This window comes from Lipotes vexillifer, unplaced genomic scaffold, assembly GCF_000442215.2.
Source record: "Lipotes vexillifer unplaced genomic scaffold, Lipotes_vexillifer_v1.1 scaffold865, whole genome shotgun sequence".
Taxonomy (NCBI): domain Eukaryota; kingdom Metazoa; phylum Chordata; class Mammalia; order Artiodactyla; family Lipotidae; genus Lipotes; species Lipotes vexillifer.
Window position 1 is genome coordinate 2,613,953 of NW_006795130.1, and position 59,921 is coordinate 2,673,873.

The following is a 59,921-nucleotide window of genomic DNA, read 5'->3' on the forward strand; positions in this document are numbered from 1 at the left end:
ATATATATATACTGCCAAATGTAAAATAGATAGCTAGTGGGAAGCAGCCACATAGCACAAGGAGATCAGCTCGGTGCTTTGTGTCCACCTGGAGGGGTGGGATAGGGAGGGTGGGAGGAAGACGCAAGAGGGAGGAGATATAGGGATGTATGTATATGTATAGCTGATTAACTTCGTTATACAGCAGAAACTAACACACCATTGCAAAGCAATTATACTCCAATAAAGATGTTAAAAAAAAAAGAGAGAGAGAAAGGAGGAATAAACACTATCAGTCTATACATACAGTCCACACTCTGCATCCCACACATGCCCAGTAACAGGCAGAATGTGAACATGCTCATAGCTCTCTGACCACCAATAAGAGCATCAGTGCTTCTCCCTGAACACCCACAGGACCACGCATTTTCACCGATGACCTCGCAGAGGGAGAGGAAGGCTGCTCATCTGCAGGAGATTTGCTCAAACTTGGCCCTGGGAGAAACGGAACCTGGGACCCAGTGGGGGTTGGAATCTGTGCAAGACATCCAGGGAAGTTTCTGAGCCTGGCACCCTGTTCTTTCAGGCAGACCCAGATGAGGTATTTTTCTCATAATTATAACATTTACACATTTTTATTTAAAAATATTCAGACAATACAAAAAACTATAAAGAAAAGAATCAATAACCTATAGCATCCACATCCTAGTTATAATATGACCTAGAGTTAATAACATATTGGTGTAAATTCTCCCAAACTTTAAAATTCACACCTTTATAAACACATATATATGCACATATATATGTGCATATAAACACATATGTATGCATACATCTTAGATATAATATATACCTGATTGATATATTTACTTATTTCCATTTCTTTTTAAATGCCTTTGGACTGGAGCTTTTACCTTTTGAAAAAATTTATTTTGAAATAATTTTAGATTTACAGAAAATTTGCAAAGAGAGAGTTCCTGTCTGAACTTTACTCACCTTGCCCTAATATTAACACCTTACATACACCTAAGAATGGTCCACTTGTCAAAACTAAGAAATTAACATTAGTACTGTACTATAAACGTAAATTCAGACATTGTTCAGGTTTTTATGTATTTATGTCCTTTTTCTGGTCCATGTTACCACATTGCATTGGGACAAATAAGTTTTTACAGATTTCATCTGCTTCTTAAATTGCTCCCTTTCTTTCCCCGCATGTAGCACTAACCTGGGGTCAGAGTGCCTTCCTTCATTTTTCTATCACCTTGCTTTCAGGCCAATCATTTGCTTTCCTTATGTGCTTCTCCATAGACTGACTTTAGGGACCCCATAGATATGAGGTCTCCATGAAGATTCCTTTAGTCAAACAAATCCTGCTCACTGCCCCCTCTCTGCATAGACTGATTCCAGGAGCCAGAGGTTTGCCCATCAGGAGACATCTCACCCAGGACAGGACTGGATCCACTGTCTTCTGGCTTCCCTCAGTGTGCATCTTCCCTATACTTTCCACTGTAATTTCACTCCATGACTTCCCTGGGCATGTCACCTGGGGGCCTAACACTTTACCTGCTTTCTCATTCATACAATCCCTGCATCACTTTAAAATGCCTCCAAGATGCCTGAAGCATTTTGTGATGATCTTCGTGGTCCTTCCTTTGAAATGTCTATCCAAACTTTATATAGCCACCAACTCTTCAAATCATTAGGGGAAGCTCCAGCTGCCCTTATTTTAATTTTAATTTTTATTTTTATTTTGCGGTACGCGGGCCTCTCACTGTTGTGGCCTCTCCCGTTGCGGAGCACAGGCTCCGGGCACGCAGGCTCAGCGGCCATGGCTCACGGGTCTAGCCGCTCCACGGCATGTGGGATCTTCCCGGACCGGGGCACGAACCCGTGTCCCCTGCATTGGCAGGCGGACTCTCGACCACTGCACCACCAGGGAAACCCAAGATGCCCTTATTTTTGACCATCTGTATGGAAAAAAATTTTTTAAATAAATTTATTTATTTATTTTTTTGGCTGCGTTGGGTCTTCGTTGCTGTGCGTGGGCTTTCTCTAGTTGTAGCGAGCAGGGGCTACTCTTCGCTGTGGTGCGCGGGCTTCTCATTGCAGTGGCTTCTCTTGTTGTGGAGCACTGGCTCTAGGCACGCAGGTTTCAGTAGTTGTGGCATGCGGACTCAGTAGTTATGGTGCACAGGCTTAGTTGCTCCGCAGCATGTGGGATCTTCCCAGACCAGGGATCGAACCTGTGTTCTCTGCATTGGCAGGCGGATTGTTAACCAGTGCCCCACCAGGGAAATCCCTGTATGAAGATTTTTGACAGCAATTTTTTTTATGTCTCTGGCACAGAGAGTTGGACAAATCTCTTCAGTTGATGGTACATCATTTCGTCATTAGTAGATAGGTGCCCTCTTTTATTTTTTTCCCATTCATTCCCCTAACCATTTATTTTTCTCCCCACCCTATAAAGGGCACTCACTATAATATGTGTAATGTATGTCCACAGGTATATAGGTATTCCTAAAAGATACAGAGTGCTCTTTTATGGATAGATGTGACTTCAGTCTACGTAAATGTTATTGTACCATAGATCTTATTGTATTTCTTCTTTACATGACACATGTTTTTAAGATTGATGTGTGGCTTTAAGTACCTCTGGTTCATTGTGTCTGGTGGCTACACAGTACTTCCAAGCATGCATCCACACATTTCACTGCTCCATTTCTCCAGAGATGACACCCAGGTTTGCCTCCACACACAATCCGCTGACAAATATACTTGTTTGTGTTCCATTATAGGCCTGTTTGAGAGTTTTGGGCGAGCAATATACCCAAGAGTGGGATCATTGGCTCTTTGGGTATAGCATATTTAAATTCATGAAATAGAGTCAGATGCCTTCTAGAATAGTTCTACAAGTTTATAGTCCCACCAGCAATGGTTCCGTTTTCCCCACATCCTTGCCAACACTTGGTAAGTGGTATATGACTTGTCTAATTTTTGCCAATCTAATGATGCAAAGTGATATCATGTTTTAATTTGCATCGCTCAGAATGCTTCTAAGGTTAAGCATGTCTTTACAAACTTGCCAGCTCTTCTGATTTCCTAATTTATCCATTGCTCACTTTTCCATTGGATTTCTGGTCTTTTTTCTTGTTGATCTTTGGGAGTTTCCTGTACATTGCAGGTAGTAATCCTGAGTCTGAGCAAATCTGATTCCTAGATACAGACTGCTCCAGAAATAGTTTTTTTCAATTACTATAAATATGGTTTTCCTCTTTACTATCCATTGACAAAGCCAACCACCGTTTTGTGGTTGAGCCACCATCTCTGTTCTGTGAAATCCACAACTGTGACGAGGCCCTGTACCATCAAGCAGCCCGGGCTGACCCAGGCATATGAGTAGAGGAATGGCATGATTTCAGAAACCTGTGAACCTGCCCATGGCCTTGAGGGGTTAGCTCTGCCGCAGCTCTCATAGGCCCTGGGTAATATACAAAGCAAGAGAAACAGGCAGAACTGGGAGAGGCTGCTACCACTAGTGACTTAAGGACCCAAAGTTCACACATAAGTGTTCTTAGTCCATATGAAACTAAGCTGCTTTTTCTACAGTTTAAAGTTTCCATCTGCAATGTTGAATGAGAAACAGAGTGAAGGGGGAAAGCAAGCTGTTGGGGTATAAACTGCTTTACTCATGATGACGACAACCTCTGTCTGTTTGAAGTGAGCCTTTGCCAGACTTTAAAGGCTCTATTTTCTCAATAACCTGATATCAGCTTCTGTCACTAGCCACGGCAGCTGCACTAAGCTGTGAGCTCCCGTGTGTTATTTTTATCCCCAATACTCACTGGGACCCACTTGGTCACCATTATGTTCAAAGAAGGGTTTGGGGGCCTGAACACTATCATCTACCTCACAGGGATAAATGCCACATGCACAAGAAGGATTTTCATTAACTGGCTGGGTAAGGCTCCCACTTGCCCTCAGAACAAGGTCCCTTAGTAAAAGCTGGGTCACAGAACTCAGCTGTGGCCAAGAGGCCTCAGCAAGTCTTCCTGGTCTCTCTCTCTGAATCGGAGGGGTCATGACCAGCTGTATGGAGGAGGATGGCTGCCCTTCTCAGAGAGGCCAGGCCCTTCGGTGGTCACTATATGGAGAAAGGAGTCAGAAGAGAAGAAATTGAGTCATGAATCCCCACCCAGCAATAGAATATTTCTCTTCCTGGGTGCAGCCATCTTGCCTTCGGATCTGGACTTGCCTCCCTTCCTCAGCACCACTATCAGAAGTTTGTTAAACCGGAGCATGGCATAAACAGCCTTGAGGTCGTCAGATCTTATCTTCTTTGAGTCCCTTCTGATACCAAGACCCTCGCACTGCCCATTAGGCAATTCCACCCAGCTTCCCTGCCAGAATTCTGAGCGCCACCTGATCCTTGGTGGCCTTTCACCCCTAACCCAGCAGAGGCCGCTAGAGTGATGCAGATGAAGCCAGAGTTGGCCAGAGCAGTGAAAGGAGGTCCCAGAGGCTGGCAGAATACCCTGTCCTCTACAAGCTCTGAGTCCAACCACCCAGCTGGGACAAGCGCTCTGAGCCTTCTGCTTGGAGTTCCCCTTTTCCTTCTCAGATGTGAAGATAGGGCCAGGCTATTTCCATTTTATTATTTTTTAAAATATGTTTACTACCATATTTTTTGGCTCCTGATGTTTTTTAATTGCCAAAAAATAGTTACTAAATTGTGGTCTATTTCAAATATTTATACTTAGTAAATTAAAGCTTGTGACCCCCCCCCATACGCACATACATACACACATGTAATGTAGCATAATGGTGCAATTCACAAGCCATATGAAAATAATAATAGTTTACAGCACACTACAGCTGGTGATCTGGTAATGGGACAAGTTTGGGATGCATGTTTTCTGCTGATCCCAGTGAGTGAGGCTGAGTGTAGCTCTTTGATGGATATAAAACCCTACACATTTAAGGTCTGTATTTGAGGCCCTTCATAAATGTGAGGCCCTAGCTAAATGGCCACTGGTCCACTGTCCCCTCTCCACCCTCACCATCCATGGACCAGGCTACAGTGAAATATGACACTAAGTGCAGAGTGGATAAGAGGAAGGTGGAGAAGGTTCAAGAGTTACTGGTTCCCCTCTTCCAGCTCCCAGCCTGTCACCCTCAGTGGAGAAATGCTCTCCGCTGGCCAGAGGAACATAGCTGGATGGCTAGGGGAAAAGTTCTCTGTACCTGGCTGTTCTCTGTACAAACCTCCATTCCAAAGTCTCCACTCTGGTTCATTATTCCCTCCCCTTAGGCCCCAGACCCTTTTCCTGTGTTTGTGTTTTTTTTGTCAAAGCAGGAAGTCTTCCTGGAAATATTCCAGAAATCCAGCATCCTCCTCCTAACCCAGGGGACCCTGGCCTCATGTGCGCCCCACAACCACACCTCAACTCTGGGCTAGAACAATGATGCCAGAACAACAGGAAGCCATCTTCCCAGGGACCCAGCATCTTGCCCTCAGGGTGAACATCAGCACTGGGCCTGCCTCTCTCCCTCAGCAACACTCAGAGCAACTCCTTGCAGTAGAAAACAATAATCAGGGAGGGGAAAACGTGAAGTTTTTTAAAGCAATTTGAAAAATGTGGAAGAGTGCTAAGAGGAAAACACTAGCCCATGTTTCCACAGTGCTGCTCTTCCTCATGCCCCTTTTTTCCACCCAGGACCTGAAGGCTGAGCACCATGACTACCCAACCAGATCTGCTGTGTCTGGTGGGTGCTCAGTCTTTCAACCTCCACCTCCTTGTTCAGCTATTAGAATCCACATCTTATCTAGTTGTCACCAGAGATGATGAGGCTAATGTGAGTGCCTGGCGAGGCCACCGTGTGTTCCCTCCCGTGGGAATGTTGTTTTGCAGACCAATAGCTCAGGTGTCAAGAGTCTGGGGATGCTATTCTTACTGGATGCTCCTGGAAAAGAGGGGTTCTGTGGCCAGAATATATTTGGTGGGGCTTCATACACAGGTTCACAATCCTTTATCCACAATGTTGAAGTCCAAAAAGTCCTGAAAACCAAAAGATTTTTCATAACTCAGGGACAGAACCTGACCTAAATTGATCTGTAAGTTTTCAGATTCTTTATTTAACCTACTTAGTGTGACTATCCAGAAGTTTTTCTGCAGAAATATGTGATTACAGGGCCTGTACCATTCTGCTGGGGATGCTATGGGATAAATAGCATATTCATCACATTACCTTATTGAAATCTGAAAAATTCTGAATTCCAAATACATCTCATCCCAAGGGTTTGGGGTAATGGATTGTGAACTGTATAAATGCCCTTATTGGACCTTTATTCTGAACATAGTATTTCAAGGGCTCTGAGAAGCCTTGTTGTAGACAAGAAACTAAGTCCACAGAGCATTCCCCAAACTTATTTGGCTACAAAAATCTTTGTTCCACTTAGTATCTACCTCCTGGAATTTCCACGTGGACACTTTGGGAAACACAGGATGTTTAGAAGAATTTAACTGTCTAAGAATGGACTCTCAGATGTAGGAAAAGGTGGATCTTCCTGAGCACTCTTAGATCCTAGGCCCTAGGGACAACTTTTCCTCACTCTCAGGGCTAAGACAGTGGGCAAGATGAAAAGCTATAATAGGGAAGACAGAGGAAAGACTTTGATGACTCATGTAGGCCTGGAACAGGGACAAGGTCTGCTGGAAAGCCCAATTAGGACAGACACATCTGTTGAGAGTCAAACCGCAGAGCCAGACAAGAACCAGGAGGGAAACAGTTAAGAGTTCAGGTAAAGATTGGAAACGGAGAGATAAGCAGGATCTAAAGCAGGGGTCTCCAACCACCTGCCCTTGGCCTGTTAGGAACCAAACCGGGCCACACAGCAGGAGGTGAGTGGAGGGAGAGCGAGCCAGCGAAGTTCATCTGCCACTCCCCATCACTCTCCATTGCTAGCATTACCGCCTGAACCGTCACTTGCATTACTGCCAGAACCATACCCCCACCCCTGGTCCGTGGAAAATTTTTCTTCCATGAAACCAGCCCCTGGTGCCAAAAAGGCTGATCTAAAGCACTCAGGAGTACAAGTACCCAACACAAAACATCCTCGAAACTAAGTCAGTGTTTTGCCTCATCCTCTGAGTTTTTACATGCTTCCTATAAAGACCCACTTTATAGGAGTCTGGAGTTTACAGGTAGAAAGACAAGGGAGGGCTCCTGGCCTGTGTGTTAAATCAGTGAATAGGCAGGTAACCCACCTAATATCCTCTCTTGACCCAGGTGGAAGGGATACTTGTGAGAATAGCATATTCAGGCAATAAGGTTTGCAATATTCTTCTTGTGTCTCTGGTCTCTTGGCTGCTGCTTGTTATCATTTGTTGAATTATGCACTGACCAAAAATGTTGGGCTCCAGTACCATGTGTTAGCAGTATCAGAGCTGGGAGCCCTGCCCTATCAGAATAAGGTTGTGAGGAGGCGGTCATCTTGGCTAGTATCCCTTAACAGTCCTGTGTCTATCAGGTGGCAGGAAACTCTTCAGAGTTAGCTCTGGGTAACTCTAGGATAATTCATCATTGGTTTTCTCTAAACTCTTTTTTTGTTGTTGTTGTCTTTTAAGCAGAGGTCTTCTTAGAAGCCCAAATGATTTAAATTTATTTATTTATTTATTTATTTATTTATGGCTGTGTTGGGTCTTCGTTTCTGTGTGAGGGCCTTCACCAGTTGTGGCAAGCGGGGGCCACTCTTCATCGCGGTGCGTGGGGCCTCTCACTATCGCGGCCTCTCTCATTGCGGAGCACAGGCTCCAGACACGCAGGCTTAGTAATTGTGGCTCACGGGCCCAGTTGCTCCCGTGTTCCCTGCAATGGCAGGCGGATTCTCAACCACTGCGCCACCAGGGAAGCCCCTCTCTGAACTCTTAAAACTGGTGCTTGGGAGCAGCAGGAGCATACTGGGAAAAGGATGTGTTCAGTCCATCCAGGGCTTTGTTGCCCCTGACCCCTGTCTCTTGCTGCTGTAAATACAGTATACACAAGTCCTTAAAACAAAAGTTTTTTCTAAAACTCTCACGGCTCACCCTCTGGCTACCTCCCTATGTCTGCCCTTTACAATTCATTCTCTGTCTCAGGATTTCTCAACCTTGGCACTATTGACATTTGGGACCAGATAATTCTTTGCTGTGTGTGACTGTCTTTTGTAGGATGTTAGTTACCCACTAGATGCCAGTAGCATCCCCCTAGCTGTAACAGCCAAAAATGTTTCCAGACATTGCCAGATGTCTCCTGAGGGGCAAAATCACTCCCTGTTGAGAACCACTGCTCTATCTGAATGAGGAAATAGCATTGCAGACTGAGTGAGTGCCTCGGAGAGACCCCAGCTTTGCCCTGGGCTAGCTGTGTGCTGAGACATCTATAGTATTTCCTGTGTGACCGTGTAATGTTTCCCACTGAATTTAACCTCTCTAAGCCTCAGTTTCCTCACTCATAAAATAGAAAAAAAATAATAGTAAATATCTCAGGCTTTCTGGGAGGATTCAATGAAGAAACTTATGTAAAAAGATTATAGTGCTTGGCATAAAAGAGCATTCCAATACCTGTGGGTTATTATTAACCCCTGTCCCTAGGTGCTCCACACCTGCCTTCAAAGTGACCACTAACTGATCTTAAACTTGTTTATAAAACACTTCGTAATCTGACCTTACCTCTTTAACTTCATTTCTCCAACACTTCCTCCAAACTCAACACTCCAGAGCTATCGAGTGCTTGCAATTCCAGGGAAGCAACCAAGACTTTTTTATGGCCCCTGCAGTCTTTGTACTTGTTGTGATGTTCCACATGCCTGGTTCTCTCTTCTCCCCTGGCTAACTCCTATGTACCTTTTGAGTCTCAGCATGGACAGTACCAGGTCCAGGAAGGCTTCCTCTCCCCGCGTCTGGTCAGAGGAGCCTTCTTTGCACCTTCCCCATCATCACGCTTCTGACATTGCGTGGTCATTGCCTGGTTCTCTGTCTCAATCACTCTCCCGACGGGGATCTCTGTGAAGCAAGGGATGCTGCATTGCTCTCTGCAGAGTCTCCAGTACCTAGTACAGTGCCTGATGTCCAACAGGATGCCATAGTGCTTGTCCAGTCAATGACTAACACTGTGAATTACCTTAGCACTAATATGGAAAAGGATTCTCTTTTTCTCTTCTTTCTCGGGTAACCATGTATTATTCTTTCTGTTTGAATAGGGAGTACTTGCAAATGGAACAAAATTTAAAAGTTATCAGGGGGCGCAGTGGTTGAGAGTCCGCCTGCCGATGCAGGGGACACGGGTTCGTGCCCCGGTCCGGGAAGATCCCACATGTTGCGGAGTGGCTGGGCTCGTGAGCCATGGCCGCTGGGCCTGCGTGTCCGGAGCCTGTGCTCCACTACGGGAGAGGCCACAACAGTGAGAGGCCCGCAAACCGCAAAAAAAAGAAAGTTATCAAAGAAGAGTAAGAGAGAAAAGTAAGGCTCCCTTTCCTGTCGTCCAACCACCCACTTTCCCTTCCTAGAGACAACTACAGTACCATGCAACCTTCCAGAGAAGTCCAACTATGCATTTTAAACAGAGTCTTTGTAATTTAGCACTGTCAGGACTCCAGCCTGGGCAATAGGCAAGAGTCCTCCTGATTCCCCAAATCCCACTTTCCATACTCAAGAAAATTGTCTCATTGGGTGCAGGAAACAAACTTTAGACTCTCCTCAAAGGCAGCAAGGTAGAAGGTGGGAAATCCTGGTAGATTCCAGCATGCCCACCACCCTCAAATCTCCTAAACTGTACAAACACACACACACACACACACGCACACACACACACGCACACACACATACACACAGTAAAAGCAGAAGTGTGGGGATGCTCTAGGGGACCTTCCCTGGTGCGGTCACCTGCAAAGCCCCACCCTCTCCCTCACTATCTTGAGAAATCTGAGTGAGGGGGAGGGCCAGGCCCAGCTTCAGGCTTCCTCCTCTCTCCCCAATAAGAGGAAGCAAAGTTCAATGCTTAGTCACTTCCCATTGGGTTGGGCTTTACCTGGGGGTCTGAGTCACACACAGGTGCCAGGGAGGAAAAGGTGCTGCCCAACATGACACAGCTGCCTGCCCAGGAAGGAGATTAGCTGTTGGGGGTTGCAGGGACCACTACAAGTCTGATTGTGGATGCTAAGAACCCCTGCTCTTTGAGGGACTTTGGAGTCCCAGGCCAGGGGCAAGGCCTTAGGATAGAGAATCAAGAATCTGTGGCTCCTTTGCCTGTCTATGTTCCAGGCACTCAGTAAATGTTATTTCCCTCCTCCTCTCTCTGAGTAGAGGAGTAAGTCCAGGGCCGGAGGAACACCAATAAACATGTGACTGACCAAACATCTCAGCCACGCCAGGGGCTTCCTGGAGCCAGCCAGACATGACCAACCCAACCCTGGGAGAAGCTGGACTGCAGACTGGGGACCTTCACCTCTGCTTGACTTTCACTGTTCCTGAAGCAACTGTTTCCACTCCCATTAAGCTGTGTAACTATAGTAGGCAAATAGTGGCCTCCCAAAGATGTCAACATCCTAATCCCTGGGACTTATGAATATGTTACCTTATATGGCAAAGGAGACTTTGCAGATATGATTAAGTTAAGGATCTTAAGATGGGGAGATTGTCCTGCATTTTCCAAGTGGACCCAATATAATCACAAGGGTCCTTTAGACGGAAACAGAAGGACCAGAGTGAGAGGAAGGGATGTAATGAAGGAAGCAGAGGTCAGAGTGTTATGGGACCATGAGCCAAGGAATGTGGGCAGCCTTTAGAAGCTGGAAAAGGCAAGGAAATAGATTCCACCTAGACCCTCCAGTCCTGCTGATTCATTTTAGACTTTTGACCTCTAGAACTGTAAGATAATACATTTGTATTAGTCTAAGCTACTATATTTGTAGTCCTTTGTTATAGCAGAAATTGGAAACTAATGTAGATTTTGGTACCAAGAGTAGGGCACTGATGTAACAAATACCCTAAAAACTAAGTGGCTTTGGAACTGGGCAGTAGGCAGTGAATGGAAGAAGTTTTAGAAGCATGATAGAAAAAGCCTAGGTTGTCTTGAACAGCCTGTTAGTAGAACTATGGATGTTAAAAACTCTACTGGTGAGGGATAGGAAGAAAGTGAAGAGCACAGTAGAGAAAACATATTGTTTTAGATAATATCTAAATCATAAACAGAATATTTGTAAAAATATGGACAGTGAAGGTACAGCTGGTGAAGGCCTGGAAGTGAGGAATATTTTATTGGAAACTGAAGAGGGGGGTGTCTTTGTTATATAGTGGCAGAAACTTAGCTGAATTGTATCCTATAGTTTTATGGAAAGCAGAACTTGTGAGGAATGAACTTGGGTATTTAGCTTAGGAGATTTCCAAGCAAAGTGATGAAGGTGAAATCTGATTTATGTTTGATCTTTATAGTAAAATGTGAGAGGAAAGAAGTAAATTGAGGGAAGAACTCTGAATAAAAAGGAACCAGGACTTAGTGGTCTGGGAGATTCTCACCCTATCCAGATTGGAAAAGACGTTATAATTAGCAGATTCACTCTCAGGAAACAATACTCTAGAGAGAAAGTCAAAGTTGTGGCTGGACTACCTTCTGCTAATACAAAAAGTCAGAGCATTTATTACTACAAAATGCTCTTACAATGGATTGGGCATGTTACTCATGGATCCCCCACAACCATCTCAGCAGAATCCAGAGATAGAGATTGGATCATCCAAGAAAAATCTGTGGAGAAGACTTTTATCTAATGGAGTGAATGCCTATGACATATGTGGGAGACCCACAAGGTTCTTAAGAATTTTATATCAGTAGAAACACTGCCAGTTTAGACTGAAAGTGACAGAGAAAACAAAATGAAAGAAGATTATCAGACTCTCAACATTCCACAGGCAGGAAACAGGGTGATAAAAGTTCTTGCTACAAACATAAGTTACCCTTCAAGTAAAAGGAAGAATGACGCTGAGAGAGGAGGGCCAACCCCAGAGGACAGAGCCTTGAGCCACAGAAGATTATCCTCAGTCCTTGAAACCTAAAGGAGTTTGCCCAGCAGTATTTTGACATTTCTTGGGACCAGTGACTTCTTTTTTCCTTCCATTTTCTCCCTTTTTGAATGAGAATGTCTATAACTATTATCCTATGCCTGTTCCTAGAAGCAGATAACTTGTTTCTTGAGTTTTACAGGTTCACAGATGGAGAGAACATGGGTCTTAGGATGGATTATATCCAGTGCCTCACTCATACCTTATTTAAGAATATTTAGATGATGAAAGTTGGGGCTTTTGAGGTGATGAGATTTTAGGCTTTGAGTTCATGCTCTAATGGGTCGAGATTTGGGAGGATGTTGGAATGGGGGTGAGTGTATTTTGTATATGTGATGATTGTGAATCTTTGGGGGCCAGAGAGCAGACTGTTGTAGGCCAAATAATGACCCTCAAGAATATCCACATCCTAATCCTTGGAATCTATGACTATGTTAGCTTACATGAAAAAAGGGACTTTGCAGATGTGATTAAGTTATGATCTTGAGATGGGGAGATTATTCTAGATTATCTGGGTAGGACCGACATATTCACAATGTATAAGGGGATCTTTATAAGAGGGAAACAGGAGAGTCAGAGTGAGAGAGGGAGATGTGATGCCAGAAGCAAAGGTCAGAGCGATGTGGAGTCATGAGCTAAGGAATGTGGGTAGCCTCTAGAAGCTAGAAAAGGCAAGGAAATGGATTGTGCTCCCCTAGAATCTCCAGAAGAAATTCAGCCCTGCTGACCCATTTTGGATTTCTGACCTCCAGAATTGTAAAATAATGCCTTTATGTTATTTTAAGTCACTAAATTTGTGGTAATGTGTTACAGCAGCAGTAGAAAACTAATACACTAACCCTTTTCCTACACCAAGCTCCACACCACTCAAGCCAACCTACTCCCCTTCCCACCTGAGGCTCTTCCCACCTTTCTATCTCCTCCCTATTTCCAACTTGACATTTCTAACCTCCCCCACAGGATTCCACCAATTGTTTCTTTGGCACTCCTTCGCTTTCTCTTATTTCCTGATTCTTCCCAGATCTGCATCATCCTTTAACCTGATGGTTCTTAACCCTAACGATACATTAAAATCACTTGGGTGGGGGTGGGAGGGACGACTTGTATAAAATATTGAAGCTCCATCTCAGACCAATTAAATCAGACTCTCTGGAGGTGGGGTTCAGATATCAGGTCACTGTTAAAGCTCGCCAGGTGATTCTAACATGCATCCAACATTGAGAATGCCTGCCGACCTGTTGCTCCCGGGTTATCCAACTTTCACATGCATAAGAATCACCTGGAGAACTCTGAATGTGGCTGCCAGGTCCTCAGGTCCAGAGATTTGGGGTCAATACATCTGATACTCAGATCCTGCTTTTCTAACAAGCTCCCCAGAAGTTCAGATGCAGGTGGCATTTGGAACTTTGAGAGACATTTCCACAGCCTTCTGTCTGCTCCCTCCCCAGGAGACTCAGCTAACTGATAAAATGAATTCCTTAGATCAGTGATTCTCAATCTTTGATGAATACCAGAATCACCTAGGGAGCTTGCTAAAAATACAGTCGCCCAGATACTAATCCAGTTTTATTTAACCACGTTATGGTTAACAAGCTCCCCAGGTGGTTCATGTGCATACTGAAGTCTGAGAATCAATGATTAGATGGGTGGTTCTCAAACTTGAGTATGTAACAGAATCACCTGGAGGTCTTGTTAAAACACAGATTGCTGGGCCCCACCTCTAGAGTTGCTGATTCAGTAGGTTTGAGTGGGACCTGATAATTTTGCACTTCTAACATGTGCTAGGTGATCTGAAGTTGCTGATTTAAGGACCATACTTGGAGAGCCACTGCTTTAGATGGATGTTCTAAGCAAAGTGTTTATCCCAACCCGTGCCTCTGTCCATCCTTCCTCCTCATTCTCTCAGCCATGAAGTAGTCCAGCTAAGGAGAGAGAAAGGGCTGAGGTAAGTGCCTGAGGGAGTCTTGATGTGATTGGGCTACAAGAAGGGGCTGTCAGAGCAGGACTTCTGGTAAGCTCACCATTGGGGCAGCTGGCAGAATTCTAATAGCTCTCCAAGGCCAGGGATGGTGGCCAAATTCCAGTGGAGAATAAAAGTGATCTGATCGATAGCTGTTAACTCCATATATATATATATAAAATGTCCAGCTCCCCTGGGGCTCAAAAGCTTAGAGTTCCCCAGGCAGAGCCTCTCAGCCTGTGATGGAAAGAGGTATACAGGTGTAGTGAGGAGTAAGAGAAAATCTGAGGTAGGGGCTGACCCATGTCACCAGGCTAATCAGAGGGAAAGCCCAACTGGAGCTAGAGTCCTGTTCACCCATGGCACTGACGCCAGCTCTGGAAAGAGAGAGCCAAAGAGACTGCAGAGCGAGGATGAGAAGAGCCAGGTGAGAAAGGAAAGTCATTCCCTTTCCTTTATATTCAGAGGGAGTGAGAAAGTAAAGGCAATTGGCAGACCACAGAAAAGGGGGATGGAGGGATTGGGTTGAAAACACCATCAGCCAGAGTTCTTACAAAATCGACTTCACCTTCACACCCTGCATGCAGAACTTGGTTATGTGCCAAGTGTGTATATCTTCCCGAACACCAGAAGTCATGTCTCAGTTCTAGGAAGCCATAAGGCAAACAGCTAGATACAGCGTCTGCTAATCCCCTTATACATACCACAGACCCATCCACCAGTTCACTGACAGTGCATCAGTGCACTGACAGTGCACTGGGAGGTTTTGGAGAAATTCCTTCAGTCAGAACCACAGTCATAGGGCTGAACAGACCTGGGATGTTTAGGAAACAAGCGTCAATCCCCACAGGTTTGGATGACATCACCACTTGGTGATTATGGTGATGAGGATTTTTCCAATTGAGTGGACAGAGTCACATAGGCCATCAGCAGGTCTAGCTTGCCCTGTAGATACTGATCCTCAAAATTGCACCAGTAGTAACTCTACTTCGGTCAACTACCTACTAGATATGGCTTTAGGGAAATCATTTACAGTGAAACCTCAGTTTCTCACCTGTAAAATTATGCAGTATCTTACTTATCCAAAGGCAGGAGGCTAAACCAAATGATACATCCTTCTCCTCCTTTCACCCCATCCAGACTCCAAGTCTATCCTATCCCCCCCAAATCTCCCATATCTGTACCCTCCCCTCCCACATCACTGCCACTGCCCTGGTTCAGACACTCTTCAGCTCCTACCTGGCTAATTGTACTAGTCTCTGAGCTGGTTTTCCCTGCCCATAGTCTCATCTAGGCCAAAGGATCTTCTTTTACTCAAATCTTTCACAATGCTGTCACATGCTCCAAACTTTCTAATGACTCCCCATAACAATAAAATCCAAAGTCCTTCATGTGGCAGGCAGGGTCCTCTAGGCCCTCAGGTTTCAGCTCTCGGCAATTCCTCCAGCCAAATTGCCTCTCTAACATTGGCCCTGTATAGCCCATCCACTTGAACTACGTGCAGTTCCTTGAGCGCTCCATGCATTCTCCTTCATCTTTACCTTTGCACATACTGTTTCCTGTACTCAGATTGTCATTTGTCCCTTCCATATTTGCCCTCTGAGACTCCACTGTTAGCCCTCCATGCCCATCTCACACATCTTCCTCATAGCTATGCTCTCACTGTAGTCTGTTCACTTGCTTGTCTGTCCCTCACTTTACCTTTAGCCCATTGAAGCTGAGACTGTGGCTTTCCTCTCTACACAGTACAGTGCCAGACCCATGACCAACTCTCGATAAATGTTTGTTAAATGAATGAGTGAAATGAGTGAAGAATAAACCAATGAATCAGTGAATATCTTGAGTCCTCTCTCAGCCCCCAAACCTCACCAAACTGGCTGTAATGCCCTTCTTTTAGAAGTCCTTTTAAAAAATGTAAACTCTTTGGGCTGGTAGCATATTAAAGTTAATGAGTTATTTTAGACCTTAACTAGGTGGTGAGGCAGAACAAGGGCACCAAAAAAAAAAAAAAAAGCCTGAGGAAAAGAGGTATAAGGGCAATGGTGGGGAGGGCACCAGAGAGAAATTTCACCCCCATTTCCTTTTAAATGCAAATAATACTGTCTCATATGTACATACAGATTACAAGTAACTTTCACATACTTTATGATGCCTCAGTCCAGAAAGTAGGTTGGATGGGTGTTATTAACTACATTGTAAATAATCTCTCTCTTGGAGAGATTTGCAATACCACAGGAAATGGCTATGACAAAATATGACAAAAGCAAAGGACAAGATACAAAATTATGTATAGAGTGTGAACACAACTATGTAAAAAAGCAGAGAAAAAATGGAAACATCAGAATGCATTCATTCAGTAAACATTTATTAAATATCTGCCATATTCTAGACATCATGCTTGATGCTGGGGATTTAGTGGTGATCAAAACACATTGTCAGGACTTCCCTGGTGGCGCAGTGGTTAAGAATCTCCCTGCCAATGCATGGGACACAGGTTCGATCCCTGGTCCAGGAAGCTCCCACATGCTGCAGAGCAACTAAGCCCGTGCACCACAAACTACTGAGCCTGCGCTCTAGGGCCCGCGAGCCACAACTACTGAAGCCAGCATGCCTAGAGCCCATGCTCTGCAGCAAGAGAAGCTGAAGAGAAGCCACCGCAAGCCTGTGCACCACAATGAAGAGTAGCCCCCACTTGCCACAGCTAGAGAAAGCTGGAGCGCAGCAACAAAGACCCAGCGCAGACAAAAATAAATAAATAACTAATTTAAAAAACCAAAAAACCCCACACACTGTCCCTCATGGAAGTTACATTTTGGTGGGGAAAAGCAAACATTAATCAAATAGTGATGCAACAGAAGTAAAATGGCAATAGTGACAAGTGCATCAGAGAGGTGATACATAGTGTAATGAGATTGTAGACAAAATAGTGAGACCTTCTATAGATAGAGGCAACCCAGGAAAGACTTCCTTGGCAAAGAGATCTCTGAAGCATGAGGAAGAACTTAACCAGTCAAAGAAAGTCCCACGCAGAAGGAACATGACTAACGAGGGCCCTGTGGTGAGAGAGGAACTGATGAGTAAGAGAATGGCTGAATAGGGCAAGCCTGGGAGAGGCTGGTGCCAGGTGGAGCTAAAGAGGAGGTAGGGGCTGGACCCTGCCCAAGCTAGCCAGCCAGGAACAGTGGGAGTTATTAAGTACATTTGCATTTTCAAAGATTTCTTGCTTCAGATGAGCAGAATGGATTGGTGGGGGTGTGGGGGAGTGAAAAGAGAGATAGTCAATGGGGGAGGCCAGTTGGGAAGCTATTGTGGTGGTCTAGGCAAGAGTTGATGGTGGGATGGGCTCAGCTAATGGTGGTGGTAAAAATGGAGAGACATGGATGACCTCAAGAACTCTTAAGCAGGGCTTCCCTGATGGCACAGTGGTTAAGAATCCTCCTGCCAATGCAGGGGACACAGGTTCGAGCCCTAGTCCGGGAAGGTCCCACCTGCCACGGAGCAACTAGGCCCGTGAGCCACAACTGCTGAAGCCCACGCGCCTGGAGCCCATGCTTCACAACAGAAGAGGCCACCACGATGAGAGGCCTGCACACCACTGTGAGGAGTGGCCCCCACTTGCCGCAACTAGAGAAAAGCCCACGCACAGCAATGAAGACCCAACAGGGCCAAAAATAAATAAATAAATAAAATAAATTTAAAGAACTCTTAGGCAAATTGCCAGGATTTGGAGATGGATGGGATGGTAGGGGGGTGCGTGGTGAAAGGAGAGAAGCATCTGGATAACTCTTAGGTTTCTGGATGTGAATGGAAGTGGTGCCATCACCCAAGACAGAGAGTAATGGATGAAGCCCATCGGGTTGAGACCTGAAGACAGGGCTGGTTCGGGGCAGGTTGAGTTTGAAGTGCCCTATATGTGAAAACCAAAAGAGGACGTCAAGTAGACAATGGAAAGTAAGGGTTTGGATCTCAGAGGAGGGGTCTGGCTGGAGATAATCATTGTAAATCAACTGTTGATTGATGGTCATTTAAGCCTGGGTGTGAATAAGACTGTGTGGGAGAGAGTTTAGGGTGGAAAGAGGAGCTGGTCTAGGGTCTGGTCTTAGGGAACCCAATATTCAGGGCCAAGTAGAGGAGGTTGAGATGGCAAAGGAGACCCAAGAAGCTAGAGATGTTAACAGTGGCTGGGTGGGTGGAGGGGGGATGAATTGGGAGATTGGGCTTGACATATATACACTACTATGTATAAAATAGGTAACTAATGAGAGCCTACTGTATAGTACAGGGAACTCAGTACTCTGTGGTGAACTAAATGGGAAGGAAATCTAAAAAAGAGTGGATATATGTATACATATAACTGATTCACTTTGCTGCACAGCAGAAACTAACACAACCTTGTAAAGCAACTATACTCCAATAAAAATTAATTTTATAAAATGGCGGTAGAATGCTATGGAAGCATTTTACTTTTATAGTTACTTTTACAATAGGGTGGAAATTTTTAGTTCAGAGAAAAAAAAACCTTTTATGCCTCCTTGACCTTAATTAACCTTCTAGATTTACTGCCTGAGGGCAAGAAGTGATATTCAAAATATTTAACTAGCAGGACTTCAGAGTACCAACACATGGAAGGCAGTTGGAGGAGGGAAGGAATCTCAGACGCCCCTGCTGGGGGCCCTCTGCCAAGCATTAACCCTGTGGTTGCTGGATTATGAAGAACTGGAAAGAGGCTGGGTGGCAGGGGACCATGTCAGGGGTGGGGTGTGTGTGGATCTTGGGACATCAGTGTTTTAGAGATTGAGAAGTACTGGCACCTGCTACTAAGTATCAGCCCTGCCTAAGGGTCCTCACCAGCTGGATCCCAGCAGCTCCTTACTCCCACCCCTACTCCATGCTTGCTCACTGCCCCTCCAACTCTTTTCTCTACCACAGCAGTTTATTCATCACTTCTTGAGAACACCTTGCTTTTCTTTTTTTTTTTTTTGTGGTACGCGGGTCTCTCACTGTTGTGGCCTCTCCCGTTGCGGAGCACAGGCTCCGGACGCGCAGGCTCAGCGGCCATGGCTCGCAGGCCCAGCCGCCCCGCGGCATGTGGGATCTTCCCGGACCGGGGCACGAACTCGTGTCCCCTGACATCTGCAGTCGGACTCTCAACCACTGCGCCACCAGGGCAGCCCCACCTTGCTTTTCTTTTTTTTTTTTGTGGTCCGCGGGTCTCTCGCTGTTGTGGCCTCTCCCGTTGCGGAGCACAGGCTCCGGACGCGCAGGCTCAGCGGCCATGGCTCGCAGGCCCAGCCGCCCCGCGGCATGTGGGATCTTCCCGGACCGGGGCACGAACTCGTGTCCCCTGACATCTGCAGTCGGACTCTCAACCACTGCGCCACCAGGGCAGCCCCACCTTGCTTTTCTTTTTTTTTTTTGTGGTCCGCGGGTCTCTCGCTGTTGTGGCCTCTCCCGTTGCGGAGCACAGGCTCCGGACGCGCAGGCTCAGCGGCCATGGCTCGCAGGCCCAGCCGCCCCGCGGCATGTGGGATCTTCCCGGACCGGGGCACGAACTCGTGTCCCCTGACATCTGCAGTCGGACTCTCAACCACTGCGCCACCAGGGCAGCCCCACCTTGCTTTTCTTTTTTTTTTTTGTGGTCCGCGGGTCTCTCGCTGTTGTGGCCTCTCCCGTTGCGGAGCACAGGCTCCGGACGCGCAGGCTCAGCGGCCATGGCTCGCAGGCCCAGCCGCCCCGCGGCATGTGGGATCTTCCCGGACCGGGGCACGAACTCGTGTCCCCTGACATCTGCAGTCGGACTCTCAACCACTGCGCCACCAGGGCAGCCCCACCTTGCTTTTCTTTTTTTTTTTTGTGGTCCGCGGGTCTCTCGCTGTTGTGGCCTCTCCCGTTGCGGAGCACAGGCTCCGGACGCGCAGGCTCAGCGGCCATGGCTCGCAGGCCCAGCCGCCCCGCGGCATGTGGGATCTTCCCGGACCGGGGCACGAACTCGTGTCCCCTGACATCTGCAGTCGGACTCTCAACCACTGCGCCACCAGGGCAGCCCCACCTTGCTTTTCTTTTTTTTTTTTGTGGTCCGCGGGTCTCTCGCTGTTGTGGCCTCTCCCGTTGCGGAGCACAGGCTCCGGACGCGCAGGCTCAGCGGCCATGGCTCGCAGGCCCAGCCGCCCCGCGGCATGTGGGATCTTCCCGGACCGGGGCACGAACTCGTGTCCCCTGACATCTGCAGTCGGACTCTCAACCACTGCGCCACCAGGGCAGCCCCACCTTGCTTTTCTTTTTTTTTTTTGTGGTCCGCGGGTCTCTCGCTGTTGTGGCCTCTCCCGTTGCGGAGCACAGGCTCCGGACGCGCAGGCTCAGCGGCCATGGCTCGCAGGCCCAGCCGCCCCGCGGCATGTGGGATCTTCCCGGACCGGGGCACGAACTCGTGTCCCCTGACATCTGCAGTCGGACTCTCAACCACTGCGCCACCAGGGCAGCCCCACCTTGCTTTTCTTTTTTTTTTTTGTGGTCCGCGGGTCTCTCGCTGTTGTGGCCTCTCCCGTTGCGGAGCACAGGCTCCGGACGCGCAGGCTCAGCGGCCATGGCTCGCAGGCCCAGCCGCCCCGCGGCATGTGGGATCTTCCCGGACCGGGGCACGAACTCGTGTCCCCTGACATCTGCAGTCGGACTCTCAACCACTGCGCCACCAGGGCAGCCCCACCTTGCTTTTCTTTTTTTTTTTTGTGGTCCGCGGGTCTCTCGCTGTTGTGGCCTCTCCCGTTGCGGAGCACAGGCTCCGGACGCGCAGGCTCAGCGGCCATGGCTCGCAGGCCCAGCCGCCCCGCGGCATGTGGGATCTTCCCGGACCGGGGCACGAACTCGTGTCCCCTGACATCTGCAGTCGGACTCTCAACCACTGCGCCACCAGGGCAGCCCCACCTTGCTTTTCTTTTTTTTTTTTTTTGTGGTCCGCGGGTCTCTCGCTGTTGTGGCCTCTCCCGTTGCGGAGCACAGGCTCCGGACGCGCAGGCTCAGCGGCCATGGCTCGCAGGCCCAGCCGCCCCGCGGCATGTGGGATCTTCCCGGACCGGGGCACGAACTCGTGTCCCCTGACATCTGCAGGCGGACTCTCAACCACTGCGCCACCAGGGAAGCCCCACCTTGCTTTTCTTTTCATGCCTTCATTATCTTCCCTATGCCTGCAATGCCTTTCTCCTCCTCATTTGGCAAATTTCTTTGCATCTTTGCAGGCCCAGGTAAAATATCACCTCCTCTGGGAAGTCTCCCTTGATTTGCCAAGGCAGAATTACTTACTTCCTCATCATTGTTCCACACATTTATACATACTTTTATTATAGCAAAAATATCACAATTTTTATCACATTAAATTGTGGTCATCGTTCTGTCTCCTTTGCAAAGTTGTGAGCTCCTTGAGGACTAGCACTATGTCCTATTCATTCCTGTATCCCCAGCACCTAAAACAGTGCCTGGTGTCAAGATCCTTAGAAAAAATTTTCTTTTAAGGTTGTTGAATGACTCCCAATGGGACCGCAAGGTTGGAAGGGGGCCTAGACTATCTTTTCTCCCAATTTGCTACTTAAAACTCAGCATTAGTACTAATACATGCTGCAACCTGGATGAAACTGGAAAACATGGTAGGGAGAGAAGTCAGTCAAAAAAGACTAGGTGTTATGTGATTCTATTTATATGAAATGTCCAGAATAGGCAAACTCATAGAGACAGAAAGTAGATTAGGGGCTGAGGGGGTTGGGGAGAAAATCGGAGTGATTACTAATAGGTATGGGGTTTCTTTTTTTTTAATTTTATTGAATTATAGTTGATTTACAATGTTGTGTTAGTTTCAGGTGTACAGCAAAGTGATTCAATTATACATATACATATATTCATTCTTTTTCCAATTCTTTTCTCATATAGGTTATCACAGAATGTTGTGTAGAGTTCCCTGTGCTATACAGTAGGTCCTTGTTGGTTATCTATCTTATATATAGTAGTGTGTGTATGTTAATCCCAAGCTCCTGATTTATCCCTCTTCCCCGGTATGGGGTTTCTTTTTGAGGTGGTGAAAATGTTCTAATTGATTGTGGTGATAGCTGCACAACTCTGTGAATATACTAAAAATCATTGAGTTGCACACTTTAAATGGGTGAATTGTATGGTATGTGATTTAGTATACCTCAGTAGTACTGTTATTTAAAGAACACCTCAGCAAACTCCTCTCACTGTGATTCAAAGGGCGGGCTCAAATGTCAGCAACTGGGGAGGAAGGTGGACAAACAGGGGTGAGGGTGGAGGGGTGTATTCAGGGGTGTTGTTGTTGTGCGGGGTTGGCTTGGGAAATGCAGAGCATGAGTGGAAATCAAGTTGAGTCCTGATAATAGAATGAGCCACAGACTATTTTAGAAGGAGGGGTTCTGGTGAAAACAAAAACCACTTCAATGAAATCAGGTTTCAACCAAAAAGGCTGAGGTTTGCTTGAGAAGGGTAAAGTTTTACTTTGAAACTGGTGGCTGAGTGTGATTTGCTCACTTGGCCTGGGAATCTTTTAAGAGGAAAGAATTATAATCTAGGCCAGGGTTGAAATTCTGATACACTTAGCCTCCCTGCACCCAGCATCCCTGAAGTACGGAGCTTGAAAAGAGGGCTGCTAACCTTCCCTCAGGTTGGGCCCTGCTGAGCGTGCTGGGCCTGTGCACTCTGGAGCCAGCACTCTGCTACTTACCAGCCACACTGCCTTGGGCAAGTCACCTAATCTCTCTGTATCTCCATTTTCTCTGCTGTTAAATGGGGCTATGGATGACACCTTCCCCATAGGATTGTTATAAGGATTAAACCAGATAATAGGTGAAGAACTTAGCACAATTTCCAGCACTTAGGGAGCACTAGAAAAAGGCAGTCCCTAAAGTGAGTGACAGGGTTGTATCTGGAGCCTTGAAACTGGTTGCTGGAGAAGTGGCTGATTCCTGCTAGCCCAGAGTGAGGTCTGTGACTGGGAAGAGGTAGCAGCTGGCTGGGGGTCGGTCAGGTGGCTGGGAAATGGTCTGAAGATTGTTAGTGCATTGCTCAACCCACCAGTAGGGCTCATACTTCCTGTTTTCAGTGTCTGTGAGCCCTGATGCTGGCACTGTTCATGTTGGAACAAGATCTTTCTTGGCCCCTGCAGGGTATGCAGAGGCTGAGCAGCAACTCAAGCTGGGCTGGGCTCCTTAGCTTCACATCTTGCCTTTTCTCTCCTAGCAGGTTTGATCTTCCACAAAATACACCTATGCAATCCTGGGGTAAAGAGGGGAAGGGGTTCCCATTCAATTCTATGAGAATTTACAGAGTTTTGTAATAGTAGCCACTGTTTTTGTGCCTTTACTAGGTGCCAGGATTATGGCTAAGAGATTTATGAACGCATGAATCCTTATAACAATCCTGGGAGGTAGATATCTCTTTTATACAGATGAGGAAACAGAGGCACAAAAGGTTAAGAGTTTTTCCCAAGTCATACAGCTAGTATTTTAGAGCCAGGAATCTAGTCCAGGCCACCTGACTCCAAAATCCATGCTCTGAACTACTGCATCATACTGAATGAAACATGCTAGATTATGGGGATTAAAAGCTGAATATTTTGGGTCCTTGCCCTCCAGGGGTCCATTGTCTAGGGATCCTCTGAACAGGAAGCCCAGGAGACCTTGTGCCCCCAAACCCCACTCAGAAATCTAACTGTTCATGCAGAGAACATATGCTGACCACGTCTTGAATTTATTGGGCCCTTCACATAATCTGGCCAATTGTCACCAATGTATCTCAATCAGGGCTGCATATCAGAAACACCTAGGGAATTTTTCTAAAATCACAAGCCCTGGCACCAGCCCTGACCTGAATCACAATCTCTGTGGGTGGAACATAAACATATACATATATACATATACATATATATATATATATATATATATATATATATATATATATTTTTTTTTTTAGTTCGCAGGTGACTTGGTTAAGAAACATGGCCAAAACTCACTAGCATAGCTTAGAAATTCCAAAATTTTGGCATCCAACTGTAACTCCTGAACTGCCTTCTACATCCAGTTCTTAAGAAACTGATGTTTGGTTCAAAATATATGTACACGCCCATTAGGATATCACCCAGCTTTAGATTCTGAGCTCCCTGATATGAGGGATAGCAAAGGCTGGTCATGAGCTTCATTAACACACACTGAGGAAACTCAGCACCAGCCCCATGCACAGATGATGGGAAATTATGTCTTCTCTTTCCTGAATGCCACAGACTCAAGCTGGGCTGGGTTTGGGATCAGCAATTTTCACTCATGCACATGTCCCCCTTGGTTGAAGTCAGCCCAAGGATTGTTGGGGTCAGAGTGAAGAGTATATGGTAGGATCACCGTGTAAAGTTGTACAAGATGTGCACTACACAAAGGCATCAGGCTGAGGAGGGAACTGGGAATTGACAAAGCCTGCACACCATTTACCAAGCTGTGGACTTCTGGCTTGGGGCACATTTTTGTACCTTATGTGCTACGGAGGGTCTGTTCTACAAGTCTCCTAGCCTCTCCTCCCAAAGCCCCATTAAGTCCAGATATAGCCCCACAGGAAACTCTGGGGTGCATTCCACCATTGTCATTTTCTACTTTTTATCATCCCAACTCCCTCCCATACAAGCACGAGGGAAGAGCCAAAATTTTCAGAAAAATCACATTTGATCAACCATACTTATTCAAAATTACAAAAATACATATAAATAAAAATACCAGAATATAATTATTAAATATTCAGTGTACAGGAATGGTCCTCACCTCACTCAGTGAGGATTGGATGAACTCGGCGGGAAGGTCAGAAGGGATAACTGGCCAAGAATGGACATCTATGTGAAAGTGAAACTGGAAATTTAGCGCTGGTCACAGTGTGTGCCCCAGAATGATACATTTATATGTATCATCACCTGGGAGACCCAAGAGGCCCCACAACCTCTCCAAACAGGGCATTCTGTGTGATGTCACAGTCCATACAATTTGGGGAAGTATCTAGACTTGCAGTCAGACACAGAACACCAGCTCTTACAATGACACAGTCTGTGCACAAGTGTGCCAACATACACATGCGTATATAACATTTCCTGATACATTCATGGAATGTCAGAGGCCTTCCCTCAAGTCATTTAGTGTCCCTACTCTCCAAACCACTGTTCCTGCATTGGCCAAGCTCTCTCAAGAGACCTCAGTTCTGTTACACTGCCTAATTGGGAAATTATTCATTTCCCAACAGTGGGCCTCATGAATGGCCCACTGCCAGGGAGCTGGCTCTCCTTCCACCTATGCACAGGAGATACCATTTTTAACTCCAGAAATTGTTACCATCAGGTATTGTCCAGAAAACGACAATACCATTCTGGTTCAGGACCACCCTTCCATCCTGGCCAGGAGAGATCTGGGCGTCCAGCACCCAGACGTGTATCTGAGGGTGAAGCTACTGTCACTCACCCTGATGGGCAGCACAAGCAAAACCACCTCTGCAGAGCTCATCTTCCTCAGTCTCTTCGTTATATATAGCTGTGCAGATGGCCCTACTGCAAAAATGACGGTCACTGTGGGAGTGGGTGGTACCCGTCTCTTCCCTTGGTTCTCTGGGGGCCCTCAGAGGGCTAGGCCATTCTCTCCCCCAATGTGAGTGTGGATCCAGGGCAGGAAGCTTGAGACCCTTGTGTAGACGCCTGGCTTTTCCTTCATGGCACATTCACGGCCCCAGCTCACAATCCCAGTCAGAGTCATGCGGCCTTGGGTGAAGCAGACCAGCGGCCCCCCTGAGTCTCCCTGTTAAGCCAAGGACACAAAAGGTGAGCCCTGGGAGAAGTGAGAAGGGGGCCATCTGATCCTACCACCCAATCATGCCCGAGAGAGAAGGGAGAGTTTCCTAGAGTCAAAGTCCTTGGTGACTCCCCATTTCCTACCACATCAAGTTTAAAAATCCCCTGCTTGGCTTTCAAAGTCCTGTTATCTACAGTTCCACCTACATTTTCAGACTCTACTTCTCCTTCCTATCCCAAAATATGCCATGCTCATTCTCATTTTTTTATCTTGCAACTGAAATGCTCTCTTTTCTTTCCTCTGCCTCCTCAAATTCCTATTGAGTCACATTCTCTCTGAAGTGCCCCCCTCAGTGATCATCTAGTTGGTTCTCACCTCCCTCTCCTAAACAGCTGATCATTTATAATTCACACCACACTCTGAGCACTGAATTGTGTTATTTTCTGTTGTTTTCTCTTTGTTAGGGTCTTAGTCCCCCTCCCTCCCTGAGTCTGAAGTGCCTAGCATAGAGCCAGGCTCTTGACAAATGTTTGGTAAATACATAAGGACTGGTTTAAACCTTCTAAGACCTGAACCCCTGGTCCTGGCTTCTTGGGATTTTGACTGGAGAGAGGCTCCCCAAAGCTGGTAGGGACAGGCCCAGGAGCCCAGGGAGATCTAGGGGTGATGGAGAAAGATGCTTGGAACTCTCACCTGGCAGGAATCTGTTTCCCACTGTGGGTCAGCCGCACACAGCATTTTGCTGGTGACTTCAGTGCCATAGTAGTGGGGCTGCTGACACTCCTCGTGGGAAACCAACTTCACAGCAGTCATTTTCAGCTGCTCTGGATAGATATAGTCAGCTAGATGGAGGAAACAGGGGGGAATGTACATTAAAATGTGTCTGTTGGGACTTTCTGCCAGGGAGGGGACCAAAAAGTGTCCCTACCAGGGAAAGCCCTTATTTTTTTCCACCCACATCTAAGTCTTTACCCCACCTATAGTCCCTCATCCCTCACCCATTTAACTTTATGGCTCATCATTCCCTAGACAATGCTCCCCACTCCATCCCTGGACCCATCGGCTGCCTCCACAATGCTCCCATCTCTACATCCACAGTCCTCTCTTGATCAAGCTGAGCTCACTTCCAGGTTACAACACTCCCTCAGGACCCTCTCAGCCAGACCCAAATGTCACTTACAGGGATTCTCTTTTCCAAAGCCAGTAATCTCACAGCTTGTGCCAAAACGGGCATCCCCATTCGCTGGGGGCAGGCAGATGACCTGTATGGACCGGGATGGCTGTGCACACTGGCCTGTGCTGGAACGGATCTTCAGCAAGGCTGGGGGAGCAGGAAGGGGTCAGAGGGGAAAGATCACCAGCTAGTCAGGTGGTCACTATCTCTCCCCTCCAAACCCTGAAGGAATGGCTGTCTATCCCTATGTCAGAGTCAGAGGTCATCCTGGGAGGTCTGCTGGTAGCTTGTCACCTGAAACAAGTCTCCCCTGTCCCATGCTTCAAGGGCTTTGTTCCAGCTGCTGACAAAGCCTTGGACAGCCAGGGCAACTGCATACAGCTGTATGAGTTTTTTTCCTGCAAAAAACAGCTCATAAAGCCCTGGCTGAGGTAGCTGGGCTGAAATCCCACCCAATAATCTCTCCAAGTTCTATATCCTGGGACAGACAGAGGCTCCATCCAACAATGGAAGGGGCATCCCAGCCCAAGCTGTATGCCATCAGGGCCATTGCCACCCAGAAGAGGATACCTGTTTGGAAATTCAGGGACTCTACAGAGGAGCACCAGGCCCCTCATGTTTTCTACTCTGAACCCTTCCCCACCACTCCTTGGTTGTGTAAAGCAGGGTCTTCAAGTTCCCCTACAACCCCAACTTCACACCTGGGTCTCTTCTCAGACCCCCATTCCCACAGCTATCATCATCATGGCAGATGAGGGTTTTCCACTCACCAATATCATTGTGGTGAGCAAGGGTGTCAGCACTGTAGTCGTCATGTAAGATGAGCTTTTGCACCTCAAACTGCATCTCGCCAGGCGTGATGGAGTTAAGCTTTGACCGACCCAGGTAGACAATGTAGTCCACCCTCTTTTGGTGATCACTGTGGGAGGGGAGATCAGTCAGTCTGATCTTGTGAGATCCTGTCACTTCCCCCTCCCCACCACAGCGACCTCAGAGCATCACTTGTCCCCAAGGCCATGGGCCATATAGAGAGAGGCCAAGGGGGCAGAAATAAGGGGAATCTTTTGCTGGGAAGGAGGAAGGAATTTGTTTGGGGTAGGGCAGGAGGGTCAGGGAGAAGAGACAGAGGGACATACATGAAGCAGTGTGTGGCGCTGACCACCCAGCAGGGACTGATGAGGCTGCCACCGCACACGTAGGTGACAGTGCCTGTACGGTGCCTCCTATAGATGGCTGCAAACCAAGGCTGGTTCTCGATGGTGGTGAATTCTCCCCCAACAATCTTAAAGCGGGGCCTCAGAGCCTTCTGGCCGCACTGTAACTTTTCTGGAGGAGAGAAGGCACTTTTTCCTGGAGGAGAAAGAAAGTGATATCTTGGGGAGGGAGGTAGGATAAAGTGTCCTTCTCCTGGTCCTCTGACCTCCCAGTTTTTCAGGGCCAGGCAGGCCTCCCTCCTGCAGGCCTCCTTCCTCCTCCCTCCTATGATGGAATAAGGGAAGAAATGAGTTTGTCCCCTTCCACCCACCATCATAAACAGGCCAGTGACACTCACCAGAAGAGCAGTTATGCACCATGCACTCCTGGACAATCTGCATTAGGCCAACCTGCACATAGCACCAGGGCCTCCTCTGATTGTCTGGGTTCCTGGCAACACAGAGGGGAGAAGGGTGCCATTCCAACCCAGAATGCCTTTTCTGTGTCCTCCCCTCCAGGGAAGACTCGACCAGAGGCCTTGATTTTCTCATGCTATGGCCAGCACTTGGCAAGCAGAAAAGATGGTAACGAGGGTTTCTGTGAGGCCATGAGGAGGGTCCTTGCTGCCCCCACCTCACCTGCAGTAATTGTGTTTCCCCAGTCCCAGCTGAAGGGCATCAGGTCTGTGGGCATGGTACGTTTTCAGAAGGATGGTGGCAGAGTTCCAGGCCAGGCAGGGCCGGCCGTTGGTGTCAGTGTTGGCCTTCCCTCGGTAAGAGTGACCATTCCCCTGATAGCAGGTTTTCGATGTATCTTTGGGAGGATGTGAGGATGAGAATATTAGAAAGAGAAGCAATTTCAAACAGGCATTTTAGAGATCCTGTCAGGCCTCACATGATTTCAGTGAGGCGGAAGATACTAGAAAGGGTCTCCTTCCATCCCCACCTCACATTTGTGCAGCCTCAGCTTCATGAGATAGTGTGTGTTCATGTTTGACTGTGAATCACATGAGGATAAAGATGCCCCCCCACTCTACCTCCTAACTCCTGCCTGCTCTTGCATCCCACCCATGTCTCCCTGCCCCCAAGTCTCTGGTGCCCCCTCCTCCCCAGTTGGAGTCAGGATCCCCATACCTATCTCACAGTGTTCCCCTTGGAATTTCTTTGGGCAGTTGCATCGTTGAATGTTGGAGAAATACTTGTAGGACACACATTTTCCTCCATTCAGACAGCCACACTTTGCTGGAGAGCACAAAGATTGGGGGGTAAGCAAGGAGCATAGGCGGAGGCAAAGGGGGAGCCAGCAGGGACAGGGAGGGGCTGCCTCCTGAGGCTTTTCCAAGATATCTGTGCAACCAGATATTGTGCAAGGGGTGGATACTCACATGCACCAGACACTTGATGAAGTTCATGGCTGCCCTGGAAGAGGTGCAGGCGGGGGGAGAGATTGAAAGGAAAAGTTCACCAAAGGACCCATGTTCCTGGGACCCCAGGGTGAGGATAAACTGGCCCCAATCCCCAAACTCAGCCTTCCCTCCAGCTCCCTCTCTCCTTACCCTGTTCATGTCTAACTATCCCTCAAATGGAAGAGCATCAGCTTCTAGCAGGGAGAAATGAATTGACTCAAGCAAGCTTCACAAATCAGATACCAGCAGGTTGGGGCAGTCCCTGCGGCTTCTTCCTCCCTTGCTGAAAAGTGCAAGCTCCCTTGGTTCTCAAGGCCCCAATGCCACACCTGTCCTATTTCCCGGAGAGGGTTTGGCCCTGCTGTTGATGGAATTCGGAGGACTCCAGCTTCCTATGCAGCCCCTTCCTTCCCCAGCGCTTTTCAGGGATCTTGCAAGCCCCCTCCTCCCGCCGCCAAGAGTCAAAAGCAGGGAAGCCACTCACCTCGGAGTCTCTCACGACCAGGGCGCAGAGGAGCAGGCATGCCAGCAGGACTCTCATGGTGGCGAGGCTGGGGCTCTAGACAGCGGCTCTACAAGGGAAGGAGAAGTCAGGGGAAGAAGCGGAGGAGCGCGCGAAGGCGGACCGGGTGGGTTACTGCAGTTCAGGGCTGGAGCCCCTAAGTCCCCTGCGGGAAGAGCCCGCGGTGACCAGGCTCCCCAGGCCCGGCCGTCTATCCTCTCTGGAGGCTCAGAGGTCGTGGCGCAGCCTGCACTGGTCCCCGCAGGGGAACACATGGGCATGGAGCGCGGTGACTCAGCGTGCAGCCGCAGCCGAGCCGGGGCAGCGAGTAAGGAGAAGTAAAGCCGGCACGAGCTGGATCGCCCGCATCCACCCTGCGCTCTTAGGGAGGTCCACACTCACCCGCAGCTATGGCCGGAGGGGCGCAGGGCCGGGATAGCGGGGACTAGTGGACACTCTGATGCTCGGGCGGGCTCTAGGGCTCCAGTCTCCGCGCTGTGCTGCTAGCGGGCAGTGCTGGCTCTATATTACGACTCGCCCTAGCCCTGGCCCCGCCCCAGCCCGGTATCGCCCCGTCCACTCCCTTCCCTCCCCTTCCCTGAGGACCCGCCGCGACTTGGACCCCGCAGGCTTCCACAACCTAAACTGTGAGGGGCAGTGCGGTCCCCACTGGAGGGGACGAACCAGGTCTGAACTGAGGTATGGAGAGACATCTAAATTCTCCGCCCCCTCCTCCCATTCACCTGGCCTGGGCCCCGCCCCCGTGCAGCACCCCCCATCCCCCCCGATTTGCCAAAAGGAGAGGCGCTAGGGAGACTCTCCCCTCCAGCTCTGATGCCTCTTCCCAGATCCCCTAAAGCTCTTCTCCACCCTCGGACCCCAACTGCCTAGGACACTGATTCGGACCCCTGGGCTTATAGGTATAGTCTGCAGCTTGTACAGCTGTGAAGTCTCTTTCTCAATGTGAAAATACACGTCGCTGAAACACACAAAAAAACGTGTTCACAGGGACTGCCTCCAAGTAGTATGCCAGCTCCCCGAAAATCAACACAACCAGTGGATAAGACAAAGCTTAGTTTATTGCTTACTGCGGTAAGGTAGTTTGGTAGTGGTAGGGGAGGGGGTCGGATTTTATTGAGAATTTGCAGTTTGGTATAAGGCAGGTCTTTGAAAGTGAGGGCCTGATAAGGATTGGATAAGAGTCGTGATATGATATTGTAGGATTGTGAGAACAAAGTCTTAGGGCACAAACTGTCGATGCTTTCTATTGAAGTGTTGATAGGTTTTTCAGGAAGTTCCTAAAATGAACTATTCGTTTATTTGCCTGGGCCATAGTATTGTCACTTAAGAAAGACAATGGAATAGTAAAGCCTTATTAACGTAGAAAGTTCACCTCTGAAGAGAGAAATTTGGGAACTGGAGGACAAGAATGAGGTTTAGTTTTCACTGTATAGCCTTTTACACTGTTTAAATTTTTGAAAACACATCCTTGTATCACCTGTTCCAAAAAGATAATTACAGATTTTTAAATGCACATGTATTTAGTATTCTACTTCATCATAGAGCCTTGTTTCTAATAAGATAAAATATTTGCTCATCAAATAGATTGGCTTCCAGAAAGACAGACCATGTGTAAAGGACTCCACCTATGCTTCCTGCTTGAGGGTGAGCACACACAGTTGTGTACACACGCACAAGTCCATGCACACACACATATCTCTCAGGCAGAGCTGAAGAACTACAGCAGGGACTCTGAAGTTCAGTCACCCCCATCCGTTTCCCCTAGTGTTGGGAACCAGGGTTTGGAGTCACTTGACTCCACCCTGCAGGACTGTCTCCCTCAATGGAAGGGGAGGAGGTTGAATCCCTGTAACTCACTAAGGGGCACAAGGCTTGTCCCTCTCCCTGCCTAGGCCTACAGAGTTTTGCTGTCTGGCAAACTTGGACCTTGGGTCTGGGTCCACTTGAGAGGGGCAGGAAGAGGGCAGAGAAAGTGCCAGGAGGGCAGGAAGAAGGAAAGCCTCTTTGCTCTACCCCAACCAGAGGTCTCAGGATGCCAGCCTCTGCCTGGGGAAAGTACAAGTTAACCATCCAGCTTAGAAGGCAGGTGACCCATTATCCTCCGGAGAGAGAGTTTTTCTGTGCCCAGCTCTGAGCTGCCAAGCCTCCCAGGGGATGGACTGAGTCAGAGGTGCTAGAGACTTCGGAACCAGCTAGGCTACTTCCTGTAGAAGACTGTGATATGTTTTGTTTGGAGTTAGAACACATTAATTATAAATAAACATGATCAAAATGTAAACAGAGTTGCAACCTGAGGACTAACCCAGAAACTCTTAGGTTAGTTATCAGGAAATTCCCCGCTGACTTGTGATTCACTGAGCTTCCCCGGCAGCTCTCATGACTCCATATTACTTGGCTGGAGGCTGTCATGCTGATTCTGAGAGCAGGATGACCTCATTTCCTCCCGGACAAAGAGACTTGGAGACCGTTATGCAGCATGACACCCCTCTTCCCCCTCCTTCCTCTTCTGGGCTCTTCACCTGGTTGAACAATCCTAGAGCTTCTGTGAAGACAGAATATCCTTTCTACTCTGTGATCTTTGGCGCTCTCTGAAATCTGTGTCCGTCTTTTGGTGCAGTCTGTGCTATCTTTCAATTCTTTTAGGGCAGAGACTACATCTTAAATATCTTTCTCTCCCTCAGCACCTGGTTCATGCCTTGTTCACCTAGGTGCTTTATTATGAATGAATCTGTGAACAAGTGAGAACAGAGCACTTTGGGGCTCCCTGGAAGTTTCCCTTCTCCTTGTCTTTTTTTTTTTTTCCTTGCCATAAAAAAATAGTACTGACATCATTTCTGTCTTTTGCTAAAAGGCGCCTTGATACAAACCATTCCTCTTTAAACTCACAACTGCCTTACATAGCTGGGAATAGTTATTTCCATTTCACAGATGAGGAAAATGAGGTGGAGAGAAGATACATAGTTGATGAGTGGCAAAGCCAGCGCTAGAACCCAGGTTTTCTGATCCTTGTTCCTGTGCTCTATACCTCACTGCCTCCAAAGAGAGGGATTCAGAACAGAAGGCTGTGAAGAGAAGGGCCAGATGCTGTAAGATGTTCCAGCTCAGGGGAGCCTTCTTGCTGGCTTTGGAGACCTCCTTCCAGAAACATGCCTAGGACTATGGGCTCTGAGCTCCTGGGAGACCCTGGCTATAATATGAGTTAGTTGCTTGCCTAAGTTCCAGAAACTAACTTGGCGGTCTAGGCTGTCTGAAGTTTCTATCAAGTGTGAGAGAATAAGGAACTGAATACATGGGGTTTCATTCTGTTCCTGAGTCTCAGAGTAAAACCACCAGCCTCCTGCCTCCACATCTCAGTGGTCCAGATCTCCCATGTTAGATGTGGTGACAGAAACTAATGCAGAGGCTCCATTTCCTGGAGCGGCTCATAAAAAAGCAGGCAGATGCCAGGTGTGCCAGGAGGACCAGTATGTCAAACTTGGCCCTGAGACTGGGTCCAGGAAACAGGACCACTGAAGGGCTATTTTCTGACCAGCAGGACCCAAAGGGAAGTTCATGTCGAGTCACAGTATGTTTTCCTGGGTTGCTATACCAAGAATGTTCAGTTTGGTACTGTGTGGAGAGTAGGGTCCAGCCACAGGTCAGCCACATCCAAGTCTAATGACCTCAGGCAAGATGCTTAATTCTCTTGGTCTTGGTTCCCCATCTACAAAAAGAGGCAACGCCTGCCCTGCCCCTGCCTCACTTTGCAGATTGAATGAGATCATATTTGTGTGTGAAATCATTCATTCATCCCTTTATTCACTCACCAAGGATTTATCATGGGCCTAACATGTGTCAGGTACAGGTCTAGATGCTAGAGACACAGGAATGAACTTTGTAAACTGTAATTCTTACCTTGAGTGCCTGCCTTGCTTTCCTGTCTATGACTGTCCTAGCCCAGAAGTCCAGGCCGTTCCTGGGAGTCCATCCCAGGATTCCAGTCAAGTGGGGATGCTGTGTCCTTAACCAACAGTTCCCAGCAACTGGCCAGCTGTGTGCACTGCTCACCCCCACATCCCTGACTCCCACTCTCTCCTCCTCTCCAGTTGTTCGTGGCCTGAAGCTCTTATTTCTCACCTACTCATGGGGGCCACAGACTTCTCTGCAGTCCTAGGAAGGAGGCAGTGAATGCTGGTCATATAGTTTCTTTGGGTCTGAGGACTCCTTCTCTCTGCATGTTTAATGCTGAGGGAAAGGATACTGTCTCACAGCAGGCACTGCAAGCCACATTTGGGGCCTGTAACATGATAGGGGAGGTGTTGGAGCTGCTAGGCCCCCAGCGGCCTGTGGCAAGAGTAGGGCGGGGGAAGCCGCATAATTGCTTCCTTACTCATGGAAAGCAAAGAGTACAGGGGCTGTACCCTGAGGTTATACTCTTTTCGTCAGTGAACAGAGGGGCCAAGTTGGACCCTCCAGCTTCAGCCTATAACCCCTACCCTTTCTCATTGTTTCCGCCTCATCATCTCTGGCCCAGTTCCTAGCCCCACCCAAGCCAGTGAGCTCAGACCTCTGCATCAGTAGAACCTTGGCCAGATTTTCCTTTGTCCCTAATCTAAACCTGGTTACTCCGTAAATCAGGAACTTACTACCTCAAAGAATGTTGGTCGTGGCTTTCCAGACCTTCTGGATTCTGAGGCCCCCACCAGAACCAAAGCTAGGCCCTGGTCCTAGAACTTCTGCTTAGAGCCCAGGCTACCATGCTGGATGGCAATGGCTGCTTAACCGGAAGCTAAAGGGGATACCCAGGAAAAAAGGGCTGGAATGGGAAACCAGAAACTGGTGGTTTTGCTAAAAACTGCCAAAAAGTCAATGATATTAAAGGAAATATGTTCAGCCAGGAGCTCGTATACTCAAATATATTGTTCAGAAGAAAACCAACGTAACATCCACAGCCCGTATGATGTATAATTTCATGGGCTCATGACTCTCCCAAACTGGGTTCTATATGCTTCTCTGCCTTTAACACAAGTGCAAGCACTTCCCTTTCCATTACACAGAGAGGAAAATAGAGGGCTGATGAAGGGAAGTGAATCATCTGAGTTCATTCACTGAAAATGATGAGATTGAGAATTCACTGATTTTGAGGAACCTGGTGACACATTTCCCCCCCTCCCACTCCTATTCTGAATCCTCTCTCCTCCTATCCTGACCACCCTCAATTCCCAGCCTCAGTCTCTTTGTCTTCCTACCCACCTGCAGAAGATGCTTCTTTTCTCCAAGCAGTGATTGATAACAGTGTGATGAGGCAGCCAAGTCCTGGGGAGAGGTCAGTCTCCTTTTAGAAGGTACTAGAGGATGAAATGTATGGAAGTCTATGAGGAGAGGGAGCAGGGGCATGGCAGGGAACCCCTTAAATAGGTGTGTATGCAGAGTGAAGAGAAGGAATAGTATGTGGATAATCTAACCAGGAGGCTCCTGTTTACTCTGAGAACAGAGATGGGGGGGAATATGACAGAAACTAAAGAAGAAGAAGTCTCTTCTCTCTAAGGGAATATTATAATCGATCCCTTGTTGAAGATAGATTATAATAGCCAACTCTTATTGGCCTACATTCATTTTATTTTTCAATCTTAACAAAAACCTTTAAGGAAGGTACTATTAATATCACCATTTTATGGATGAGAAAACTGAGGCTCCCAGAATTTAAGCAGTTTATCCAAGGTCACGCTGTAGGTATATGGCAGGGTTGGGACTCACACCCAGAGTTGGTTAATTCCAGGGGCTGGAGAACTACCTCTGAGGCAATATCACATTCAGTCAGGAAGGTAGGGCTGCTGGTCCTTATACCTAATAGGGAATCTCCCTATTCTAACCCATGGTGCTATCCCAGAGTGGCCCCAGCTGTCCAAGTCATGTCTGGGTTGATTCCTGTCTATTCGCAGCTCAAGCCAGACTTTGATTAAAATGTTCCTCCTTTTGCTTAGTAAAGCCAGCCACAGTTGTATCTGCGGGGACTTGTCAGAGAAGTGATCACTGGGTCTTCTGCCTGTGCTTATATATCTGTGTAGATCTCTGGAAACATCAATTGTCAGTTTTCCCTTTTCCAAAGCCATTATTCAGCCATATTTATATGACGGGGATACCTAGGGGATTTCTGTGGGGAAATAACAATAGCATCTCTATATTGAACATGCATTTTATTTAGCAGGCACTTGGTAACCATTCTGTGTGCATTCTCTCATTTAATCCTCAGTGAGGGAGATTTAATATCAACCCCACTTAATGGATAAGGAACTGAAGCCCTCAGAGGTTAAGGATACACAGCCAAGCCAATATCAATGGTGGTGTCCCTTTACCCTTTCCTGAGGAAAAAAAGAGTTACCCTGTTTTGTAGGTGCCCGGGAATCTGTAACAATATTCACTAATGTTATGTTTTCCAACCTTGTCTGATGATAAGAATCACTGGCTTAAAGGTTTAAAGAATACAGAAACTCAGGTTACTTCCTTCTCTGATTCATTAATTCTGGGAGGGGGCCCAGGAATCTGATTCTTAATATACGTCCCACAGGATTCTTACCACCAAACAAGTTTGGAGAAAATGTCAGCCAATGCATACCTAGGGAGTGTTAGTTTATTTTTTCACCTAGGAATGCCCAACTAAATCACGAATTTTCTATCGACTGGGGTTTCTACTTTAAACCCATCCTTTGAGGTGGGGGCCAGAGGAGAATGCAGAGGTGGGAAAGGTTCATGGCAGGAAGGCTGACTTTTGGGCAGAGTTTTGCAGAGATGAATCAAGGAGGGGATGTACACCTGAGAACCTTGTGCCAACCCAGCCACCCTGAGGTGATTTTTCTAAAGAATCTGTTCTCAGAAAGTTAATTTCTTCAGCACCTCTGTACTTGTTCTTTTTTCAGATACTAATGATAGTTTCATTTAAAAAATGCCAAATGGATGGCTAATGGAGGGACTTTTCCATGTAGAAGCTAAAAGAACGTGGGGAATTAGACTAACCTTCAAAGTCATGGCAGTGGATAAGAAATTGACTCCCCAAGACTTTAGGAAAATTGGGAGAAACTGAGTAAAAATGAGAACAAAGCAGAACTGAGAATAGTTGTACTTACTGGTACTTTTCTATCTGTGATATTTCCTCACATTTCCTGTGCTGGCCCAACTTCTGAGCTCAGGGTCAGTTTGTTTGTTTTCCCCTAGGCTCTTCTGGTTCCACCTGAGTAGAACTGGGATTCCAGAGCATTGTCCCTTTGCAGGAGTGTGGGAACTATGCCCATCACCAGTGGACCCAGCAGCTGTGGGATGACCACAGCGTTCGCATTTGTAGTCAGGAAGGAAGTAACAGTGTCATTCTCCCTATGCAGACCCTCTGCTCATTGCTTGGTGTCCTAAAGACTTATTCAGTCTGTATCGTGGCAGTCAGCCTATTCTATTCGTAAAGAAAATTCGACCCCAAGTTCTAAAAATAAAAGAACTGAGCTCAACTCAGACTGTTCATTTCATTAAATGAACTAAAAATTACTTTCAAATACCTAAGGTGTGCCAAGGACTATGCTAGTCTCTGAGGGCACACAGAACAGACATGATCCCCACCCTGAAGAAGTCTGAAATCTTGTAAAGAAGAAAAAATGAATACACATGAAATGATTAAAAAGCCACTAGGTAAGATGGCTACTATAAAAAAAAAAAAGCCAGAAAATAACAAGTGTTGGCAAAGGATATAGAGAAATTAAAACTCTCGTGCACTGCTGGTGGGGTTGTAAGATGTTGCAAACCACAATGAAAAATGGTGTGGCAGTTCCTCAAAAAATCAAATCTAGGACTATCAAACAGCCCCTCAATCCCTTGAGGATCCCTTCTGGGTATATATCAAAAAGAACTTAACCAGAGTCTCAAAGAAATATTTGTACACTCATGTCATAGCAGCACTACTCACAATAGCCAAGAAGTGGAAGCAGCCCAAGTGTACACTGACAGATGAAGAGATAAGCAAATGTGGTGTATACATTCAATGGAGTATTATTCAGTCTTCATTTTTTTTTTTTTTAAAGCATCTCCTTATTTCTTTTTTTTTCTTTTTTTTAAATAAATTTATTTATTTTTGGCTGCATTGGGTCTTGGTTGCTGCGTGCAGGCTTTTTCTAGTTGCGGCAAGCTGGAGCTACTCTTCGTTTCAGTGCGTGGGCTTCTCATTGTGGTGACTTCTCTTATTGCGGAGCACGGGCTCTAGGTGCGCAGGCTTCAGTAGTTACGGCGCACAGATTTCGTTGCTCCACAGCATGTGGGATCTTCCCAGACCAGGGCTCAAACCTGTGCGCCCTGCATTGGCAGGCGGATTCTTAACCACTGCGCCACCAGGGAAGCCCTATTCAGTCTTTAAAAGGAAGGAAATCTTGTCACTTGTATAACATCAATGAACCTTGAGGACATTATGCTAATTGAAATAAGCCAGTCACAAAAATCATATATGGATATATACGATTCCACACATATCTATAGATATAGAGGTATCCAAAGTAGTCAAATTTGAAGAGACAAAGAATGGTGGTTACCAGGGGCTGGTGAGAGGGAGAATTGGGGAGCTGTTGTTTAATAGCTATAAAGCTTCAGTATTTTGTTTGTTTTGGTTTGGTTTTTTTTAGATTTAATTTTATTTATGTTTGGCTGTGTTGGTTCTTCATTGCTGCGTGTGGGCTTTCTCTAGTTGTGGCGAGCAGGGGCTACTCTTCATTTCAATGCACGGGCTTCTCATTGCAGTGGCTTCGCTTGTTGCGGAGCATGGGCTCTAGGGGCGCGGGCTTCAGTAATTGTGGCACACAGGCTCTAGAGCTCAGGCTCAGTAGTTGTGGCGCACAGGTTTAGTTGCTTCTCAGCATGTGGGGCCCTCCCAGACCAGGGATCGAACCCGTGTCCTCTGCATTGGCAAGTAGATTCTTATCCACTGCACCACCAGGGAAGTTCTGTTTGTTTTTAATTGAAATATAGTGATGTACAATGTTATGTTAGTTTCAGGTATACCACATATTGATCTAACATTTAAATATACTATGAAATGATCACCATAATAATCTAGTAACCATCTGTCCACATACAAAGTTATTACAATATTATTGACCATACTCCTTATTCTGTATATTTCAATTCTGTGACTTATTTATTTTATAACAGGAAATTCGAACACCTTAATTCTCTTCACCTATTTCGCTCAATCCCCCCACCCTTTTCCCCTCTGGCAGCCACCCATTTGTTCTCTGTATCTGTGAGCCTGTCTTCATTTTATTTTACTTATTTGTTTGTTTTGTTTTTTAGATTCCCCATATAAGTTAAATAATTTGGTGTTTGTCTTTCTCTGACTTATTTCACTTAGCATGATACCCTCTAGATCCATCCATGTTATTGCAAATGGCAAGATGTTTTGACTGAGTAATATTTCATTGTATAAGTACACCACATCTTCTTTATCCATTCATCTATTGATGGACACTTAGGTTGCTTCCATATCTTAGCTATTGCAAATAATGCTGCAGTGAATATAAGGGTGCAAATATCTTTTTGAATTAGTGTTTTTGTTTTCTTCAGGTAAATATCCAGAAGTAAAATTCCTGGATTATATAGTAGTTCCAATTTTTATTTATTTTAAAAATTTAATTTATTTATTTTTGGCTGCACTGGGTCTTCGTTGCTGCGTGCGGGCTTTCTCTAGTTGCAGCGAGTGGGGGCTACTCTTCTTTCTGGTGCGTGGGCTTCTCATTGCAGTGGCTTCTCCTGTTGTGGAGCATGGGCTCTAGAGTACACACTCAGTAGTTGTGGCGCATGGGCTTAGTTCCTTTCCTCCGTGGCATGTGGGATCTTCCCGGACCAGGGCTCAAACCCGTGTCCCTGGCACTGGCAGGAGGATTCTTAACCACTGCACCACCAGGAAAGCCCAATTTTTATTTTTTTGAGGAACATCATACTCTTTTCCATAATGGCTAACCAGTTTACAGTCCTACCAACAATGCATGAGGGTTCCCTTTTTTCCACATCCTTGCCAACACCTGTTATTTGTTGTCTTCTTGTTAATAGTCATTCTGATGGATATCAGATGGTATCTCATTGTGGTTTTGATTTTTAGTGATGACTGATGATCACTAATCATCACTTGATGATTAGTGATGTGCATCTTTTCATGTGTCTGTTGACCACCTGAATGTCATCTTTGAAAAAATGTCTATTTAGGTCCTTTGCCCATTTTTTAATCAAACTTTTTTTTAATACTGAGTTGTATGAGTTCTTTATATATCTTGGATATTAACTCTTTATCAAATATATCATTTGAAAATATCTCCTCCCATTCAGTAGGCTGATTTTTCATTTTTTTGGATGGTTTCCTTCACTGTACAAAGCTTTTTAGTTTGATGTACTCCCATTTGTTATTTTTGCTCTTGTCTTTCTTGCCTGAGGAGACAGATCCAAAAAACTATTGCTAAGACGGATGTTGAAGAGTGTACTGCCTAGGACTTCCCTGGTGGCACAGTGGTTAAGAATCTGCCTGCCAATGCAGGGGACACGGGTTCGAGCCCTAGTCCGGGAAGATCCCACATGCCGCAGAGCAACTAAGCCTGTGCACCACAATGACTGAGCCTGAGCTCTAGAGCCTGCGAGCCACAACTACTGAGCCCACACCCCACAACGATTGAAGCCCACGTGCCTAGAGCCCATGCTCCACAACAAGAGAAGCCACTGCAATGAGAAACCCACGCACCATAATGAAAAGTAGCCCCCACTCGCCGCAACTAGAGAAAGCCCACACGCAGCAATGAAGACCCAATGCAGCCAAACATAAATAAATAAATTTATTTTAAAAAAAAAAGAGTGTACTGCCTATGTTTTCCTCTAGAAGTTTTATAGTTTCAAGTCTTGATTTAAATCTTTAATCCATTTTGAGTGTATTTTTGTATATGGTTTTAGAGAGTGGTCCAGTTTCATTCTTTTGCACGTAGCTGTCCAATTTTCCCAGCACCATTTATTGAAGTGGCTGTATATTCTTGCCCCCTTTGTTGTAGATTAATTGGCCATGTAAGAATAAGTTTATTTCTGGGCTGTCTATTCCATTGATCTATGTGTCTGTTTTTGTGCCAGTGTCATACTGTTTTTTGTTTGTTTGTTTGTTTGTTTTGTGGTACACAGGCCTCTCACTGTTGTGGCCGCTCCCATTGAGGAGCACAGGCTCCGGACACACAGGCTGAGTGGCCATGGCTAACGGGCCTAGCCACTCTGCGGCATGTGGGATCTTCCCGGACCGGGGCATGAACCCGTGTCCCCTGCATCGGCAGGCAGACTCTCAACCACTGCGCCACCAGGGAAGCCCTATACTGTTTTGATTACTGTAGCTTTGTAGTGTAGTTTGAAATCAGGGACTGTGATATCACCAGCTTTGTTCTTCTTTCTTAAGATTGCCTTGGCCAATTGGGGTCTTTGGTGTTTCCATACAAATTTTAGGATTGTTCTAGTTTGGTGAAAAATGTTTTTGGTATTTTGGTAAGGATTGCATTGAATCTGTAGATTGCCTTGGATAGTATGGACATTTTAACAGTATTAATTCTTCCAGTCAGTGAGCATGGTATATCATTCCATTTGTTTGTGTCATCTTCAATTTCTTTCATCCATGTCTTATGGTTTTCAGAGTACAGGTCTTTCACCTCTTGGTTAGATTTGTTCCTACGTATTTTATTCTTTTTGATGCAATTGTAAATGGCATTGTTTTCTTAATTTATCTTTCTAATAGTTTGTTATTAGTGTCTAGAAGTGCGACAGGTTTCTGTATATTAATTTTGTATCCTGGAACTTTATTAAATTCATTTTTTAGTTCTAATAGCTTTTTGGTGGAGTCTTTAGAGTTTTCTATAAATTGCATCATGTCATCTGCAAATAGTGACAGTTTTACTTCTTCATTTCCAATTTGGATGCCTTTTATTTCTTTTTCTTGTCTGACTGCTGTGGCTAGGACTTACAATACTATGTTGACTAAAAGTGATGAGAATAAGCATTCTTGTTTTATTCCTTATCTTAGAAGAAATGCTTTCAGCATTTTACCGTTGAGTGTGATATTGGCTGTGGTTCTGTCATATATGGCCTTTATTATGTTGAGGTATATTCCCTCTATACTAACTTTTTCGAGTTTTTATCATGAATGGATGTTGAATTTTGTCAAAAGCTTTTTCTGCATCTACTGAGATGTTTATATGATTTTGATTCTTCATTTTGTTAATATGGTGTATCACATTGTTTGATTTATGGATATTGAACCATCCTTGCACACCTGGCATAAATCCCAAATGATCATGGGGTATGATCCTTTTAATGTATTGTTGAATTCAGTTTGTTAATATTTTGTTAAGAATTTTTGCATATGTGTTAGTTAGTGATATTGACCTGCAATTTTCTTTTTTGTGTGGTGTCTTTGCCTGGTTTTGGTATCAGGATGATGCTGGTCTCATAGAATGAGTTTAGAACCATGCCTTTCCTTTCAATATTTTGGAATAATTTGAGAAAGATGGGTGTTAACTCTTCTGCAAATGTTTGGTAGAATTCACCTGAGAAGCTCTCTGGTCCTGAACTTTTATTTGTTAGGAGTTTTTTGATTACTGATTCAATATTATTACTGGTAATCAGTCTGCTCATATTTTCTTTCCTCCTGATTCAGTCTTGGGAGATTGTATGTTTCTAGGAATTTATCCATTTCTTCTAGGTTGTCCAATTTTTTGGCATATAATTGTTCGTAGTAATCTCTTATGATCCTTTGTATTTCTGGGTGTCAATTGTAACTTCTCCACTTTCATTTCTGATTTTATTTGTTTGGGCCCTCTCTGTCTTGGAGCTTTAGTTTTGCAAGACGAAGAGGTTCTGGAGATCTGTTGCACAACAAAGCGAATATACTTAACACTACTGAACTGTACACTTAAAAAGAATTAAGATGGTAAACTCTAGGTTATGTGTTTTTTTTCACTACAATTAAAAAAAAAACCTGTTAACATTAAACATTCTGAACACTGACCATAAATGCAGTAAAAACTTAGAGAACAGAGGCGCTGAAATTAGAGATATCCTGGACCTGAACAAATCTTAAAAGATGGGTCATATTAGGATTGGTAGAGAGCAGGAAAAATGAAGTTCTAAGCAAGAGTCATGGAAAAAGACAGGAGCTTGAATAAACATGGTATATATTGTGGAGAGTAAACTTTGTATGTGTTTAACTGTGTGTGTGTGTATACACATGTGTACATAAGCTGTGAGAAATCTTGCCCAATTAAGGAGCGTTTACATTGAAGAGTAGTGAGAACCAAGTACAGATAGGCAGGGTAAAGTCAGATTATAAAAGGTCTTAAAAGCCAGATAGAAGTCTGTACTTGATACCACAGACTCTAGAAAGGCACTGTAAGTTCTTGAACAAGGATGTATATAAGATTTTTAGGAAAGCTGAAAATTCCCACCAGTCTCAATCAAAATAAATGAAGCAAAGAGATTAACTTGGATTTTGTCTGGGCTTGGGCTGGAAGGAATGGGGAAATGATAAACCCGCAGGGTTGGGTGAAGAGTGGGAGTGAGAACTGAAATAAGAGGATACCAGAGGGGAAGTGAGACTACAAGTAAGAAACTTGGACTCGGACTTGGACTCGTACAGCTGTCTTTGTTCCTATTGGTTAGGAGATTCTGTTTTTCCAAACTTGTAGAGTCATATGTCTTGCTTTAGAAAGAGCTTTAGAGATTTCCTTTAAAGGGCTGTACCACGAAATCTGTATTTGAAGGCCAAAACAATAGTTTCATGGATTGGAGTGAGAAGACTGAAGGCAGAGAGTCCCACTTTCCAATCCCAGGGGCACCTGTCAAGTACAAAGGCCATATCCCCAAGCATGAGCTGAGAGCTTCCTCCTGAGGAAGGGGGTGACTGCCCATGGAGGGCTGTGGTTTCAGAGTCAGAGAATTGAGCTCCATTCCCAGCTTAGTCGCTGACTCCACCTTTGCACCCTCTGTAGGCCTATGTTTTCTCTTTTGTGGAATGCAGAAGGATGTTGTTTCCACCTGCTTTCATGGAAGAAAAAAACGGCTGAAAGAAAAAGAATCTATATCAGGCAGCTTTAAGCAAAGCGGTGAGGCCTGGGCTGACGCAAAGTCCATGATGTATGAGGACATGGGGGCCAGGTTTGACACACCATGCCCTTGACATCAGAAGTCTATGGAGAGGACATTAGTATTAAACAATATAAACAAATGTTGCCCCAGAGAGTCTGGGTTTTGGGAATATGAACAGGGAATCATGACCAAAATTCCAGGTCTCCAAGTTCCCCTCAAGGAGTCATGAGGCTCACGAGGAGGTGAATCACCACACCCAGAATTTGTCTTGAAGACCTAAACCACCAAATATGAGCCTCAGCAAAGGAAGGGGCTCAGGGAAGTCTTGATGCAGATAGCTTGGGGGCGGGGTGCATAGCTAGAATATAAACTGTTCCCTTAGGTCCTGGTAAGACCAAGAAATAGTTTTGCTCAAGGCGCTGAATGTGTTTGTAGTTCTGAGGTCAGTGGCAGGTCAAAGTCATAAAGTTTGTCCCACGGAGCCAGCACAGTTGTCTCTTGTCTGGAAGACCACATGGAAAAAAGAGCTCAGATGATTGTGGGGCCTAAAGAAATTGAATTTGTATTCTTCCCGAAGTTTGTGTTACTTCTCAGTCCAACTCTCCATAAGCAAAAGGCAGAGAGATGGGCAGCAGCTTGTCAGAGCCTGGAAGAGAGGTCAGAGGGCACAGGGACAAAGAAGTGTGTTGGCTGGAAATACCAATTCTTAGAGCCAGGCAGGCTCATGGGGTCCCCAGGGAGCAGAACAGACCTTGGGAATCTGGAACACTTGGACTTGTGGAGTGCTGTGTTCAAAAGAGATCTCACATACCACTTCACATCCATTAGGATGGCTTTTATCAAAAAAGTGGAAAACGACAAGTGTTGGTGAGGATGAGGGGAAATTAGAACCCTTGCGCATTGCTGGTAGGAATGTAAAATGGTGCAGCCACTGTGGAAAACCGTTTGGCAGGTCCTCAAAAAGTTAAACATAGAACTACCATATGATCGAGCAATTCTACTCCTAGTTATATACCCCAAAAAATTGAAAGCAGGGACTGAAACAAATACTTGTACATCCGTGTTCGTAGTGGCATTATTCACTGTAGCCAAAAGGTGAAGCAACACAGCTGTCCATTGACAGATGAAGGAATGAACCAAATGTAGCATAGGCATACAATGGAATATTTTTCAACCTTAAAAGTGAATGAAATTCGGACACATGCTACAGTATGGATGAACCTTGACAACACTGTTTAGTGAAATAAGCCAGACACAAAAGGCTACATATTGTATGACTCTACTTATATGAGGTACCTAGAATGGGCAAATTCATACAGATAGAAAGTAGAGTAGAGGTTACCAGGGGTTATGGGGAATTATTGTTTAATGGATACAGAGTTTCTGTTCGGAATGATGAAAAAGTTCTGGAAATGAACAGTGGTGATCGTTGCACGACAAAGTGAATGTACTTAATGCCACTGAACTGTACACTTAAAAATGGTTAACACATCCGTCCTCTATGTGTGTCTCTATATAGCTGATTCACTTCGTTGTACAACAGAAACTAACACAACATTGTAAAGCAGTTATACTTCAATTTAAAAAATGGTTAAAATGGTAAATTTTATAATATGTGTATTTTACAAAAATATAATTGCAAAAAAGGAGAGCCCCGTGACATAGGGATTGACAAGGCACTGAGAATAAGACTCAGAGAAACAGGACATGAAAAGGTGGCAGCACAGATATTCAGAGTCTTGAGCTGAGATGGGGGTGGGGACTGGGACAGAGACAAAGAAACCTGTCTATGAAGGAAACGGGTAAAGTGTGGGAGTCCGAGATGAAAGACAGAGAAGTTGACCAAAATGGAGCCCTGTTAGGGGGTAGAGCTGAGTATGGAGAAAGAAATGGGGATTGGTAGATCTGATTTTTTTTTCCTTTTTTTTTTAATTTTCATTTTTTAATTTATTTTAGCATCTTTATTGAAGTATAATTGCTTTACAATGGTGTGTTAGTTTCTGCTGTATAACAAAGTGAATCTGATTTTTAAAATGAGTCTTAAGTCTGGGTCTTTCTTTGGCAGGCATGTGGGTTTTCCACATTTAACCCCCACAGAGCTTGCGGTGGTTGCTTCTGGGACCTTCATCCACTCTGCAGGGGTCAGCTGGCAGTTGCCCTCTGAGGCTTCCTGTCTCCTTATAGAGCTGACAGACACCACAGTGAGTCAATCCTACCAAGGCTTGACTCATTTTTGACCCAGTTTTGGTGATCAAACACAATACTCTGGAATTTGGCACTACAGCTCAAAAGGTATGGTGGGAACATGGTTGCAGGACCCAGGCTCCTAGCTGCTCCCTGCTGCCATCCCATTTCTTGGTAAAGGTTGAAGTGAACTGCATTAAAAAAAATATATATTTGTTTATTTATTTATTTGGCTGCGCCGGGTGTTAGTTGTGGCACACGGGATCTTCACTGCCAAGTAAGGGGTATTCCTTGCAGCATGAGGGCTCTTTTTAGTTGCAGCATGTGGGCTCTTAGTTGCAGCATGTGGGATATAGTTCCCTGACCAGGGATCGAACCTGGGTCCCCTGCAAAGGGAGCATAGAGTCTTACCCACTGGACCACCATGGAAGGCCCTGAACTGCATTTAAGGTCACAAAAACTTGGGTTCAAATTCTGTCTTGCCTCTTACTAGCTGTGTGGCCTTGAGCAAGTTACTTAACCTCCAGAAGCCATGGTTTCCTCACTTGTAAAATGGGGCTACAGAGCTCCATAGCCTTGTGGTGGGTACTGAGTAAGATAATATATGAAGAGCTTTTTAGCACTTTGCTTATCACAGAGAAATTGTCCAGTAAGTTAACGTAATTATAATTATCAGCACTACTATTAAAACCCTGAGGTCTTTGATTATCTAGGATCAATTTGCCACCAAGGCAATGGAGACCTGTATGTGGAGCTTCAGTAACCCAGACACCTGCAGCCCTAGATTTAGAGCAGGAAGATCTGAATTTCCTCTGGGTTCCCTGATTTACTAGCTGTGTGACCTTGGGCATTTTTCAGAGTCTCAGTTTTCTCATTTGTAAAATAGGGATGATTACATAGAGTTGTAAATATAAAATTAAATAATATGTGTAAAAGCTCTAGGTAAAAACCAAAAGAGCACAGATGTATAATATAATGAACTCAGGATCAGAAGCAAGGATGTGTCTGGGCCAAGGTTAGGGGCAAGATGGGAATCAAGGTCTAGACTGGAACCAGGGATGTAAAAACAACTGTGATCAAGATCACGGTTGGAACTGGGTCAAAGCAAAGTTTTGGGCTAGGGTAGGGAAGGAGTCATGAGCAGGGTCACAGTAGGGGGTTAGGTAGAATTTTTGATTTGGGTTAGGAATCCATGTCGGATGGTGTGCATAGTCTGAGCCCTAAGGGCTATAGCAGTGCTGTGCAGTGACTCAGAGGTGGCTGCACTGTCTGGGGATAAGGCTCTAACCCAGAGATCTTGGTTTGGGGGAAAATAGATTGTGAGATTTACTGTAGAAGTGTAGACCTTTAGGGAGACAGTTCAATTGCAGTAGTTCAGCCACCTCATTACCTTCGTCATTCTCCTCCCAAGCTGGCAGGCAGCTACATCACATTAAGTATCAGCCTATCTCCAGGTGCATCTTGCATAGCGCTGGTCCTCACAGTTCTGATCATCCCTCCTCCATCATCCATCCACCTATCACCCATCATCCATCATCCATCCATCAGGGAAGCCCGAGAGGTTTTTAAGAAAGAGTTGGGGGACTTCCCTGTTGGCACAGTGGATAAGAACCCACCTGCCAATGCAGGGGACACAGGTTTGAGCCCTGGTCCGGGAAGGTCCCACATGCCAAGGAGCAACTAAGCCCGTGTGCCACAACTACTGAAGCCCACGGGCCTAGAGCCCATGCTCTGCAACAAGAGAAGCCACCGCAATGAGAAGCCCGCTCACCCCAACATAGAGTAGCCCTTGCTCACCACAGCTAGAGAAAGCCCGTGCGCAGCAACGAAGACCCAACGCAGCCAAAAAAAAAAAAAGAAAGAAAGAATTGGATGAGAAAGTTCTAAGGGTGGAAACCCATGCCGGGTGGCAGTGACTGCTTAAAATACAGGGAATTAGAGAGGGGCTCAGCAATGCTGCGGTTGCTGGAATGGCAGCTCCTACCCACGGCTCCCTGCTGCATGCTTCCTCATTTGAATGAGCCGTGGCAGCCACCACTCCCACCAAGGTAAATCACAGGAAGGCCCCATGGGAAGTTTCAGAGCTGAGGCAGACCCAGCAGTCGCCTACACCAAACTGGTTCTGCAGCAAGAGTGACAAGCCAGAACCTGCTAGCTGCAGGGTCCTCAGAATCAGACTCTCCTCGTTTCCAGTAAGCAACCCTCCCCAGAGCCACGAGACAGCTGCTGTTCTGCATGATCTTAGCCCAGCTAACCTGGCCTCTTGGTGCAAGGAGAGGTCCCAAGAGTGTGGGTGTGAGGAGCTGGTGGGGGAAGCCGAGAGCCCCCTCCCTTGGCACCTCTAGTCAAGCCAGCTTTCTGGGTAGTCATCCAATTCAGGCACCCGAAGTGCTGACTGGAGGCACTGTCATCCTGGTGCTGCATAGAGGAAGACAAGCCAGACCCTGGAGGGTAGAGGGCTGCACCTGGCTGAGATGCCCAGACAGGCCCACGGGTGACAGGCAGCATATTATGCCCAAGCCGTCTCCAGCAGTGTTTGCAGAGCCTGTGCTATTTTAAGTTCCTTTGTCATCACTGCAAGCAAACTGGACAGAGGGAGTCTGATTAGAAGGGAAAGAACCGGTTTAACAGAGCTGGGGGTGTGGGGGCTGCTTCCCTGAGTTGGCATCACAGCCCCAGGCATAAGAGCTCCATGCTTCTGAGGCCCAGGACTGGGTTAGGATTCAGCACTGGCCTCAGAGTAACTTGTCTGACAAAAGAGGCAAAGAGGAAGACTCTGAGGTTCAGGGGTCAGTGTCTATAATTCCCATCATAGGAATAAACATGACAATAAAAATACCTTATTATATAAGTGCTTCATAGTATATGTTACCTTCATAGACATGATCTCATCTGACCCTTACTACAGTCCCATGAGGCAGGCAGGTATGATTTGTCCCACCTTAAATATAAGGAATCTAAGATTTACCAAAGCAAGTGACTTGCCCAAGGTCATAGTCTCAGGAAAGTGACAATGGCAGGGCCTGAATCAGTTGCAGAAGGGGGTTTGGGAACCTAGACCGGCACATCTAGAGGTCTTCGTAGGAAGAGGGGAGTTCAGGGAGAGAAGGGGAGCCTTGGCCTTTTTTGTTGGTGGCCCCAGGAAATGTGGGCCTTAGTGGACCAGTGGCTGAGGAATAGACCCACCCCAGACTCTGTGGATGGTCTGGCACTACAGGGTGGTCACAACAGGCATCAGGGCAGCTTTGTCTTTTCTCTTAGCTGGTGGGTGTAAAGGGTTTTTCTCTTCCCCTTATGCCACCCCCTGTATCAGCTCTCTGGCATCACCCTGGCATGTCTTGGGCCCCACGCCCAGGCAGTGAGGAGGCACTGGCAGATTGCTCGGGGAATGCTGCTGTCTTAACTCAAGCCGATTCCCAGTTAAGACCCCCTTTCCAGAGGGCAGCCCAATAATGGCCGCAGAGGGAGCTGCAACTTGTAGTCATAGGGTGAGTCTCCCTCACCCCTTGGACTTCCTGGCACAGGTGGCTTTGGGAACATGCCTTTAGCTGTGGGCTGAAGCCCAGGAGGGGATGCAGGGACCAAATACATTTTATAGACTGGCTGCACCAGGCTCCTAACCAGATCCCTGCTTGGGTTTCTGGTCACATCCAAATAGCTAGGGAGGGTGTTGCTTTTGGACAGACAAGGGGAAAAGAGAGCCAAGACTCCAGCCTGAAGCTGCCTCAGCTGTTTCTGGGGCTCTGACTCAGAAGCTGCTTCTCAGGAATGTTGAGTACATGGGCCTCTGAGCCCTTGTTCAGGCACAGTGGAATGAACAGCTGGGGTGTGGGGGTGTGTTTCACCCTTCTTCATCTTCTCTGAGGATGCCTTGTCCAGAGAAACCCCCCATGGGGCAGAGGGCTCAGCCTAGAAGGCCCTGGTTACTTCGTCCAGGAAGGAAACCTCCCCCGACCAACACAGCCCCCAGGGATCGACCAATGACTGTCTGCAGCTACCAATTTGCATTTATCAAAATGCTGCATTGCGTGGGTGTCTACCTCTCCCCTCTCTCTAGTTATCTCCTCAGCTCTGTTGTAACTTCCTTAAACTCATGCTTCTGGGTAAAAAAATGTGCCCTGAATATACTACTCCTCTGATAAATATACTGATTGATAACCTGAGGACAAGGAAGAAAAAAAAGAAAGAAGTAAAGAGAAAGAAGTGAGAAAGCCAGCAGTCTGGGTCGTATCCCAGAATATGGGGAATCTACTTCCCTTCCCAAGCAAAGCTCTCCTTGGAGAAAGGAAAGCAGAAAAACTGTAGTGAGGTGGTCTGGCACTTCCTTGCCCCCAGACACCCTCAGATCTGCCAGGAGCCACTAGGAATCCTTCCACCTTGAGAGAGGAGGGGGCCCTGCAGTGATTCTCCAAATGTGGGCAAAGGTTCTTTCTCTGCTTCTTGCCTTTATTTAATTTCTTTAGAGCAAGAGATACCACATGGGATGATCCACAGTGAAATGAGACCCAAAGAAAACTAATCCTGGAACAGAAATCATGTCAGCAGCTTATTTTAGGTTTTAGGTTTAATTGTCTGCATATCTCCTTAGATCATAAGAGCTGGGAAGGCAGGAACAGAGTCCATCTTGTTCACCGAGCTAGTCCCAGAGTCTGGCACACTACATGGTACACAGCAGGCTCCATGGTAATCAATAGGGTGCTCCATACACGGTCCTTGATTTGGCTAATTCAGGGGCATCTGGAAATTACTGGTACTCTTCTTCTATCTAGCTGCCATCAGCAACTTCTATTCTGGAGCTAACTCATTCCAAGTGTGGGAATCTGATGATCTATTGGAAGAAAGTGAAGCCAGGGTCACTGATAGGCCATCTCTAGAGGCTTGGGTTTTAGGACAGACTTGGTGTTGGAAATGACTCCTGGGGTGGGGTCGGCTGAGTAATCCACAGCCTTGTTGGCTCTCTAAAACTGGGCCTACTGCGGCCTCTAGTGGACAAGCAAAATCACTGCCCTTTCTGGGTGGAGGTCCCGCTTCCCCACCTCTTTGCCCCCAGGATCTCCAGGTTTTCCATCCTCGGACCCAGGGCCAAGAGCATACAAGATGGCACCACTAGCAAATTAATGGACCATATCAGAACCATAGACCAGCCATGCAACAGACCAATTCATTAAAAAACACCCATTACGTACAGTACAGAGCACCCTAATAAAAGCATGAGGAGAGAGGAGAGGGAGATAAAAGAAAAAGACAAGGGTTCTGCCCTTAAGAAACCTATGATCTAACTACGAAGGCAAAACTAAAATTTTTTAAAAGCAAACAGCGAGCCTGTCATCAGGTGCCAAACATTTCAAGAGCTGAGTGCAGAGGATCAGTGCAAACTCTCTTGCCTAACTTTTCTCATCTGTAAAATGGGGATAATAAAATTCACCTTGCACGGTTATATGAAGATTAAAATAAGGTGATGGGGAAGAGAAAATATGACACTATTGTTGTTGTTATTCAAGTAAGTTCATCATAAAAAATTTAGAAAGCACATTTAAGGAAAAATGTTCACAGTAATACCACTATCAGGGATAAGTACTATTAATCTAATGATGTGCATTCTTAAGAACGTTGAGCATGTCTGCAGAAGCAGGGGCATTCTGGGAGCGGTACGAAATCACAAGATAACATAGAATTACAGAGGGTCTAGAAAGTTATACATGAGCATTCATACTTAATTCTTTTTTTTTTTTAATATTTGTGGCTTCTATTTTTTTTTGGCTGCCTTGGGTCTTCGTTTCTGCACGCGGGCTTTCTCTAGTAGCGGTGAGCAGGGGCTACTCTTCATTGCAGAGTGCGGGCTTCTCATTGTGGCAGCTTCTCTTGTTGTGGAGCACGGGCTCTAGGCACCCAGGCTTCAGTACTTGCAGCACGCGGGCTCAGTAGTTGCGGCACGCGGGCCCTAGAGCACATGGGCTTCAGTAGTTGCAGCACACAGGCTCAGTTGTTGTGGCTCGCAGGCTCTAGAGCACAGGCTCAGTAGTTGTGGCACACAGGCTTAGTTGCTCTGCGGCATGTAGGATTTTCCCAGACCAGAGATCAAACCCGTGTCCCCTGCATTGGCAGACGGATTCTTAACCACTGCACCACCAGGGAAGTCCCATACTTAATTCTGAAGGAAACAGCAATATTTCAGCAAAGATGTGACCTACTTAAAATGATATTATTTCCTGCAGATCTCTGCATGTATGTTGGGCTTAGCAGAGGGACCTTCCCTGACCACCCTGCATTAAATCGCACCTCCAACCCCTTTCCCTGCTTTAACTTTCCTCATAGCACTTAGCACTGACTGATGTATTAAATATTTGTTTGTTTATAGTGTGTCCCTTTCACTAGAAGTAGGCTTCCTGAGGGCAGGGACAGCATGTATTTCATCCACTGCCCCACCCCCAGCACTGAGACAGTGCCCTAAAAAGAGTAGGTGTTTAATATTTCATGAAAGGAAGGAAGGAAGGGAGAGAGGGAGGGAGGGAGGAAGGGGGAAAGAAAGAAAAAAAGAAAGAAGAAAGAAAGGAAGAGAAATATAAAATGTAGTTGGTAAAGTTAGGTCGGTTACTGCAGTAACTCTGGAGGGTGAGGTAGACCTAGTTTAGGATGGTGGGAGGGAAATGGAAAAGAAGAAATGGATACAAAGATATTTAAAGGGAAAAATTTACTGGTGTCAGTTCCTGATGACACACAGGATGATAATAATAACAACTACCATTTATATAGCATCAGACATTGAGCCATTCACCAACATGTATTCTTATTAAATTATTATAACAACCCCACAGCAAAGTTATGACATCTTTATTTTCCTGATGAGGAACACAGAGCTCAGAGAGTTTAAGTGACTTGCCCAATGTCACGTAACTAGTAAGTGGCAGAATTCAAACTCAGGTCTGCCCCCTAAGCGAGGTGAGGGATGAGTCAAAGTTGACTCCAAGATTCTGAACATAGGTCATTAGCAAGATAGTCAAGTCACTGTAGAGCTGAAAAAAACTGAAGAAACCTGGTCAAGGGTGGCAATGGAATAATTATTATCATTAATATTGGGTTGGTGAAAAAGTTCGTTTGGGCTTTCTCTAGTTGCAATGAGCGGGGGGCTACTCTTTGTTGTGGTGCATGGGCTTCTCATTGTGAAGGCTTCTCTTTGTTTTGGAGCATGGGCTCTAGGCGTGCAGACTTCAGTAGTTGTGACTCGCAGACTCAGTAGTTGTGGCTCACGGGCTCTAGAGTACAGGCTCAGTAGTTGTGGCACATAGGCTTAGTTGCTCTGCGGCATGCGGGATCTTCCAGGACCAGGGCTCGAACCTGTGCCCCTGCATTGACAGGCAGATTCTTAACCACTGTGCCACCAGGGAAGCTCCCCCCACCCCCCCATTTCTTGTTATAGAAAAAGTTTTAGTCTCCTAGGCCTTCCGCAAGTTCCAAAAAGCAGATTCAAGTAGTTAATGATTAGAATAATCACAGGACTCCTGGTTCCTCCTAAAGGGATATAGATAACAATCTGATGCATATCTTTGAGTTGTTCTGCAGAAACAAAGATGCCCCCACCCCGACCCAGGTAGAGGATGGTGACTATATTCTGACCACAAGCACTAGAACCCAGACTGGTTGGAACCAGAAGGTTGATGATTGAGATTCCCAAAACATCATCACCAACCAATTAGAAGAAAGTCCTTGAGCTGATCATGCACCCTGCAACCCTCACCCCTAATGTTGCATTTAAAAACCCTTCCCTGAAAGCCATAGAGGAGTTCAGGTCTTTTGAGCACAAGTTGTCTGATCTCCTTGCTTGGCACCCTGAAATAAATGCTGTACTATCCTTCACCACAACTCAGTGTCAGTAAATTGGCTTTGTAACAAGCAGAGCAACAAACAACATTGGCTATTTCTGCAAGAATCCCTCTGCACACCACCCCCAGAGCCCCTAGAGTGCCAAGAGTTCATCCTGTGCCCATCTCCACCACCCTTCTTTATGGTATCCAAGGAACAGCATCATTTCTGGCTTCAGGCCCAGATTTATGTCCACCCTTGATCAAGGTATCTTCTCACATTGAGCTGGGGTTTCCAGTCTTGTGCCTCTGTGAGGACAGAGGCAGCCTGCCCTTGTGGAAGAAGCACTAGGGTGGTTATACCAGGACAATGGGGTTTATTAGGGCTCTAGGTCCTATCCTCCTCCTGCTTCCCCACTTGCCCACTCTGCTCCCACCACATCAGCATTCTTTCCACCCCTCAGATATTTTTATCTCAGGCCATTGCTGCTCTTCCTTCTCTGAGGAATGCTCTTGTCCCAGATCTTCAAATGACCACCTCTTTACTATCATATAGGTATCCCTTAAAAGTCACTTTGTGAGGGCAGCCAGGTCTGAGAACTTCAGCTAAAGTGGTTCTCTATTCCCTCCCCATTCCTCACTCTCTGCCTCATTGCTTATTTTATTTTCTCTGTAGAACTTTCTCCAGTCTAAAATGACCTATTTCTAGTTTCATCACCTGCCTACAAGAATGTAAGTTCCCCAAGGGCAGGAATTTTGTCATATTGTTGTCTTCTATTTCCCAAGTGACTGAAACAGAGGAGGTGCTTAATAAAATGAAGAAATGAATGAATGGATGAGTGTCCCCTCTGAGCTAGTCCCTGGATTCAGGACTAGGGCACTGGGATAAACGTGAGTTGGGTTTAAGATTCCAATCTAGATCCTATTGGTGGTATGAGCACAACCGAATTGAACCCCCATACCATTTACTCCCCCACATCTCTTTCTATTCATTTTCCTTCAATCACATTATCCCAGCTCTACCACAGAGTAGCTATTTGCCCTTAGGCAAGTTGCTTTACCTTTCTAAACTTAGTTTCCTCTTCCGTAAGATGGGGCTGATGGCTCCTACACACACAGGGTGGTGATGAGAGTTAAATGAAATCACTTATGTTAAGTGCTTAGTGCCTGCACCCTGCGTGTAGCAAGCTCTCCCTAAATGTTAGCTACAGTTGTGATTTTTATTATCTTCTCTGCCTTTCCTGTCTCTCCCTCTAAGCACCCTGTGCACCTCAGGTCTGCCCACCAGGGGGCCCCACATGCTGCTGTTCATGCCCAGGCCATGCCCACTGGTGCATGACATGCACCTCACCTCAGCTCCTCCCTTTTACCTCTGATGACAGCTCTGTCACCTCTCCACCAGTGCTCCCTCTTCATCCCAAATAACTCAACCCCTTGCCCCAATACTTCATGCATTCCACAAATACCTATTGAGCACCTACTATATGCCAGGCTTTGTGTTAGGTGTTGAGGATACAAGAAAGAAAGATCTGGTACCCTCTGTCTTCAAGGGGCACACAGTCTATAGGGGAATGGTGGAGGGGCCGAGAGGCCGAGGAAGCCGTGACCTGGATTTTCAGGGTCAGAAGGCAGGAATCATTCTGCCCTTCAGAACCAGCCCTCTAGCTGCAAAATGGAAGGGAGTTCCTCCCTGCCAGCCCCTCAGCCCCTCACTCCAATCATTTTGGCTTCTCACAACTCACCTGAAACTCATTCCTACAACACACCTGAAATTCTGAGCTCAGCTCATTCCCTGCATCTCAGACCCTGTTACAAACACCTCGTTTCCTCACACCAAATGCTTTAGTCCTCACTCCAAATATTCTCAGCCTGTCACCCCAAAATCTCATCCCCTATGCCCAGTTGGAGTTGAGCCCCTCACTTAAAATACCTCAGCTTCTCTTTTAAGAAATACCGCAGTCATTGATTTAATTCGTGGTTCTTAACACTTTTTGCAAGCTCTTAGACTCAGGAGGGATGGGAAAACACTCCCACCAAAGACAATGGCTTGGTCGGGAGTAGTTCTCTTTGGGGATGGGGCATAACAGCTTTTCTGTGTGTGGTTGTGATTTGAAGTGTCATCCAGGGGAGAGAGGGGCATCCCTTAACCCCTCCTAGTTTGGGGATTGCTTATTTAAATGTTTTCATTTGTCTTTCTCATTGTTTCTTTTCCTCATTATCGTATCTTCTCACCAGTTTCAAATGCCTCACAACAAAAAATTTTCTCAGAGTCCTTGGAGAAAGGCCATTGACCTCATCATCCCTAATTCTCCAAAACTAGTCATAGAATCCTAGAGTTGGAGGGGACCTCAGAAGCCACCTATCCAGTGGGTTTCAAACTTCTTTCAGGGACTTTTTTTAGCCAGGGACTCTTTTTTTTCAACAAAATCTTACGTGGAACCCCAGTATATTAAGCAGCTGCTGGGGCTTGACCATGTAACCCATAGGGTTCTGTGGATTTAAAGTATGGACTTAAAAACCCCTTGCAGTACAAGACTGAATTCTCTTCAAATTTATTTTACAACATCCCATAACAAACAGGTACCTATTCTTTGTTTCCAAGAGTGTCATCCCTCTTGCATTTAAATACCTCACTTTCATGCCCATCAACAAAGGATTGGTTTAAGAAGATGTGGTATATATATATAAAATGCAGTATTATTCAGTCTTAAAAAAGAATGAAATATTGCCATTTGCAGCAACATGGATGGACCTAGAGATTATCATACTAAGTGAAGCAAGTCAGACAAAGACAAATATCATATGATATCACTTATATGTGGAATCTAAAAAATAATACAAATGAATTTATTGACGAAACAGAAACAGACTCACAGACATAGAAAACAAACTTATGGTTACCAAAGGGTAAAAGGAGGGGGGAAGGGGTAAATTAGGAGTATGGGATTAACAGATACAAACTATGATACATAAAATAGATAAGCAACAAGGATTTACTGCATAGCACAGGGAACTATATTTAATATCTTGTAATAACCTATAATGGAAAATAATCTGAAAATATATACAAATATACAACTGAATCACTTTGCTGTACACCTGAAACTAACATAATATTGTGTCAACTATACTTCAATAAAAAGAAAGCCTCACTTTCAACTGCCCCATTTTCCTCAACTCTGAAGAGTAAGTAACTTTATACTCTAAAATTGCATTCCAAAATTAGGGAGGGAAGCTTCTCTCATTCAAGGAGAAGTCCCATGGTGTAATTTTCAGAGACTCCAAAGAGAAAGATCAGCAGAATGACAGAGGGTCCGCCTAGTGGGGCTCCTCTGGTGATTATCAGGAAATCCATTTCCTGTGTAAATCCCTGTTCCCCGCTCTGTGGGCATGGCCTGAGTGCTGGTGCTGCCCATTGGACCGGCTGCAATGGAACATAGCCACTCTTGGACCCCATGAGGTTGCCATAGACGCTGATGCGCAGGGAGCTGGCAAACTCGTTATTATTTATATGTATCTTTTCTCTAATTGCCATGGGGTAGCTGGAGCTTGTATGGGTGCTACAGCAATGGGGATCAAGGAGTGTGTGTTCCAGGGTGTGTTTGTGTGTGCACACAAAGGTGTCTGTAGGCTCCAATGGCCACTGTGGCCACGTCAGAGAGGCTGTTGAGAGTAGTGAGGGAGGGAGGGAGAAATGAGGTAGTAGAGCCCTAACCCTCTGCCGGGAACAGGTCAGGTTGGTCGTCCTGTTTTTCTGTTTTCCCTCGGGAAACCCTAGGGGCCTCCGTGGCAGCCCTGGTCTGTGCTTGTCCTGACGTCTCTCCATCTTCTCACTCCACCTTACATTAATGAATATAAAGTTTCAGCATCTGGAGGTCGGGAACCAAGTTGCCTTGAGGGCTCAGGAATGGCACACTGATGATTAATATGCAAGCCTTGTTACTAGAGTGCAGGCTAGCCATCACTTCTGCCTTTAAGGTGGATGATTTACTGTCATCCACGTGTATACAATCTCATTGCCCTGCCCCACACTGGGACTTGGGACCAGGCTCTCACCCCGGTGCTTCGAGATAGGAAGTGGCCTTACTCCCCAGCGCCTTACTTCCTGTTGCCCTGAGGAGGGGTGGGGCATGATATTCTGTCACCTCAACCCTTCCCTTCTGTCCTCTGCCCTCCTTCCAGGCAATCTATTAATGCTTTTCCTCTCCTATTCCCTTAATCACCCCCACTGGGCAGTCTGGTTCTCAAACCAGTTCCAAGGGCTGTTGGCTAAGGAAAGGAGAGGAGCCCTCCCTGGGAGCTTTGCTCCACCCACCCGCTCTGGGAGGTGGTCTGGGAGGCTGGGACGCCTCTCAGCCTCTCAGCTGCCTTCTCCGGGCGAGCCAGCCTGCCGACAATGGAGGCCCAACTCCCAGTGGGCGTCCTGCTGTAATCAAGACTGAGCTGCAGCAGTTGGCTGAGCTCCGCCCTGCCCAGTAGGGGCTGGCCTCTGACTTAGGGTACAGCTGCCCGGGCAGGTCAGGAACCTGCCCGGCCTGTTTGTCCTCCGCCGAGACAGTTGTGTGCCTCCGTCCTACCATCCTCTGACATTGGCGACAGGAGCCAGGGCCCCAAGGAGTCCCTTCATTCCACAAATATTTACTAAGTGTCTGGGGCTGAGTAAAGAGTGGTGAACAAAACAGGCAGAAGCCCTGCCCTGTTACAATTTAGTGGGAAGGCAAATATTAAACAGACAGCTAACACTCTTCTCCTTAGGTACCAGGTACTGTTCTAAGTACTTTACGTGATTTAGTCCATTTAACACTCAAAACTCTGTGAGGTAGTTAGTTACTATTACTCTTCCCAGTTTTCAGATAAGGTAACTGAAGCACAGACAAACTAAGTGACTTGCCGGATGCCACACAGCTGGTCAGTTAGTTGCCCAGAAATCCAAGTCAGGCAGTCTGACCCCGAACTCACTCTAAAGACAGCCATGCTCTTGCTCTACTGCCTCTCATACCAGTAAACATATCATTACACAATGTGATGAGTACCATAAAATAAAATAAAGGGTGCCTGCAAGAAAATGGGGCTATTTTTTTCTTCCTTCCACTTGCTCTTCTAGCCCACACCGCACAAAGCCTTTTCTAAATGGTTCCCATTTCATCCCTTTCTTAGCTGGCCGGAGAGAGAACATTCTCTCATCTCTATGGTTGGAGTGTAGGAAGGCAGAGTTCCACCTGCACCCTTCGCCCTGGCCTGGTCTCCCTGAACAAACCGTGCCTGAAGGGTTTTATCTAATAATGGCCCCGATGCTTACACAAGTCTAGACTGTCAGCTTCCCGAGGGAAGGCTGCTGAGAGCTGGCTCTGCACAGACTGGGGTCGTCTCCCGAGTGTGCAGTGTGACACGGGCTTTTTGACCTTGGCCCTCTCGCCACATCGTGTGCGCCGGACTCGAGTGTGGAGCCTCACCAGAAAACTCGGTGGTCCAGACCCGTACACACTCCCAACACACACACACTCGCACGCACGTTCTGAGCGTTTGTAGGGTCCGCCCTGAGACAAGCCCACAGGTCGCGAACATTTCAGCTCCCTCCTGGCGGCCCAGGGCTGAGACCACCCCCCACCTCCCCTTCGTTCACCCGCGCGCTCGACCCAGCCCAGGCGGCTCCCTTGGGCTGGGCGGGGCGGGGCCGGCGGCGGGAGGCCCCACC

The 59,921-nt window shown here is 46.4% G+C and overlaps 2 protein-coding genes across 4 annotated transcripts in view; one reads left to right on the top strand and one right to left on the bottom strand.

Moving 5' to 3' along the window:
• Positions 1–24,725: 24,725 nt before the first annotated feature.
• Positions 24,726–30,618, bottom strand: PLAU (plasminogen activator, urokinase). Of its 3 annotated transcripts, XM_007467506.1 has the most exons (11): positions 30,522–30,618; positions 30,102–30,189; positions 29,597–29,630; positions 29,346–29,453; positions 28,851–29,025; positions 28,571–28,662; positions 28,155–28,368; positions 27,789–27,937; positions 27,025–27,165; positions 26,538–26,686; positions 24,740–25,850 (listed from the first exon to the last, which is right to left on the bottom strand). In XM_007467506.1, exons 2-11 carry the CDS (start codon positions 30,156–30,158, stop codon positions 25,674–25,676), a joined length of 1,296 nt encoding a protein of 431 aa, XP_007467568.1. In that variant the 5' UTR covers positions 30,159–30,189; positions 30,522–30,618; the 3' UTR covers positions 24,740–25,673. The 3 variants fall into 3 exon arrangements, with proteins under 3 accessions (XP_007467567.1, XP_007467568.1, XP_007467569.1); XM_007467505.1 differs by lacking the exon at positions 30,522–30,618 and having other exon boundaries at positions 24,726–25,850; positions 28,544–28,662; XM_007467507.1 differs by lacking the exon at positions 30,522–30,618 and having other exon boundaries at positions 25,674–25,850; positions 29,603–29,630; positions 30,102–30,158.
• A 28,004-nt stretch (positions 30,619–58,622) lies between these two features.
• Positions 58,623–59,921, top strand: part of CAMK2G (calcium/calmodulin dependent protein kinase II gamma) — a 55,700-nt gene continuing 54,401 nt past the window's right edge. Inside the window, exon 1 of the mRNA XM_007467520.1 lies at positions 58,623–58,640. Within this exon, the coding sequence (XP_007467582.1) occupies positions 58,623–58,640 (18 nt within the window). The remainder of the gene's footprint in view (positions 58,641–59,921) is intronic.

Coding starts and splice junctions, on each gene's coding strand:
- PLAU (XM_007467505.1), bottom strand. CDS start 30,158: ATGAGAGTCCTGCTGGCATGCCTGCTCCTCTGCGCCCTGGTCGTGAGA. Junction 29,454..29,596: donor TCATCAAGTGTCTGGTGCAT/GTGAGTATCCAC, acceptor TGTGCTCTCCAG/CAAAGTGTGGCTGTCTGAAT. Junction 26,687..27,024: donor CTTTGGAAAAGAGAATCCCT/GTAAGTGACATT, acceptor TCCTCCATCTAG/CTGACTATATCTATCCAGAG.